The sequence below is a fragment of the Coregonus clupeaformis genome, chromosome 8 (genome assembly GCF_020615455.1).
Source record: "Coregonus clupeaformis isolate EN_2021a chromosome 8, ASM2061545v1, whole genome shotgun sequence".
NCBI classification, from domain to species: Eukaryota; Metazoa; Chordata; class Actinopteri; order Salmoniformes; family Salmonidae; genus Coregonus; species Coregonus clupeaformis.
In genome coordinates, this window is record NC_059199.1 from 15661958 (window position 1) to 15734046 (window position 72089).

The 72089-nt window shown below is 42.7% G+C and overlaps 2 protein-coding genes, 1 long non-coding RNA gene and 1 pseudogene across 3 annotated transcripts in view; all 4 read left to right on the top strand.

Moving 5' to 3' along the window:
* Positions 1-278, top strand: part of LOC123491504 — a 2213-nt gene extending 1935 nt beyond the window's left edge. The window contains exon 3 of the long non-coding RNA XR_006661351.1: positions 237-278. This is a non-coding gene — a long non-coding RNA (uncharacterized LOC123491504). The remainder of the gene's footprint in view (positions 1-236) is intronic.
* A 9959-nt stretch (positions 279-10237) lies between these two features.
* LOC121572581 lies at positions 10238-11722 on the top strand. The gene is made up of 4 exons (XM_045222218.1): positions 10238-10643; positions 10899-11015; positions 11160-11209; positions 11591-11722. Exons 1-4 carry the CDS (start codon positions 10310-10312, stop codon positions 11720-11722), a joined length of 633 nt encoding a protein of 210 aa, XP_045078153.1. The 5' UTR covers positions 10238-10309.
* A 7553-nt stretch (positions 11723-19275) lies between these two features.
* On the top strand, positions 19276-23449 carry LOC121572143. The gene is made up of 7 exons (XM_045222331.1): positions 19276-19333; positions 19493-19852; positions 19978-20145; positions 20560-20742; positions 20941-21072; positions 22887-22921; positions 23278-23449. Exons 1-7 carry the CDS (start codon positions 19276-19278, stop codon positions 23416-23418), a joined length of 1077 nt encoding a protein of 358 aa, XP_045078266.1. The 3' UTR covers positions 23419-23449.
* Positions 23450-57385: 33936 nt separating this feature from the next.
* LOC121572588 lies at positions 57386-63643 on the top strand (annotated as a pseudogene).
* The last annotated feature ends 8446 nt before the right edge of the window (positions 63644-72089 follow it).

Genomic DNA, 72089 nt, shown 5'->3' on the forward strand with positions numbered 1-72089 from the left:
TTTGTCAGTCATAGTTGACGTGTACCTATGATGGAAATTACAGGCCTCTCTCATCTTTTTAAGTGGTGGCTGACTAAATACTTTTTTTCCCCACTGTATATGTGTCATGCATGTTGCAAATTATGCATGTTTTTATCTGAACTTTGTTAATGGATCAACCTACAGCATACTTACAGTATTAATCAATCAAAAATCAAGGTATGTTTTCCCATTGTGTTTTGGTGCATTTTCCATAGGTGACAGGAGCCAAAGAATTCGAGAGGCTTGCTGCCGTCGCCAAGCTTGTCCTGGTGTTGCCCCATGCAAACGCAGATGCTGAGAGGGTGTTTTCAGTTGTGGGACTGAACAAAACCAAGAGAAGAAACAGCCTAGCATTGGATGGCACCCTGTCCTCAATAATGACCATAAAGATGGCCAATCTGGAGCCCTGCTTCAAATGGGAGCCCCCCTCCGATATCATCAAGGCCTCCAAGAAGGCCACAGGCCAGTATAACCATGCCGACAGATCATAGACAAGAGGCTCATTTGAGATGAGCCAGGTCTGCGCAGAATCGATCACCGGCGATCACCGCCCAATGCATGCTGGTTAGATTTGTGTCCGACTTGATCCCGACTTTCTCTGACGTCATGCACACGTGGGCAACGATAACCTCATGAGATCAAGGCGGCGCAGTTCTGAGACGCATGGCAGTGCAATTGCTTTTCACCGACTGCAGGACCCAGGTGGACCCAGGACAAAATCTCCTCCAAGGTTTTTTGGAAAGTTGGCAGGTATGCACTGTACTGTATAATTGAAGCGGGTTTACTAACGCGTTAGTTCTAGTTGCTACAGTGCCTTCGCAAAGTATTCAGACCCCTTGACTTGTTCCACATTTTGTTACGTTACAGCCTTATTCTGAAATGGATTAAATAAAACAATTTCCTCAGCAATCTACACACAATACCCCATAATGACAAAGCAAAAAACAGATTTTGGGGAATTTTTTGCAAATGTATTAAAAACAAAAAACAGAAATACCTTATTTACATACAGTAAGTATTCAGACCCTTTGCTATGAGACTCGAAATTGAGCTCAGGTGCATCCTGTTTCCACTGGTCATGCTTGAGATCTTTCTACTACTTGATTGGAGTACACCTGTGGTAAATTAAATTGATTGGACATGATTTGGAAAGGCACACACCTGTCTATATAAGGTCCCACAGTTGACAGTGCATGGCAGAGCAAAAAACAAGCCATGAGGTCGAAGGAATTGTCCGTAGAGCTCCGAGACAGGATTGTGTTGAGGCACAGATCTTGGGAAGGTTACCAAAACATTTCTGCAGCATTGAAGGTCCCCAAGAACATAATGTCCTCCATCATTCTTAAATGGTCGAAGTTTGGAACCACCAAGACTCTTCCTAGAGCTGGCCGCCCGGCCAAACTGAGCAATCAGAGGAGAAGTGCCTTGGTCAAGGAGGTGACCAAAAACCCGATGGTCACTCTGACAGAGCTCTAGAGTTCCTCTTTGGAGATGAGAGAACCTTCCAGAAGGACAAGCATCTCTGCAGCGCTCCACCAATTAGGCCTTTATGGTAGAGTGGCCAGATGGAAGCCACTCCTCAGTAAAAGGCACATGATAGCTCGCTATGAGTTTGCCAAAAGGCACCTAAAGACTCACAGACCATGAGAAACAAGATTCTCTGCTGTGATGAAACCAAGATTGAACTCCTTGGCCTGAATGCCAAGCGTCACGTCTGGAGGAAACCTGGCACCATCCCTAAGGTGAAGAATGGTGGTGGCAGCATCATGCTGTGGAGATGTTTTTCAGTGGCAGGGACTGGGATATCAATCAGGATCAAGGCAAAGATGAACGGAGCAAAGTACAGAGAGATCCTTGGTAAAAACCTGCTCCAGAGCGCTCAGGACCTCAGACTGGGGCGAAGGTTCACCTTCCAACAGGACAACGACCCTAAGCACACAGCCAAGACAACGCAGGAGTGGCTTCGGGACAAGTCTCTGAATGTCCTTGAGTGGCCCAGCCAGAGCCCGGACTTGAACCTGATCGAACATCTCTGGAGAGACCTGAGAATAGCTATGCAGCAACGCTCCCCATCCAACCTGACAGAGCTTAGGAGGATCTGCGGAGAAGAATGGGAGAAACTCCCCAAATACAGGTGTGTGCCAAGCTTGTAGCGTCATACGGAAGAAGACTCGAGGCTGTAATCGCTGCCAAAGGTGCTTCAACAAAGTACTGACTAAAGGGTCTGAATACTTATGTAAATGTGATATTTCCGGGTATATCACAGCGGGTAGATAGGAGAAGGAATTATATGTATACCACAACCTGTTTGGCTTCTATGAAAGTTAACTGTGTTTGCGTTTGATCAGGGGTGTATTCATTGCATTGATTCAACTGAAAAAAACGGAAGCAAACGGAACGAAACAAGGATAAACATACCTGAATTCGTCCATGAGAAACTCTTGTTTGCAACTGTTGACTAATGATTACACCTAGATCAGCTAGATGCAGGCAAGAGTGTGCAAGTCGGTATTGAATGTGTCACTGTCTGTCACCTTGATTAGTAAACATTATCTCGACCTGTGCACCTACGTTGTAAACTTTCATTCATAGGCTAGGTTGTAGCAACCTCATGATGGGTATAGGGGAAATTAGAGTATCATGTAGTAGCCTAAACCTATCGATGTTACATTGAGCTGGTTGAATGGAATATGAATGACAGTCATCCAATATGCTCTAATAGAAATAAGGCCATGTTCATTAAAAATTATCATCCTCCCCCATTTTAAACGGCACCGACACCACTGGTGTATACTAGTCATTCTGTCTGTCAGATTAGAGTGAGAGGCAGGGGGTTGGCTGTCTTACATGGCTGGAATGATGGTCACTAGGCCTGATTGTCTGTTCTGAGATCAGCAGAGAGAAGGAAGAGGACAACCTACTGTATCATCAGTCCTGCTTCTAACAGTGAACTCTGAAGTTAATAAAGTCATGAATAATCAGTGTGTGATTGGTCTCTTCAACCGCAGTATATTGCGGCATCAGAGTTTGACTCAAACGTGTGAAAATAGTACTCTATAGGTGTCAGCTAATGGCCATTTCCTGCAGTTTGTTTTTTAACTGACATTAGAAAGGTGACAAGTGCATCAACCACAGTGTGAGGTGACAGGAACTACAAGGCTTGAGCCAGTGATGACCTGATATTATTGGTTAGTAAAGCATTTCCCAAACTAGGGGTCACCTGAAATGGAGTCACCTGATTTTCAAAAAGGGTCGAGAGAAACTCTGAAATAAAATGAAAACATTTGCGTTTGGTTCATAGTAACGGATTTTCGTCAATAACCCCGGGAGCCGCTTTATGCGGTTGTAATAAATAGAGTGGTTTCAGTTTTCCTCCTAGAAATGTGGCTCTATCTTTGGAATGGTTTAAGCTACAAAATATTATGACCCCATTACTGAAGGATAATACTCTCAGGAACATGTATGTTTCTTCTGTTTACCTCTACAATTCCCAGAAGCCAGAATAGACTGGACAAGACCAGGCATTCCAGAGTGGCGCAGTGGTCTAAGGCACTGCATCGCAGTGCCAGCTGTGCCACTAGAGAGACTGGTTCGAGTCCAGGCTCTGTCGCAGCCGGCCGTGACCGGGAGACCCATGGGCAGCGCACAATTGGTCCAGCGTCGTCCAAGGTAGGGGAGGTTTTGGCCAGCAGGGATGTGGGTTCGTTTCCCACGGGGGGCCAGTATGAAAAAACAACAACATGTATGCATTCACTAACTGTAAGTTGCTCTGGATAAGAGCGTCTGCTAAATGACGTAAATGTACATCAGACTGGGGGAAAATGAACATCATCAATGATGATGTTGTTTTCTACACACAATATCATGCAAAATTACTGCCTATCATCTGAACTTCCAAATACCTTTCTGATGCATTTCAGTCACTTCAAACCATACTTCCTTCAGATTTAAATACTGTCAAAAGTACTGTTAGACTGATTTGTAATAGACTGTCATAGCTCTAATTCATAAATGTAAACATTGGCCTTTGATTACATAACTGTAACTGGTGTATGGGCGAGTGGGTGTGTCGAAAGGAGTGGGTGTATGGAAAGCGAATCAGCTAATTGGGCAGATTTGTTGCCACTCAAGACCGTTTTGCATGGCTGATTTGGCTGAATAACGAGTTGATAAGCCGGTGACCAGTGCACCGGTGCTGTATCGAAGTGCCTGCTGACCTGAGGTGCTTCTTACTGAGGAGCTATATCATGGTCGTATCGCCAGCGGTAGCTAACGTGGTCATGTTTTACCATCACATAATTTTATTTCAAGTAGGATAGCAGCATACACAATAACTATTATTGATAACCATCTAGATGTCACCTTGATACATACATACAGTCTACTACTCAATGGGGAGGGCATGAACAGCAACAACACCGGGACACACTGCCCTTTGCTCCCGTTTGCCAAGCACTAATGTCCGGCAACGGCGTGGGAAGTAGCTACCTACTGTAGTAGCCAATATCAGAGTGACACTACACCCATCACCAGTACTTTTAATAACAAATAAACAATTGTCAGTTTCATAACTGAACATTTTAAATTATTTGTGTAAAACTAACAATGCAATATGACTCAGAGTCATGCTCTGGCTTCAAAACAGACGTCCAAGCTCCTGCGGTATGGTAGCTCAATGTATGGTAGCTGCGTGGTAAGAAACGGAAGAAAAAGAAACACAGCTCAATCAAAACACTCTAACCTATAGCAGAGAGCTTTTGACACACCAACTCCTTTCCACACACCCACTCGGCCATTCTCCAGTCACCATATTGGACTACAGCTACACCCTTCTCGCAAAAACTTCTGTCTCTGAAAATACCTTTCTACCTTTGTAGCTGTATCTACAGTCAGGATAGGGTTAGGGTTAGGATTAGGGTTAGGGTTAGGGTTAGGGTTAGGGTTAGGGTTAGGATTAGGGATAGGGTTAGGGTTAGGACTGGGGTTAGGGCTGAGGTTAGGGGTAGGGTTCGAGTTAGGCTAGGGATGGGGTTAAGGGTTAGGGCTGGTGGATAGTTAGTTTGAACATGCATAATCCATCTGTAGGGTGAAGCCTTGTGGTCCTCTATGAACCCCACCAAACCCAAACACCTACAGTACCAGTCAAAAGTTTGGACACACCTAGAGTTTTTCTTTATTTCTTTACTTTGTAGAATAATAGTGAAGACATCAAAACTATGAAATAACACATATGGAATAATGTAGTAACCAAAAAAGCGTTAATCAAATCAAAATATATTTTATATTTGAGATTCTTCAAATAGCCACCCTTTGCCTTGATGACAGCTTTGCACACTCTTGGCATTCTCTCAACCAGCGTCACCTGGAATGCTTTCCAACATTCTTGAAGGACTTCCCACATATGCTGAGCACTTGTTGGCTGCTTTTCCTTCACTCTGCGGTCCGACTCATCCCAAACCATCTCAATTGGGTTGAGGTCGGGGGATTGTGGAGGCCAGGTCATCTGAGGCAGCACTCCATCACTCTCCTTCTTGGTCAAATATCCCTTAAACAGCCTGGAGGTGTGTTGGGTCATTGCCCTGTTAAAAAACAAATGATAGTCCCACTAAGCCCAAACTAGATTGGATGGCGTATCACTGCAGAATGCTGTGGTAGCCATGCTGGTTAAGTGTGCCTTGAATTCTAAATAAATCACAGACAGTGTCACCAGCAAAGCACCCCCACACCATAACACCTCCTCCTCCATGCTTTACGGTGGGATATACACATGTGGAGATCCTCCGTTCACCCATACCCCGTCTCACAAAGACACAGCGGTTGGAACCAAAAATCTCAAATTTGGACTCCAGACCAAATGACACATTTCCACTGGGCTAACGTCCATGGCTCATGTTTCTTGGCCAAGCAGGTCTCTTCTTCTTATTGGTGTCCTTTAACAGTGGTTTCTTTGCAGCAATTTGACCATGGCCTGATTCGCACAGTCTCCTCTGAACAGTTGATGTTGAGATGTGTCTGTTACTTGAACTCTGTGAAGCATTTATTTGGGCTGCAATTTCTGAGGCTGGTAACTCTAATGAACTTATCCTCTGCAGCAGAGGTAACTCTGGGTCTTCCATTCCTGTGGCGGTCCTCATGAGAGCCAGTTTAATCATAGCGCTTGATGGTTTTTGCGACTGCACTTAAAGAAACTTTAAAAGTTCTTGAAATGTTCCGTATTGACTGACCTTCGTGTCTTAAAGTAATGATGGACTGTTGTTTCTCTTTGCTTATTTGAGCTGTTCTTGCCATAATATGGATTGGTCTTTTACCAAGTATTTTCCTTTTTAATGCGTTTGAGCCAATCAGTAGTGATGTGACAAGGTACCTTGTCACATCACAACTGATTGGCTCAAACACATTAAAAAGGAAATAAATTCCACAAATTAAATGACATATCTTTGAGTACAAGTTTAAATCTTGCTATTTTGTATCTGTGTAGTTATATCAAATATATTGACATGTAAATCAATCAATCTCTGTTGTGTGTGTTAGTGATTAAAAATAAATAAATTATAGGGTGTCCCTGAGGGGCAAAGTACGCAGCAGTTGACAATTACATTATACTGATCACTTCTAAAGACAAATAAAGAGTTCAACCAAAATTGCCTTTGTCATGATAGTATTTCCTGTCTTGGCTTTGCACTGATCACATCCCCCTATTCTGAGAAGCACCTTATAAGGGGAATAGGATTGGGGTCTGAGGTAGAGGAGGGGCCAGTGAGGTTATGCATCACTTCCTGTGGTGTGAGTGACAGGAAGGAGCAGCTCAGTGTAGAGGGAGACCTGCTGAGGTGAACATCACTGGGCCTCTTATAGACTAACACTGGGGGATGAAATGTACCTTATGCTCTCTCTCTCTCTCTCTCTCTCTCTCTCTCTCTCTCTCTCTCTCTCTCTCTCTCTCTCTCTCTCTCTCTCTCTCTCTCTCTCTCTCTCTCTCTCTCTCTCTCTCTCACACACACTCTCTCTCTCTCTCTTTCTCTCTCAATCTCTCTCAACTCTCTCTCTCTCTCTCTCTCTCTCTCTCTCTCTCTCTCTCAGTATGACATGCCAGATTTCCAGTCCATCAGATTGTGTGGTTGGTGATGCATTTAATCGTTAGTTGGGGGGGCTAGTGCACACCCTGTTTTCACACCTCTCTCTCTTCATCTGGATGGTAAACACCAGACCTACACTTTGCAGGGTTTCTTAAACTATGGGTCCTGAGTTATGAGAATGCATCTATAATCACACACTATTTATTGTTACTTTTGATTGTTGTAGGACGATTTGGGTCACGGGAGGACAGTCAATTTCTCATTTGGGTCTCGAGTTGAAAACGTTTAAGAACCCTAAAGCATTCAACAAGAGGATAAAGTGCAGCTAAGGATTTAGTGTAATCTCAATAGTTCTGTGAACTCTTCCTTCATGAAAAAAAGAAGGTATTGGCAGTGCATTCGGAATGTATTCAGACCCCTTCCCTTTTTCCACATTTTGTTACATTACAGCCTTATTCTAAAATACTCCATAATGACAAAGCAAAAACAGGTTTTTAGAAATGTTTGCAAATTGATTAAAAATAAAAAAAACAGAAATACCTTATTTACATACGTATTCAGACCCTTTGCTATGAGACTCGAAATTGAGCTCAGGTGCATCCTGTTTCCATTGATCATCCTTGAGATGTTTCTACAACTTGATTGGAGTCCACCTGTGGTAAATACAATTGATTGGACATGATTTGGAAAGACACACACCTGTCTATATAAGGTCTCACAGTTGGCAGTGCATGTCAGAGCAAAAACCAAGCCATGAGATCGAAGGAATTGTCCGTAGAGCTCCGAGACAGGATTGTGTCGAGACACAGATCTGGGGAAGGGTACCAAAAAATGTCTGCAGCATTGAAGGTCCCCAAGAACACAGTGGCCTCCATCATTCTTAAATGGAAGAAGTTTGGAACCACCAAGACTCTTCCTAGAGCTGGCCGCGTGGCCAAACTGAGGAATCGGGGGGGAAGGGCCTTGGTCTGGGAGGTGACCATGAACCCGATGGTCACTCTGACAGAGCTCCAGAGCGCTCAGGACCTCAGACTGGGGCAAATGTTCACCTTCCAACAGGACAACAACCCTAATCACACAGCCAAGACAAAGCAGGAGGCTTTGGGACAAGTCTCTGAATGTCCTTGAGTGGCCCAGCCAGAGCCCGGACTTGAACCTGATCTAAAATCTCTGGAGAGACATGAAAATAGCTGTGCAGCGACGCTCCCCATCCAACCGACAGAGCTTGAGAGGATCTGCAGAGAAGAATGGGAGAAACTCCCCAAAAACAGGTGTGCCAAGCTTGTAGTGTCATACCCAAGAAGACTTGAGGCTTTAGTTGCTGCCAACGTTGCTTCAACTAAGTACTGAGTAAAGGGTCTGAATTTTCTTTTTATACATTTGCAAAAATGTCTGAAAACCTGTTTTCGCTTTGACATTAGCTTTGGGGGGGATTATGTAATCCATTTTAGAATAAGGCTGTAACTTAACAAAATGTGAAAAGTAAACGGGTCTGAATACTTTCCAAATGCACTGTAACTAAATTACTTGAAAAGTACTACTTAAGTCGTTTTTATGGGTATCTGTACTTTACTTTACTATTGATATTTATTACAACTTTTACTTCACTACATTCCTAAAGAAAATGATGTACTGTTTACTTCATACATTTTCCCTGACACCCAAAGTACTTGTTACATTTTGAATGCTTAGCAGGACAGGAAAATGCTCTAATTCACACACTTATCAAGAGAACATCCCTGGTCATCCCTACTGCCTCTGATCTGGCGGAATCCCTAAACACACACTTAGTTTGTAAATGATATCTGAGTGTTGGAGCATGCCCCTGGCTAGTCGTAAATTTAAAAAACAAGAAAATGTGCTGTCTGGTTTGCTTAATATAAGGAATTTGTAATTATTTCTACTTTTGATACTTAAGTATATACAAAACCAAATACTTTTAGACTTATACTCAAGTTGGATTTTACTGGGTGACTTTCACTTTTACTTGAGGCATTTTCTATTAAGGTAGCTTTACTTTTACTCAAGTATGACAATTGGGTACTTTTTCCACCACTGGGTATTGGTAACAAACAAAGGTTTGAAATTTGGCCAACAAAAATATATATTATTCAACGTTACTAGCAGCACTAGAGATTCTTCACTGTTTACTGTCCAAACATCAAAAGAGAAATCATTTCAGTAAATGTTTCATTTCTCTCAAAAAAGATGCAACCATATCAAGCCAATATTTGATTGCCTTGATCCAGTAACTCTGACTTGATTTATAATGTCTTCTTAAAAAAGCAATTCCCGGGAAGCTCAAACTATGGTAAGCTAGAGGACACACATCTAAGATTGTAGTCAGCCAATAAAATCTCTTGTTTCAGTGTTCCCTCCTACTGTATGATGGGTACATGTTAAGTGGCATCATATATAAGGTGCCGATAAGGTATCACACGTTCAGACCCACACACTATACAGTGCAGAAGGGACTAATGTTACAGTGATGAATAGAGAGGTATTTTTGTTTTACATCAACTTGGGTAAGTGTAAGACGTTTGAATTGAGATCATTTTTTAATAATTTGTAGTATGTAGTTTGAATATGATAAGTGAACTGGATGTTCTGTCTATAATGGGTAGAAATGGTTTATCCATGTCTTTGTCTTTGATCCATTTTGTTTGTTTGCTTTGACAGTTTGTGCTTTTACCAAACCAAACGTAATCCAACCAGACCCTGTGATGGTTACTGAGCTGGGAGGCACTGTGACTCTCACTTGCCTTTGTCCAGATGAGTCAGTGAGCAGGTTTGATTGGTTCAAGCAGAGTGTTGGACAGAAACCCCTCCACATGGCATCATCTCTTTATGTTGGCCAAGATAATTATTATTCCAACAACTTTATCAAGGAATTTACTGAGACCAAACGTTTGGGTGTGAGGAGAAGAGACGACAGCTGTAACTTGACCATATCCACGACAGAGCCAGGGGACTCAGCTACATACTATTGTTCCACTACAGCCATCTATGAGCATTTGGAGAGGGAACTGTTTTAATTGTCAAAGGTAACTAAACATTTTGCTTCTTCAATTTCAAATTGTGTGGCCCTGTATGTTCATATGTTCCTACAACTGCTTCATCAAATGCTTGTGATGAATACATGGCTTTTCATATTTTTCACCCACTTAGTTTTACTTTAGTTTTAACTCTCTTCAGGTTCAGAGTCCAACAGCATGTCTGTGCTCCAGCAGCCAGTGTTTGAGTCAGTCCAGCCAGGAGACTCTGTGACTCTGAACTGTACAATACACATTGAGACCTGTGTAGGACAACACAGTGTCTATTGGTTCAGACATGGCTCAGGAGAATCCCATCCAGGAATAATTTACACCCATGGAGACAGGAGTGATCAGTGTGAGAAGATCCCTGAGACTGGGTCTCCTACACAGAGCTGTGTCTACAACCTCCCCAAGAGGAACCTCAGCCTCTCTGATGCTGGGACTTACTACTGTGCTGTGGCCTCATGTGGGGAGATACTGTTTGGAAACGGGACCATGCTGGACATTGACCGTAAGTGATACTTCTGACATTCAGTTATATTAAAATCTATATAATCAAAGTTCTTTAGATTGTAGGCAAGGTATCATTCAAATACCTTTGTTTTTCTATATCATTCAGATACTTTTGTTTTCCTATATCCTTCAGATATCTTTGTACATGAGAGAAGAAAGTATGACTCTCAGATCAGGCCGAGTCTTGTTGGTGTCTTAAACATTGTCACGGCTTTATCCCTCAGTGTCTCTATTCCTATTTGATATTTCACAGATGGTTGTAAGGAGGACCATCTTCCTTTCATGTACTTCCTGGGCGTAGCGTTGGGTCTGAGTGTCATCCTCATCATTGTCCTTACTTGTGTTTTTTACAAGATGAGCAAGTGCACAGGTAAGCAATATTATTGTGCATTATACAGTATGCTTATCAATTGTTGGTACAGTAACATTATTTTACATGTTTTGGTCAAAGTTGGTCATAAAGGCTCTTCGTTGTATGATGATGATGATATTGATTATTGTGTTTGATTAAAAGGAACGCACCCTCAGCCAAGTGCTCCTGCAGTCCCCAGTCATCATAACCAGGTAACCTGACCTAACACTTGGTTAGCTGTTGCAGAATCAATGTATTTTTCCTTCAATCAAAATATGAAAATATGCATTTTATTAGAAGGGTTGTTTCACAATACCGCAATACTTAGACTAATATTTTTTTAAGAACATAAAAAAAAAAATGTTTAGTCATTTAGCAGACACTCTTATCCAGAGCGACTTACAGGAGCAATTAGGGTTAAGTGCCTTGCTCAAGGGCACCGACAGATATTATTATTATTATCTATTTTTTTTTTTTCACCTAGTCGGCTCGGGGATTAGAACCAGTGACCTTTCGGTTACTGGCACAACGCTCTTAACCACTAACCACCTGCTACCAAATATTTTGATTTTCATTTTTGCTATTCCTCTCAGGATCAAGAGCCTGATACTCTCCATTACGCCGCTCTGAACGTCATCCACCAGAAACCGAAGGCCGGGAGACAAAGGAGCGCTATGGAGAGAGACACTGTGTACTCTGGGATGAGACGCCAAAACATGGACTGAAATTACAACTTTTCCTCTTTAATAACTTGCATTGATTCTGTGTTCTCTACACTGTATGTATGACTGTGGCTTTTACATTGTAAGGTACAATTACTTGTATTTTGTCAAGCTCCTTTTTACATTGATACTGTTGTTCAATTTTGAACAAATAAAACATTCAACTGCTTTCATATAGAGGTATTGTTTGATTTTCATTCATATTTCTCTGTCCTTACATTTCTACAACGCTTTAACCCACATATTCAGTGTGCAACAACCATATCAAGCCTATGCTCAATGTAAAGAAGATGGTTGGTTGCATAATAACTATAAATATGTATCTATTGCTGGTGTTTTAGCCTGTCAAAGTGTCTTATTTTAGCTGTATCTTGTTTCACAGCTCTCTGTGGTGTTATGACTGCCCTAAATAGATTTTCCACTCACGTAAACTCAACTCTAACCCCCAGCATGTCACGTTCGTCTAATGATGGGTCAGACCAAGGTGCAGCGTGATATACATACATGTTTATTAAACCAAATAAACACAACGACAAAACAACAAACTAAACGAAACGTGAAGTCCAAGGTAGCACACACAACATACCTTACACGGAACAAGATCCCACAACCCACTAGTACCAATAGGCTGCCTAAGTATGATCCCCAATCAGAGACAACGAGCTACAGCTGCCTCTGATTGGGAACCACACCGGCCAACATAGATCTACACATAATAGATCAAAACATAGAAAACACCACAAAGAATATACACACCCTGACTCAACATTTAAGAGTCCCCTGAGTCAGGGCGTGACACAGCAATGACCGTCAGTCCTCACCACACTCTCTTTTCACACACCATCAAAACCACAAACATCCATGTCACTAAAAGCACAACTCTCTCTCTCCATAAGAAAAGACTGAACTAAAAATAAACTTCTTAGCTGAATATACTTTGAACAGAATTGATATGGTTGAGAGACTGATTTCAAATATGACAATGTTCACATTGTAACTGAGCAGTTTTCACAACCTATTGACAAAATGTGAATATGTATAAGTGCACCTTGCAGGACTGCAATCCATTTCTTTTTCAACCGGGAGCAGCAGTGTACATGGAAGTCCCCATAACTGCCTCAACAGAGTTGGCAGCAACATGTAGTTGTCAAAATGTTAAAAATGTTCACTAATTTGATGAAGTATCATTGACAACTTGCTTTTCTGTGATAGTTCATGTGTCTAGCCGAAATAGTAGTCAAACAAATGCCAAAAAAGACAATGTGTGGCTATGAAGAATCTATAACAAGGTAATATAGTTATTAAATGCTTATTACACATCTATAACATGTTAGAAATAATGTCCAGTTGCTTTAAGTAGCAACCACCTAAAAAGCCAGGCAGTCATCATCACTGGATCATTACTACTAACCTCAACATAGTTATAATAAAGTGTAACTTAGTAACAAGGAGCAACAATCATTCAAAATGAAACAGGTAGTAGAGTGATCTGTATGATGAAGACAATGACTCATGTGTTTGAGTGTGTAGTTTTGTCATTGAGTTCCAGATAGTCTTTGCATAAGTAAACCTTTTTTTCAAGTTTTATCTCCTCTGAAATGTCTTGACCTTCTTTTAGATGTGTTGATAACATGACACTCACATCCACCAACACACAGCTAACAAGTTCACAGGTACTTGCGATCTGCTCTAAGTACGAGGCCATATATAGGCTTTGGTCAGGCCTGCTGGCATTGCACACACAGGACCCTCCTACATGCTCTCTGTGTCTCTGTGTCTCTGTGGTTTTTAACAGGATGTTTATCTGGTGTCAGTCTGTTGTTTTCACATTTGTTACTGTTGTTCATGTTCCTACTGACAGCTTGCAGTCACAGCAAACCAGTTCTTTATAAACTTACTCTGATATATATAGTTATCTGAAATCAGTTACAAACCACAAAGAACTGCTAATGAAATCTATTTGAACTCTCCGAGTTAAGCATCTCATGTCATGTGTAATACAGAACCATCTATTCTATATCTATGGGCTCAGGGGGAGGGGCCTTTTTATGATGATGTCATGGCAGAAATAGTACCTTCTCAATCAGACAAGTGTTCTAGGAATACTGCAGGGTTCTCTGTAAGGAGACCAATTGAGGAGGATCCTCCTTCTGATAGATTGCCTCCTATGAGAACCACACTAACCAGACAGTGATACAGAGTGGATAAAGTGTGTCGTGTATTGGTTATATTAGGCTGGGGTGTCCAATCAGTCATGCACTCTCAGGTGTTATATTTCAGTTAGTGCATGTTTCTGTGAATGATAGGGAATGAGACTGACATACAATTGACTTGTTTCATTCTATAGTTGTTTATCTCATATACACTCCCACAGCTCCCACATGTTCGTCATTTAGAAGATGCTCTTATCCAGAGCAAATTACCGGAGCAAGTAGGGTTAAGTGCCCTGTGCATGGGGACATGCACTGATTTTTCACCTAGTTGGCTCGGGGATTTGAACCAGCGACCTTTCGGTTACTGTCCCAATGCTCTTAACCGCTAGACAGGACAATATATGTTATATGTATAACAGCCCTCCTATGGGTCATCTGGAGTACTGTAACTGTTGAATGACTGTTGAAATAATAATAGTTTTCTTTCAAATAATTTAGGTACACTTGGTTTTGCTGGTCTTCTGCAATGGAGGCAAGATAAATCAAGTGTAACTAAAGTATGTGTAGAAAACGAATAGTCTACTATTTTGACCCAGTGTTCTCCAGAGAGGTGAGAAAACTAATAGTCTACTATTTTGACCCAGTGTTCTCCAGAGAGGTGAGAAAACTAATAGTCTACTATTTTGACCCAGTGTTCTCCAGAGAGGTGAGAAAACGAATAGTCTACTATTTTGACCCAGTGTTCTCCAGAGAGGTGAGAAAACTAATAGTCTACTATTTTGACCTAGTGTTCTCCAGAGAGGTGAGAAAACGAATAGTCTACTATTTTGACCCAGTGTTCTCCAGAGAGGTGAGAAAACTAACAGTCTACTATTTTGACCCAGTGTTCTCCAGAGAGGTGAGAAAACTAATAGTCTACTATTTTGACCCAGTGTTCTCCAGAGAGGTGAGAAAACGAATAGTCTACTATTTTGACCCAGAGTTCTCCAGAGAGGTGAGAAAACTAATAGTCTACTATTTTGACCCAGTGTTCTCCAGAGAGGTGAAAAACGAATAGTCTACTATTTTGACCCAGTGTTCTCCAGAGAGGTGAGAAAATAAACCACGAAACAAGTAAAACCTTCAAGACAGTTACTTACATTCTACAGCATCCTGTGTCTCAGTGAGTCCAGCCAGTAGACTGTGTGACTCTGTAGGGTGCAATAGACCACAAGACCATGGTCGTCTGAATCAGGCATTAACAAAGAAGATTGGTTCCAGTTCAACCAATCAAATCAAATCAAATCAAATTAGCCCATTGTTGAAGTGTTATACATGGGTAGACTTTCTCCACGCAAGATGATATATTCAAAGATGGTGTCCCTGTTTATGATATTTCTAATTCTGAAACAAATTGTTAAGTTATATAACTTTACCAAGGACTTCAATGGGACTAAACGTCTGAATGTGAAAAGAGGAGTTGACAGCTTTAACCTGACCATCTCCTAGACACAGTTAGGGGACTCAGCTACATACTACTGCGGTGCTATTGAAGTGGGCAAAGTCAAATTTGGACAAGGAGCTGTTTTGATTGTCAAAGGTAAACTAACTTAGTTCTTTATTTTGGAAGTTCATTTTGCATCCATGAAATTCTAAATATACTTTAGAAATGGTATATTGTAATTGTAAATAAATCTAGCAGGACATTAATCATGATATTAATCTGTCACTCTTTTCAGGTTCAGAGTCCAACAGCATGTCTGTACTCCAGCAGCCTGTGTCTGAGTCAGTCCAGCCAGGAGACTCTGTGACTCTGAACTGTACAATACACACTGAGACCTGTGTAGGAGAACACAGTGTCTATTGGTTCAGACATGGCTCAGGAGAATCCCATCCAGGAATCATTTACACCCATGGAGACAGGAGTGATCAGTGTGTGAAGAGCCCTGATGCTGGGTCTCCTACACAGAGCTGTGTTTACAACCTCCCCAAGAGGAACCTCAGCCTCTCTGATGCTGGGACTTACTACTGTGCTGTGGCCTCATGGGGAGATACTGTTTGGGAACGGGACCAAGCTGGACATTCAAGGTAGGATTTTTATATATTTTACTAATCTACTGTGTAGAATATACATTTACTTGCTGTTCTGAGTGTCCTCAAATAATGTTTGAATCTCCACAGGCCGTAGGGCAGACCCTCTTCTCTTGGAGTACTGCCTGGGTGTAGCATTGGCTTTCTCCTTAATCCTGATCATTGTCCTTGCTTGCATCATGTATAAGATGAACCAGAGAAAGTGTAGAGGTAAGTGACTTTTTCTTAGAGGTTGCTCTTCTTTAATATTACCATCTCTGGATGTATCTGTAGTGGAAGAAGGGACTGTATCTTTATCTTTGGGGTATTTCCTTTCAGGACCCGTCTCTATGACAACATGTCCAGCAGTCTCTTCTACAGATGCAGGGGTAAGTAGAATTCCTTACATTTTGTATTACCGTAAAAATATGTATGAAAATGTTTATAGTGAATAATATTTCTCCTTCCCCCCTTGTTTCTCACAGGCTCAAGATGCAGACAATCTCCATTACGTAGCTCTGAATCTGAGAAAGAAGAAGAACAGGTCTGGAAGACAGAGAAGCCAAATGGAGGAAGAGACAGTGTATGCTGGGATCAGACAGTAGAACTGGATGAATGAAACAGTCCAATGAATTAGCTTTTTATTAACTCTCACTTTATTAACATTATTAGCTGAATTACTGTAACTAATAATTACTGTAGCTACTTGAATTAAGTGCCTTGCTTCTCTGCCAAACTAATTTGAAATGGACTTGCTTGTGATGAGATCAATAAAGCATTTAGCAGCAGTCAAGACAAAGGAAGTTGAATGTATTTATTTAGGCCATACTCAGGAATCTTTAAAGGTGAAATATGCAGAAATCGCTACGCCATTTCCTGGTTGCTAAAATTCTAATAGTTTGCCTAATTTCAGTTTATGTGACAAAACAACCAATGCATAGTGTAGAGAAGCATTGTACCATCTAAACCGCTGTGAAATATAATTTCAATAACCAAAAATATTGTATTTTCAGCTGTTTAAAACTGGTGTACAAAACCGAAAGTAAAAGATGCAAAAACAAAACTTAAGAACGGAAAGCTTAGAAATAGTGCACTTAGATCAGAACTACCGCTTCTTAGACTTGCATTAATTGAGAATGACACATCTATAACTCACATTTCTATTGGTCAGGTCGCCCAAAAAGTTACATATTGCAGCTTTAATTTGTAGTGTTAAACCGTTTTTTCTCTTCTCATGCCAGTAACACGCCCTCAAACACACAGCAACCTATTTACAGTTAGTTTGCGGTCAGTGATGAACACAAGATGAGAATGTATCTATGCTTTGTTAGGGCCTGCTGGCTTTGAACATAGGACCCTCTGCTCTCTTTCTTTCTCTCTGCTGTTGCTCTCTCTCTCTCTCTCTCTCTCTCTCTCTCTCTCTCTCTCTCTCTCTCTCTCTCTCTCTCTCTCTCTCTCTCTCTCTCTCTCTCTCTCTCTCTCTCTCTCTCTCTCTCTCTCTCTCTGTGGTTTTCAGACGGATGTCTCAGAACTCTTAGCTCTCTCATACCGTAGGCTATACTACTTGCTCTTCAAGTTGACCATTTTAACAACAGTAAACCAACTTTTTTGATGAGGCAGCTTATCTATACATAGTCTACTGAAATCTGTGAAAAAACACAATGAGCTATTTATGAGGTCATTTCACCTAGATCTGTAGTTCTTAGTCAAACACAACACAGTTTTAACTGTGAAGTATTATCATCACCTATAGGCCTAGAGGAATCTGCCTCCTCAATAACAAAATCATGGGAAGGGATTCTATCCATCCAATCCAATCGAGTGTAAATCCTGAATTAGAGATTTTTTTCCAGAGATGTTTTTAGTGAGGTGAAGTGACCGTGGTGATAGAAGCCCTAGTGCATATATGTTGTATTGTTCATGTTCTTTAATACATGTGGTAGCTGGTACTGAGTCCTCATCCATACTTCAGGACAGTGGGCTCATATCAGCCAATGTTGGAGACGCAGTGATTGTGCACTGCTTCTATGAAGGCCACATGGACATGCATTTCTCCTGGTACAAGCAACCCTTGAGAGATAAGCTTCAACTCTTATCAACCGTCTATAAGTTTGACATGAACGCAACATTCTACCATGAGTTTAAGGATAACCCTCGCTTCTCAGTGGAAAATTGCCAAGAAAATAATCACCTAAGGATCTCAGACATGCAGCATAGAAATAGCGCACTTAGAACAGAACTACCGCTTCTTAGACTTGCATTAATTGAGAATGACACATCTATAACTCACATTTATATTGGTCAGGTTGCCCAAAAAGTTACATATTGCAGCTTTAATTTGTAGTGTTAAACCGTTTTTTCTCTTCTCATGCCAGTAACACGCTCTCAAACACAGAGCAACCTATTTACAGTTAGTTTGCGGTCAGTGATGAACTCAAGATGAGGATGTATCTATGCTTTGTTAGGACCTGCTGGCTTTGAACATAGGACCCTCTGCTCTCTTTCTTTCTCTCTAATGTTGCTCTCGCTCTCTCTCTCTCTCTCTCTCTCTCTCTCTCTCTCTCTCTCTCTCTCTCTCTCTCTCTCTCTCTCTCTCTCGCTCTCTGTGGTTTTCAGACGGATGTCTCAGAACTCTTAGCTCTCTCATACCGTAGGCTACACTACTTGCTCTTCAAGTTGACCATTTTAACAACAGTAAACCAACTCTTTTGATGAGGCAGCTTATCTATACATAGTCTACTGAAATCTGTGAAAAAACACAATGAGCTATTTATGAGGTCATTTCACCTAGATCTGTAGTTCTTAGTCAAACACAACACAGTTTTAACTGTGAATAATTATCATCACCCATAGGCCTAGAGGAATCTGCCTCCTCAATAACAAAATCATGGGAAGGGATTCTATCCATCCAATCCAATCGAGTGTAAATCCTGAATTAGAGATTTTTTTCCAGAGATGTTTTTAGTGAGGTGAAGTGACCGTGGTTATAGAAGCCCTAGTGGATAACAGTGTCATAGCCTGCACGTTCCCAACAAGTTCACAACTATGAGAGTCTTGACGTAGACAACAGTAGCTGTAGTGATAAAGAATAAGGGATGCCAAACTTGAATGATTATTACTAAATTTGTACTAAATATATAAGGATAAGAATATACCTATAATAAAATCTTTGTGTGTCTGATTCAGTCCAACCACGAGACTCTGTGACTCTGTACAATGTGAAGAAGATTGTCGTACCGGAATATGGCGTCAAAAAAAATGAAGCGTCCAGTTCGACCAATCATCTGTAACTCCATTGTTGAAGTGTTGTCTACATAGGTGGACTTTTTCCACTCAAGACAGGTTGTGAGGAGGATGACAACTTCAAAGAGGATCACACTGTTTCTGATATTTCCACTTCTTGTAGAGATGGGTAAATCCAACTTTTATATTTCTCTGCTTAGGTGATGTCCACCTTTGATTTGGATGCATGAGATATCACATTAAATACTTTACAGCAACTTTGAATATTCTAAGTTGTATTTGGGGTATGTAACAGCAAATATGTTGTATTGTTCATGTCCTTTAATACATGTGGTAGCTGGTACTGTGTCCTCATCCAAACTTCAGGACAGTGGGCTCATATCAGCCAACGTTGGAGACGCAGTGATTGTGCACTGCTTCTATGAAGGCCACATGGACATGCATTTCTCCTGGTACAAGCAACCCTTGAGAGATAAGCTTCAACTCTTATCAACCGTCTATAAGTTTGACAGGAACACAACATTCTACCATGAGTTTAAGGATAACCCTCGCTTCTCAGTGGAAAATGGCCAAGAAAATAATCACCTAAGGATCTCAGACATGCAGCTCTCTGATTCAGGCACATACTACTGTGGAAGTGCTTATGGCAACAAGATGGAGTTTGGAGAAGGAGCCATTCTCATAAAAGGTACGTTTTTGAAAAACTTAATTTACAGATATGCGGTATTATCTTAATCAGATGAGATGTTGAGTTTGAACACTTTCTACAGTAATATTCTAGAGATTAAATGGGTTATTTGAACTTCTTGTCAGGATCAGGGTCCAGAAACATGTCTGTACTCCAGCAGCCTGTGTCTGATTCAGTCCTCCCAGGAGACTCTGTAACTCTGAACTCTACTATACAGACTGAGACCTGTGTAGGAGAACACAGTGTCTATTGGTTCAGACATGGCTCAGGAGAATCCCATCCAGGAATCTTTTACACCCATTGTCACGGAATCCCGCCGAGGCTGCTTCCTCCTTGTTCGGGCAGGCTTCGGCGTTCGTCGTCCCCGGAGTACTAGCTGCTACCGTTTGATGCTATCTATGTTTGTTTGGTTTTGTCTGATTAGTGCACCTGTTCTATATCACGTATTGATTATGTCACCTATAAGTTTCCTTTGGTTTTGTTTGTAGTTGTGTGTTGTTGTTCTCCTGTCGGTTGGTTTAAGTTTATGTGTTTTCTTATTGTTAGTGCTGTGCGCACTTTACGCACTGTTTTGCGTATTCGCTCGTCTCCTGTTTAGGAGGCCCGTTGTATTTTGTATTTTTGCTCCTGTGACTATTAAAAGTCGGATCAACTAAGCTTCTGTGTCCTGCGTCTGACTCCAACACCGCATCCACATCAGCCTTGTGACACCCATGGAGACAGGAATGATCAGTGTGAGAAGTTCCCTGAGACTGGGTCTCCTAAACAGAGCTGTGTCTACAACCTCCCCAAGAGGAACCTCAGCCTCTCTGATGCTGGGACTTACTACTGTGCTGTGGCCTCATGTGGGGAGATAATGTTTGAGAACGGGACCAAGCTGGACAGTCAAGGTAAATCCCATTTAATCTGTAAATATCCCCAACAATACTCTATATTTATGCAAATGGCCTACATCCAAATGATCATATACATTTGTCTCAACAAGCTATACAATAACACAATTAGCATTTGATGCCATATTTTACTGTTTGATGATCTTCCTAAGCACTCATGAATACAATATGAATTCCTTGATGCCCTTTCCACAGTTCCAGAGCATGATCCTCCATTTGATCAGAGTCCAACTGTTCTGGCCTTGGTCGTCTCCAACATCGTCCTGGGGATAGTGACCCTTCTACTTGTCTGGGCGCTGTGCAAGACTCGGAACAGAGATAGCAGAGGTATTACTGTATATCTAATGTATCCAATGTATCTAACGTTATAGCTGATGTATCTAATGTTTCATGCATCTCTATGCAATATACCTTCTGTAAATATCAGTTAAATGCCCAACGTACAGTGGGGAAAAAAAGTATTTGGTCAGCCACCAATTGTGCAAGTTCTCCCACTTAAAAAGATGAGAGAGGCCTGTAATTTTCATCATAGGTACACGTCAACTATGACAGACAAATTGAGAAAAGAAAATCCAGAAAATCACATTGTAGGATTTTTTATGAATTTATTTGCAAATTATGGTGGAAAAAAAGTATTTGGTCACCTACAAACAAGCAAGATTTCTGGCTCTCACAGACCTGTAACTTCTTCTTTAAGAGGCTCCTCTGTCCTCCACTCATTACCTGTATTAATGGCACCTGTTTGAACTTGTTATCAGTATAAAAGACACCTGTCCACAACCTCAAACAGTCACACTCCAAACTCCACTATGGCCAAGACCAAAGAGCTGTCAAAGGACACCAGAAACAAAATTGTAGACCTGCACCAGGCTGGGAAGACTGAATCTGCAATAGGTAAGCAGCTTGGTTTGAAGATATCATCTGTGGGAGCAATTATTAGGAAATGGAAGACATACAAGACCACTGATAATCTCCCCTCGATCTGGGGCTCCACGCAAGATCTCACCTCGTGGGGTCAAAATGATCACAAGAACGGTGAGCAAAAATCCCAGAACCACACGGGGGGACCTAGTGAATGACCTGCAGAGAGCTGGGACCAAAGTAACAAAGCCTACCATCAGTTACACACTACGCCGCCAGGGACTCAAATCCTGCAGTGCCAGACGTGTCCCCCTGCTTAAGCCAGTACATGTCCAGGCCCATCTGAAGTTTGCTAGAGTGCATTTGGATGATCCAGAAAAGGATTGGGAGAATGTCATATGGTTAGATGAAACCAAAATAGAACTTTTTAGTAAAAACTCAACTCGTCGTGTTTGGAGGACAAAGAAAGCTGAGTTGCATCCAAAGTACACCATACCTACTGTGAAGCATGGGGGTGGAAACATCATGCTTTGGGGCTGTTTTTCGGCAAAGGGACCAGGACGACTGATCCATGTAAAGGAAAGAATGCATGGGGCCATGTATCATGAGATTTTGAGTGAAAACCTCCTTCCATCAGCAAGGGCATTGAAGATGAAATGTGGCTGGGTCTTTCAGCATGACAATGATCCCAAACACACCGCCCGGGCAACAAAGGAGTGGCTCGTAAGAAGCATTTCAAGGTCCTGGAGTGGCCTCAGCCAGTCTCCAGATCTCAACCCCATAGAAAATCTTTGGAGGGAGTTGAAAGTCTGTGTTGCCCAGCGACAGCCCCAAAACATCACTGCTCTAGAGGAGATCTGCATGGAGGAATGGGCCAAAATACCAGCAACAGTGTGTGAAAACCTTGTGAAGACTTACAGAAAACGTTTGACCTGTGTCATTGCCAACAAAGGGTATATAACAAAGTATTGAGAAACTTTTGTTATTGACCAAATACTTATTTTCCACCATAATTTGCAAATAAATTCATAAAAAATCCTACAATGTGATTTTCTGGATTTTTTTTCCTCATTTTGTCTGTCATAGTTGACGTGTACCTATGATGAAAATTACAGGCCTCTCTCATCTTTTTAAGTGGGAGAACCTGCACAATTGGTGGCTGACTAAATACTTTTTTTCCCCACTGTATAAGCATTGTTAATTAACTACATGAGGTTAAAAAGAGATAGATTGTCATAAAAAATAACAGCTGGCCTTCCTCTATTTCAATCTCTTTGAAGGGAGGACAGATGTCCCAACATCCCAGGGTAATCAGGTACATTTGTCAACATTTATAAATACAGTATATTTTCAGTTTTTACAAGAAACTGCTATTTAACTTTCCTTGCAGCTAGTATTCAACTTATTTGTGCTTTTTATGTTATTAAGGTTTCTTGGAAGCAATAGGTCACTCTACTAGATGTAGCCTTCTGATCTTTGTGATCGTTGTTCATTTTTCCATGGAACTTCTGTCTGTCACTGTTCCACTGACTGTCAGGTCATTGTAGTGGGTGTACAGTCTGAACAGTCATGTCTTTTGTAGAGTGTTTTCTTCCACAGGAGAATAGAAACATTATATAGTAGATCATGATATCATCATAATGTATTTCCTCATGGCTCCACCCCCCTCAGAATCAAGACAGTGACGTATTGAACTATGCAGCTGTGAGTTTCACCCCCAAGAAGAACTCCTCCTCCTCTAGAAGAGCAAGAGAGAAGACCAGCAGAGAGGATGCAGTGTACTCTGAGGTCAGATACCTGCAGCAGCAGTGAAAGATATCACCACTGTCACAAAGACTCCAAGAAGAACCATTTAACTATTTGTAGCCTAATAAAACTGCTTTTAGTATCTAAAATTGGTATGGAATTTACAATGCAACAAAGAAACTGTAATTTTAACATTGTCTATATGTTAGATGTATATAATGATCCTGTAATGTCTTGAATAGCCATAACTTTTTACAGCTTTTTATTGTAAGAAATCATATGATAGAGAATCCCATTTTTGCTGTATGACTGTGTTTTTAACATAATAAACCATTCATTTTTACACTCCGTATATCTCTATTCTCTGTCTACAGTACATGTCTGCTACCAAATATACAAATACACAATATCATTAAAAGGAGTAGCAATGCACCACATACACCTTGGCCAAATACATTTAAACTCAGTTTTTCACAGTTCCTGACATTTAATCCTCGTACAAATTCCCTGTGTTAGGTCAGTTAGGATCACCACTTTATTTTAAGAATGTGAAATGTCAGAATAATAGTAGAGAGAATGATTTATTTCAGCTTTTATTTCTTTCATCACATTCCCAGTGGGTCAGAAGTTTACATACACTCAATTAGTATTTGGTAGCATTGCCTTTAAATTGTTTAACTTTTGTCAAACGTTTCAGGTAGCCTTCCACAAGCTTCCCACAATAAGTTGGGTGAATTTTGGCCCATTCCTCCTGACAGAGCTGGTGTAACTGAGTCAGGTTTGTAGGCATCCTTGCTCGCACACACTTTTTCAGTTCAGCCTACACATTTTCTATAGGATTGAGGTCAGGGCTTTGTGATGGCCACTCCAATAACTTGACTTTGTTGTCCTTAAACCATTTTGCCACAACTTTGAAAGTTTGCTTGGGGTCGTTGTCCATTTGGAAGACCCATTTGCGACCAAGCTTTAACTTCCTGACTGATGTCTTGAGATGTTGCTTCAATATATCCACATAATTTTCCTTCCTCATGATGCCATCTATTTTGTGAAGTGCACCAGTCCCTCCTGCATCAAATCACCCCCACAGCATGATGCTGCAACCCCCGTTCTTCACGGTTAGTATGGTGTTCTTCGGCTTGCATGCATCCCCCAGCTTCCTCCAAACATAACGATGGTCATTATGGCCAAACAGTTCTATTTTTGTTTCCTCAGACCAGAGGACATTTCTCCAAAAAGTATGATCTTTGTCCCCATGTGCAGTTGCAAACCGTAGTCTGGCTTTTTTATGGCGGTTTTGGAGCAGTGGCTTCTTACTTGCTGAGTGGCCTTTCAGGTTATGTTGATATAGTACTTGTTTTACTCTGGATATAGATACTTTTGTACCTTTTTCCTCCAGCATCTTCACAAGGTCATTTGCTGTTGTTCTGGGATTGATTTGCACTTTTTGCACCAAAGTACGTTCATCTCTAGGAGACAGAACGCGTCTCCTTCCTGAGCGGTATGATGGCTGCGTGGTCCGATGGTGTTTATACTTGCATACTATTGTTTGTACAGATGAACGTGGTACCTTCAGGCGTTTGGAAAGGATGAACCGGACTTGTTGAGGTCTACAAAAAAAATTCTGAGGTCTTGGCTGATTTCTTTTCATTTTCCCATGATGTCAAGCAAAGAGGCACTGAGTTTTTTGAAGATAGGCCTTGAAATACATCCACAGGTACACCTCCAATTGACTCAAATTATGTCAATTAGCCTATCAGAAGCTTCAAAAGCCATTACATCATTTTCTGGAATTTTCCAAGCTCTTTAAAGGGACAGTCAACTCAGTGTATTTAAACTTCTGACCCACTGGAATTGTGATAAATGAATTATAAGTGAAATAATCTGTCTGTAAACAATTGTTGGAAAAATTACTTGTGTCATGCACAAGTAGATGTCCTAACCGACTTGCCAAAACTATAGTTTGTTATCCAAGAAATGTGTGTAGTGGTTGAAAAACTAGTTTTAATGTCTCCAACCTAAGTGTATGTAAACTTCCCGACTCAACTGTAAACTATGTTTTGTCTCGTTGATTACAAATACATTTTTCAGGAGAGACCTGGTTCTCGAACTTGAGAATCTCCTCGATTCCACATACCGCATAGATATGTAGTCCCTGTAGCTCAGTTGGTAGAGCATGGCGTTTGCAATGCCAGGGTTGAGGTTCCCGATCTACACGGGGACCAGTATGAAAATGTATGCACTCACTAACTGTAAGTCGCTCTGGATAAGAGTGTCTGCTAAATGACTCAAATGTAAATATACATGTATATGATTTACAATAAATGCTCTCTTTGTAAGAAGTGCAGTGTCGGTTCGCACACCTACCAGGAAGGGTGTGATTTGATGTATCTCCCACCAATCAGAGAAAAAAGGATCCTTTCTGCCTTTTTCTGTAACTGTCACTGAAGAAGCCTACTGATCACAGTACTGCACCAGTCCATTTGGTTCAGGGCAGGGGAGAGTAACCACTCAGGACGGACTGCAAGATGACACCACTCTTCATCTGTATGGTGATTCTGTGTCTCACAAGTACTGTATGTGCATATTTAAACGGCCTAGTCCATTTTTCCAGTGTTTCAGTAGCTATTTACGGTAAGATAACTGACATTGTCCTCTACCTTGGCTCAATTTATAGACATGGCTTTACTGTAACTTTTATGCAAATTGGGAATGGATTAATTTACGTCTACATCAACTAGCCAAACATGAGCCCTTTACCTCTGGATGATTTACACCATGGGCAAATATTTCCCTTTCCAACTATGTCCTCTGCCCTCTGTCCTGTGTGTTCTAGATTTTGTATTTGTATTTTTATTTATTAAGGATCCCCATTAGCTGCTGCCAAGGCAGCAGCTACTCTTCCTGGGGTCCTGCAACATTAAGGCAGTTATATACAATTTAAAATAATACATGACATTGTATTTCATAACACTTTACCCAATACATTTAGTGTGTTCCCTCAGGCCACTATTTATTATAATAAAAAAAAATTATTAGTCATTTAGCAGACGCTCTTATCCAGAGCGACTTACAGTTAGTGAGTGCATACATTTTTCATACTGGCCACCCGTGGGAATGGAACCCACAAGCCTGGCGTTGCAAGCACCATGCTCTACCAACTGAGCTACAGGAGGCCTACTCCACTATCACATATTTACAATACAACATCCATGTGTACATGTGTGTAGAGTGTCTATATGTATGTGTGTATGTACCTGTGTGTGTGTCTCTTCACAGTCCCCGCTGTTCCACAAGGTGTATTTTTATCTGTTTTTAAAATCTGATTCTACTGCTTGCATCAGTTACCTGATGTGGAATAGAGTTCCATGTAGTCATGGCTCTATGTAGTACTGTCGCGCCTCCCATAGTCCGTTCTGGACTTGGGGACTGTGAAGAGGCCTCTGGTGGCATGTCTTGTGGGTATGCATGGGTGTCCGAGATGTGTGCCAGTATTCCCAAACAGACAGCTCGGCACATTCAGTTCAGTCGACACCTCTCCACCAAAAACATGCAGTGATGAAGTTACTCTCTTCCACTCTGAGCCAGGAGAGACTGACATGCATGTCATCAATGTTAGCTCTCCGTAACTTTTAAGGGCCAGCCGTGCTGCCCTGTTCTGAGCCAACTGCAATTTTCCCACGTCCTCTTTGTGGCACCTGACCACACTACTGAAAAGTAGTCTAGGTGCGACAAACCTAGGGGCCTGTAAACCTGCCTTGCTGATAGTGTTGTTAAGAAGGCAGAGCAGCGCTTAATTATGGACATACTTCTCCCCATCTTAGCTACTATTGTATCAATATGCTTTGACCATGACAGTCTACAATAATATGCCATTTAGCAGACGCTTTTATCCAAAGCGACTTACAGTCATGCGTGCATACATTATTAGTTTTTTGTGTATGGGTGGTCCCGGGGATCGAACCCACTACTTTAGCGTTACAAGCGCCATGCTCTACCAGCTGAGCTACAGAGAACCAATCCAGGGTTACTCCAAGCACTTTAGTCACCTCAACTTGCTCAATTTCCACATTATTTATTATGAGATGTAGTTGAGGTTTAGGGTTTAGTGAATGATTTGACCCAAATACAATGCTTTTAGATTTTGAAATATTCAGGACTAACTTATTCCTTGCCACCCATTCGAAACTAACTGTAACTCTTTGTTAAGTGTTGCAGTTATTTCAGTGCTGTAGTAGTGACGTGTATAGTGTTGAGTCATCACATACATAGAACACTGGCTTTACTCAAAGCCAGTGGCATGTCGTTAAAGTAAAGATGGGAGAAAACAAGGGGCCTAGACAGCTGCCCTGGGAATTCCTGATTCTACCTGGATTATGTTTGAGAGGCTTCCATTAAAGAACACCCTCTGTGTTCTGTTAGACAAGTAACTCTTTATCCACATTATATCAGGGGGTGTATAGCCATTACACATACGTTTTTCCAGAAGCAGACTATGATCGATAATGTCGAAAACCGCACTGAAGTCTAAAAAAACAGCCCCCACAAACTTTTTATCATCAATTTCTCTCAGCCAATCATCAGTCATTTGTGTAAGTGCTGTGCTTGTTGAACGTCCTTTTCTATAAGCATGCTAAAAGTTTGTTGTCAATTTGTTTACAGTAAAATAGCATTGTAGCTGGTCAAACACCATTTTTTCCAATAGTTTACTAAGGGTTGGTAACAGGCTAATTGGTCGGCTGTTTGAGCCAGTAAAGGGGGCTTTACTATTCTTAGGTTGTGGAATGACTTTTGCTTCCCTCCAAGCCTGGGGGCACACACATTCTAGTAGGCTTAAATTGAAAATAAGGCAAATAGGAGTGGCTATATTGTCCGTTATTATCCTCAGTAAATTTCCATCCAAGTTGTCAGACCCCGGTGGCTTGTCATTGTTAATAGACAACAATAATTTGTTCACCTCTTCCACACTCACTTTATGGAATTCAAAATTACAGTGCTTGTCTTTCATAATTTGGTCAGATATACTTGGATGTGTTGTGTCAGCAATTGTTGCTGGCATGTCATGCTTAAGTTTGCTAATCTTGCCAATGAAACAATTATTAAAGTAGTCGGCAATATCAGTTGGTTTTGTGATGAATGAGCCATCTGATTCAATGAATGATGGAGCTGAGTTTATCTTTTTTCCCAAAATTTCATTTAAGGTGCTCCAAAGCTTTTTACTATCATTCTTTATGTCATTTATCCTTGTTTCATAGTGTTGTTTCTTCTTCTTTCTCTTCAGTTTAGTCACATGATTCCTCAATTTACAATACGTTTTCCAATCGTTTGTGCAGCCAGACTTATTTGCCATTCCTTTTGTCTCATCCCTCTCAACCATACAAATTTTCAATTCCTCATCAATCCATGGGGATTTAACCGTTTTTACAGTCATTTTCTTAATGGGTGCATGCTTATAAGTAACTGGAATAAGCAATTTCATAAATGTGTCAAGTGCAGTGTCTTTTTGCTCCTTATTACACACCACAGACCAACATATATTCTTTACATCAACAAGATAGGAATCACTACAAAACTTATTGTATGACCTCTTATACACAATATTAGGCCCAGCCTTTGGAACTTTGGTTTTCCTAGATATGGCTACTATATTGTGATCACTACATCCAATGGATTTGGATGCTGTTTTCAAACAAATCTCTGCAGCATTAGTAAAGACATGATCAATGCATGTTGATGATTTAATTCCTGTACTGTTTGTAACCACCCTGGTAGGTTGACAGATAACCTGAACCAGGTTGCAGGCACTAGTTACAGTTTGAAGCTTTCTCTTGAGAGGGCAGCCTGATGACAGCCAGTCAATATTTAAATCACCCAGAAACCTCTCTATTGATATCACATACATTATCAAGCATTTCACACATGTTATCCAGATACTGACTGTTAGCACTTGGTGGTCTATAGCAACTTCCCACCAGAATTGGCTTTAGGTGAGGCAGATTAACCTGTAGCCATATTACAATAGTATTTAACATGAGATCCTCTCTAATCTTCACAGGATTGTGGTTCTGTATATAAACAGCAACACCTCCACTATTGGCATTTCTATCTTTTCTGTAAATGTTATAAGCTTGTATTGCTACCACTGTATCATCAAAGGTATTATCTAAGTGAGTTATAGAAATCGATAGAATCGATTTCCAGCTTAGTAATGTTATTTACTCTAGCTCCAGGATAGGACATTGTTTTTGCACCAGGAACGGTCACATTTCTTACCATGGAGCTGCCCAAAATCACGGCTGGCGAGAAGGACGGGAAATTCGCTCATCTCACGCTTCACAGGATGCAGGCCTCCGACAGATGGGAAAAGCCCAGCTCAATCCAGAGCAGGGATGGAAGGTTGCAGATCGTCGACTTCCGAAATCGTAGTAGTAGGCACTGCGGCCGCAGACACAGGCACCCCAGCTGACGAAGGTGCAGGAAGATCAAGCTCAGTACGGCGAAACTATTCGTTGTTTGTATCCGCTCCGGGCCTCTCGTTGGGGAGTGTAGACTGCTTGCGGGAGGTCGCTTGTCTCGGCTTCCCGGCTCGTGACATGCGACAATCGTTGACTGCCTTTCTCCTCATGCTGTGCTCCTTCAACGGCGCTATCAGATGGTGGAGTTCTGGGCAACACCGGCCAGTCGGATAACGACAAACGACAAGGCAGAGATGTATCCAACAAGCGTGAACGTCGTCCAGCCACCGGCGTAGAAAATGTAAACATTCCACTCTGCGTTTTCCCCAGTTTCTTATGTAGGCTGGCGACCTGCGTGATCAAGGAAGCCACCTCAAGCCTGTAATCCTCGTCAAGTAAACAATTGCCGCATTGGAACCGAGTGATCCGGTTTGTCCCGAAACAAAGCGTAATAGATACAGCTCCTACGTCACTGGAACCGTTCATTTAGTTCTCCAGACAAAGAGAGCTCCATTGCAAAAGTCATCAGGTACCAACTTTGTTAGCTTGATGGCTAGCAGCTTAGCATCTCTGTTAAGCAGGTTTCAACCTGTCTCTTGATGGCTAGCAGCTTAGCTAGGTTAGCGACTCTTTTAAGCAGACTTTAACCTGTCAGTTAAGCGAGATTCCGGAACAAGAGATAGTGGTCCTAGCTGGTAAAAGCTAACCGCGATGCGGAATCCAAGCAAAAACACGTTCTGTATTTATATTTAACAAAGATTGGTTATGTTTTAGTTAAAATAACAAACCGAGTGTTTCCAGCATACAGTGTTCAGCAGCGCACTCTGATGGTACTATGCATCCCATTGTATCTCAGCCTGTGCTGACAGAATCAGTGCCCCTAGGGGGATCTGTGACTCTGGAGTGCTTCTCCACTGTAGACTCAGTGTTATCCTGTATATGGCTAAAACACACACCAGGACATGGACTTGTACACATTGTAACAAACTACTATGAAAAAGGTGCAATTCCAGGGAGATTTCACAAATACGTCTCGTTTTTGAGCTGCAAAAGGATGATTCGAGTTTTAATTTGACCCTATGCAATGTTGCCCATACTGATGTTGAATTGTATCATTGTGGAATACTCTGGTATAATGAATATTATTTTGGAGATGGTGCATATCTCATAATTCAAGGTCAGTGAAGAAACAGAAAGTTTAGTAGCAAACTATGTTTCCAATTTCAATTTCAGATTTTCTTCCATCAGAATGTCTAAATGTTGTGTGGTTCTCTTTAGCCAATGAATGAACTCAAGTGAACGGAACCAAGCTGGACATTGAGGATAAGACATTTTAAGGGCAGATTATATATATATATTTTATCAAATTCTGAAAAGTATATATTCTGCTAACACAGGGCACTAAATGTAGGTACAGTTATTATAAATGAATGTGCAGGGTTTTCTGGTCAGCAAACTTAAGAATTCCCTCTAATTTAGTAATTGTGGATGAAGTACCTATCTCTCTTTCTTAATTTTTGAATCTGAACATGGACACAGAAAAAAAACTGAGCTTCTCAATAAACAAATCATAGCGTGGAAGAGGGAGAGGGCACGGTGGAGACGTTTCTGAGACAAGTTGTGTATGCTCCCATAAAGCGATAGCCGCGAAATACTTCACATCAGTCTTGTTTGAGTATGATAATATATCATACTGTATCTACTGTGTAATTCTGTCAGTATTGAATACAACATTTATTTTCAATAAAGATTCATTTATTTATTGAAAGTCTAAACAGAAATATAAAAAAAGTATTACAAGCAAATCTGCATCATCAACACATGGGCATTATACCTTGACATTATGTCACCTAAGCTGACGAGCACTGAAACATTTGAACAGACAGTAAACCACATTTGTGTTTGTAACAGCTGAAGGATTGAGAAACTGAATCATTGAATTGATCTATTTCCTGATGAGGTAGATGATAAAGATGATGGTTAGACAGCAGAGGAGGGCTCCAGTTCTTATTATGGAGAGGAGGACAAGGATCCTCATATCCACTTCAGTCGCCACTTGAATGTCACCACCTGAAAGAATTAAACCTTTTATATTTCCCATTTTTTGTATCATTGTATATAATATAGCATTGGCTAATACAGTGTAATAACAAAGGGTCATCTTTGTATATTGTTAATAAACAAGCATAATAGACTTACCATGAATGTCCTGCTTGATCCCTTCCCTGATCAGTATCTCCCCACATGAGGCCACAGCACAGCAGTAAGTCCTAGCATCAGTCAGAGAGGCTGAGGTTCCTCTTGGGGAGGTTGTAGACACAGCTCTGTGTAGGAGACCAAGCCTCAGGGCCTTCTCACACTGATCACCACTGTCTCCATGGTGTAAATGATCCCCTGGACGGGATTCTGATCCATGTCTGAACCCAATACAGTGAGGGAAAAAAGTATTTTGATCCCTGCTGATTTTGTACGTTTGCCCACTGACAAAAGAAATGATCAGTCTATAATTTTAATGGTAGGTTTATTTGAACAGTGAGAGACAGAATAACAACAAAGAAATCCAGAAAAAACGCATGTCAAAAATGTTATAAATTGATTTGCATTTTTAATGAGGGAAATTAGTATTTGACCCCTCAATCAGAAAGATTTCTGGTCCCAGGTGTGCTTTTAGAGTAACAGATGATTAGGAGACACACTCTTAAAGGGGAGTGTCTCAATCTCTCAGCTGTTACCTGTAAAAAAGCACACCTGCCACACGAAGCAATCAATCAATCAGATTCCAAACTCTCCACCATGGCCAAGACCAAAGAGCTCTCCAATGATGTCAGGGACAATATTGTAGACCTACAAGGCTGGAATGGGCTACAAGACCATTGCCAAGCAGCTTTGGTGAGAAGGTGACAAAAGTTGGTGCGATTATTCGCAAATGGAAGAAACACAAAATAACTGTCAATCTCCCTCGGCAAATCATGTCTTTGTCAGTGGGCAAACGTCCAAAATCAGCAGGGGATCAAATACTTTTTTCCCTCACTGTAGACACTGGAGACCAACACAGGTCTCAGTGTGTATTGTCCAGTTCAGAGTCACAGAGTCTCCTGACTGGACTGACTCAGACTTTCCCATTGTCACGTCGAACCAGTTGTAGTAGTTGCCAAGGTCCCCAGTGTTGAAGCGTTCCAAATTAACTGAGACTCCAGGGATAAAGGTCTTCAAACATCAGAGCAAGAGACTGAAAAAGATACATGTTTTGATTAATCGAAGACCTCAATATTAATCTAGTTCATGCATGTTCAGGTACTATACTGAAAATAGTGAAGTGTCGGACAACATATATTAAAATCTTAAATACATAGGCATGATCCTCCGTTTCAATAGTAAGTTTCCACTATTACAGATGGCTCTACATGTTGCAAATAACTGAGAGATGGCCAGACAAAGTTTAGTTATTGTCCCCCTCTGTAGATACATCCCCATCATGTGTCTACCAGTGGAGGCTCTTCAGAAGGGGAAGACCATACTCCTAAATGAATTTTATAAAGATACAAACTATGAAACATTAAAAAAGTTATCATTTTTAGATACAAATATACTATATAAATTAAGTAAAACACACTGTTTTGCAATGAAGGTCTAAAGTAGCCTCAGCAGAACTCCGTAGGGTAACACCATGGTTGTGATGAGTGTGATAGAAGGAGTCAGGCGCAGGAGGGTAATCACCGAATGCAGAGTTTATTCCATTGTACACACATAGCGCTGGATAGCGACAAACGAAACAGGGTAGCAAGGTAACGGTAGCTCCAACAATAACAGGCACAGGGGAAATATCTACCCCGGCAATAACAAGGTACGAGTAGCTCCACCGAGCTACACTACTCTCACAAAGAAACAATCACCCACAAGGACAAGGGGGACAGAGGGAACACTTATACACGGACTAATGAGGGGATAAGAACCAGGTGTGTGTGATTGACAAGACAAGACAAATGGAATGATGAATAATGGAGCGGCAGTGGCTAGAAAGCCGGTGACGACGTACGCAGAAGCCTGCCCAAACAAGGAGGGGAGGCAGCCTCGGCGGAAGTCGTGACAATGGTGCAGCGTGAGGCCAGCTAGCTTCTGTCCTCCTCTGGGTACACTGACTCCAATACAAAACAAAGGAGGCTCATGGTTCCCACCCCCTTTCATAGACTTACACAGTAATTATGACAACTTCCGGAAGATGTCCACCAACCTATCAGAGCTTTTGCAGAATGAACTGACATGGTGTCCACACAATCAAAGGATCAGAGAATGACTCTAGTACTGAAAGCATAAGCTACAGCTAGCTAGCACTGCAGTGCATAAAATGTGGTGAGTAGGTGACTCAAGGAGAGAAAAATACAATAGTTGAACAGTTTAACAAATTCAGTTCTTCCAAAAGTAAGGAGAAGCAAGAGAGAGAGAGAGAGAGAGAGAGAGAGAGAGAGAGAGAGAGAGAGCGAGAGAGAGCAAGCTATATTTTTCCCCACTTTTATTTACTTAGCTAGAATCGAATGCAGCTAGCTAGTTTAGCCTACTCAAACACCCAGCTATTTGAGAGGAGGAGAGCGCGTAGATAGATGTGAGAAGGATTTATATATTATATATATATGTGGCTGGATGAAAGTGAACTGTGTTTGCGTGTGACAAGGGGTGTATTCGTTGCGCCGATTCTGTTGAAAAACTTTCTTAAACTTTCTTAAATGGAACGAAATGGGGATAAACATACCTGAATTGGTCCAATAGAAACTCTTGTTTGCAACTGTTGGACTAACGATTACACCCTTGATCAGCTAGATGCAGGCAAGAGTGTGCAAGGCGGTATTGAATGTGTCACTGTCTGGCACCTTGATTACTCAAAATTCTCTCAACTTGTGCACCTACGTTGTAAACTTTCATTCATAGGCTAGGTTGTAACAACCTCATGATGGGTACAGGGAGCATTTGAGTATCATGTAGTAGCCTAAACCTATCGATGTTACATTGAGCTGGGTGAATGGAATGTGAATGACAGTCATCCAATGTGCTGTAACAGAAATAAGGCCATGTTCATTAAAAAAATTATCATCCTGTGTCACATGCAGTTTGTTTTTAACCTGATTTTTAAATGAGGTCGCGAGAGAAACTAGTCGCTAGATGCGGTTGTAATAAATAGAGCGGTTTCGGTTTTCTTCCTACAAATGTGGCTCTATCCTTGGAATGGTTTAAGCTCCAAAATATTATGACCCCATCAATGAAAGATAATACTCTCAGCAACACATACAGTGGGGAGAACAAGTATTTGATACACTGCCGCTTTTGCAGGTTTTCCTACTTACAAAGCATGTAGAGGTCTGTAATTTTTATCATAGGTACACTTCAACTGTGAGAGACGAAATTAAACAAATATCAGAAAATCACATGTATCATTTTTAAGTAATTAATTGATATTGCATGACATAAGTATTTGATAATCAGAATAGCAGAACTTAATATTTGGTATAGAAACCTTTGTTTGCAATTACAGAGATATAGTTTCTGTAGGTGACAGGTTTGCACACACTGCAGGGGATTTGGCCCACTCCTCCATACAGACCTTCTCTAGATCCTCAGGGTGTCGGGGGCTGCTCGATGGGCAAACGGACTTTCAGCCCCCCTCCAAATATTTTCTATTGGTTAGGTCTGGAGAGGCAGGCACTCCAGGACCTTGAGATGCTTAACACTCCTAGTTGTGGCTGTGTGTTTGGGGCGTGGTCAGTTGCTGGAAGACCCAGCCACGACTATCTTCAAAGCTCTTACTGAGGGAAGGAGGTTGTTGGCCAAGATCTCGCGATAATGGCCCATCCATCCAAACGGGAGTAGCTCCTGTCCCCTTTGCAGAAAAGATCAAAAATGATGTCCACCTCATGAGATGGGTTGGGGTTGTATCATCCTTCTTTTCCCAAACATGGGAGGAGTTTAGACCAAAAGCTCTATTGATAGACGAATGACCTTCATTCCTCCTCTGGATATCAGATGGTATTGGCAAACTAGACGGCCTGGACATGCGCTGGTTGAGCAGGGGGACTTGGCATGCGCTGCAGGATTTTAATCCATGACAGAGTAGTGTGTTACTAATGGTTTTTTTGAGACGTGGTCAGCTCTTCAGGTCACTGACCAGGTCCTGCCGCTGTCGCTCTGGGCTGATCCTCACCTTCCCATGATCATTGATGCCCCACGAGGTGAGATCTTGCATGGAGCCCCAGACCGAGGATGATTGACCGTCATTTGAACTTCTTCCATTTTCTAATAATTGAGCCAACAGTTGTTGCTCTCACCAAGTTGCATCGGTCCTGTAGCCCATCCCAGCCTTGTGCAGGCTCTACAATTTTATCCCTGATGTCCTTACACAGCTCTCTGGTCTTGGCCATTGTGGAGGAGAGGGAGTGTGATTGAGTGTGGGGACAGGTGTTTTTATACAGGTAAGAGTTAAACAGGTGCAGTTAATACAGTAATGAGTGGAGAAAGGAGGGCTTCTTAAAGAAAAATAACAGGTCTGTGAGAGCCGGAATTTTATGGTTGGTAGGTGATCAAATACTTATGTCATGCAAAAAATGCAAATGAATTACTTAAAAATCATACAATGTGATTTTCTGGATTTTAGTTTTAGTGTACCTATGATAAAAATTACAGACCTCTACACGCTTTGTAAGTAGGAAAACCTGAAAAATTGGCAGTGTATCAAATACTTGTTCTCCCCACTGTATGTGTCTTCGGTTTCACTCTACAATGCCCAAAAGCCAGAACAGAGTGCACTAGACCAGGCACTAACTCAGACTGCGGGAAAACGAACATCATCAATGATGATGTTCTTTTCTACACACAATATCATACAAAATTATTGCCTGGTGATCTTCTGAACTTCCCAATACCTTTCTGGTGCATTTCAGTCACTTCAAACCATACTTCCTTCAGATTGAAAAACTGTCAAAAGTCCTGTTACACTGATTTGTAATAGACTGTCATAGCTCCAATTCATAAAAGTAAACATTGGCCTTTGATTACATAACTTTCTGTACATGGTTGGGTCGCAAAAAGATTGAATAAAATGGGGAGGAAAAAATTGGGTACCATGGTAGTAGGTTGAACCAGACAGATCTGCATGCTATGATCATGAGCTAAAAAAAGTATGGGTAGTTGCAGCCAATATGGCGAAGGAGATGGGCGAGTGGGTGTGTTAAAGAGAGGTGTAGGGAAAGCTTAATCAGCTAATTGGGGAGATTTATTGACACCAAGACCGTTTGCATGGCGATTCGGCTGAATGATGAGGAAAGCCGGTGACAGTGCACCGGGTGGAAAGGGCCGATGTGCCTGTCGCACCTGAGGTGCTCACTGGGGAGCTATATCAAGGTTGTGTGAAGGGTAGCTAACGTGGTAGTGTTTTAATCACATTATTTATTTAAGGATAGCAGCATAAAATAACTAATATTGATAACCATCTTGATGTCACCTTGATACATACATACAATCTACTATCAATGGGGGAGACATGAACAGAACAACACCGGGACACAGTGCCCTTTGCTCCCGTTTGCCAAGCACTAAGGTCCGGCAACGGTGAGAAGTAGATCAATAGTAGCCAATATGAGGCTGACAGTCACAGTAAGCACACACATACAACACATTAAGCAACAGTACACCCATCATCAGTACTTTTAATAACAAATAAACAATTGTCAGTTTTATAACTCAAAATATACAATTAGTTAAGTAAAACTAACAATGAAATATGACTCAGAGTCATGCTCTGGCTTCAAAACAGACGTCCAAACTCTCATGGTATGGAGCTCAATGTATGGTAGTTGTGTGGTAAGAAACTGAAGAAAAAAAACACAGCTCAATCAAAACAACCTACAGCAGAGCACATTCCACACACCAACACCTTTCCCCACACCCACTACTTTCCTTTCGACACACCCACTCGCCCATACCCCAGTCGCCATCTTGGACTGCAGCTACCCCCTTCTCGCAAAAACTCCTGTCTCTGAAAATACTTGTCTACCTTTGTAGCTTTATCTACAGTCATGCTGGGGTTAGGGTTACGCTAAAGTTACGTTTAGGGTTAGGGCTGAGGTTAGGGCTAGGGTTAGAGTTAGGTGTTGGGGTTAAGGGCTGGGGTTGAGGTTAAGGGTTAAGGCTAGTTGATACTTATTTTGAACATGTATAATCCATCTGTAGGGGACTATACAAATAAAGCATTACCATCACTAATCATGATAGGGAGAAGTGTTGTGGTCACCTATGAACCCCTCCTAACACAAACACCTATATCAGTTGTTCCCAAATCTCACTGTGATCTCAGAGTGAATGAAGAGGTGTTGTCTGATTCACAACCAGACAGAGTAGAATAGATATACATACAGAATGGCCAGAACCTTCCTACCAGCTCTACTGCTCTATGGATTGAGTAAGCAAGCCACTGTTAAATCTATCAAATCAAATCACATTTTATTTGTCACATACACGTGTTTAGCAGATGCTTGTTCTTCTAGCTCCGACAGTGCAGTAATGTCTGACAAGTAATATCTAACAATTTCACAACATATACCCAATACACACAAATCTAGTAAGGAATGGAATTTAAGAATATATACATATACAGTGGGGAAAAAAAGTATTTAGTCAGCCACCAATTGTGCAAGTTCTCCCACTTAAAAAGATGAGAGAGGCCTGTAATTTCACAGTAGGTATGGTGTTCTTTGGATGCAACTCAGCATTCTTTGTCCTCCAAACACGACAAGTTCTATTTTGGTTTCATCTGACCATATGACATATGACATTCTCCCAATCCTCTTCTGGATCATCCAAATGCAATCTAGCAAACTTCAGACGGGCCTGGACATGTACTGGCTTAAGCAGGGGGACACGTCTGGCACTGCAGGATTTGAGTCCCTGGCGGCATAGTGTGTTACTGATGGTAGGCTTTGTTACTTTGGTCCCAGCTCTCTGCAGGTCATTCACTAGGTCCCCCGTGTGGTTCTGGGATTTTTGCTCACCGTTCTTGTGATCATTTTGACCCCACGTGAGATCTTGCGTGGAGCCCCAGATCGAGAGAGATTTGTCTTTATGTTTCCATTTCCTATTAATTGCTCCCACAGTTGATTTCTTCAAACCAAGCTGCTTACCTATTGCAGATTCAGTCTTCCCAGCCTGGTGCAGGTCTACAATTTTGTTTCTGGTGTCCTTTGACAGCTCTTTGGTCTTGGCCATAGTGGAGTTTGGAGTGTGACTGTTTGAGGTTGTGGACAGGTGTCTTTTATACTGATAACAAGTTCAAACAGGTGCCATTAATACAGGTAACGAGTGGAGGACAGAGGAGCCTCTTAAAGAAGAAGTTACAGGTCTGTGAGAGCCAGAAATCTTGCTTGTTTGTAGGTGACCAAATACTTATTTCACCATAATTTGCAAATAAATTCATAAAAAATCCTACAATGTGATTTTCTGGATTTATTTTTTCTCAATTTGTCTGTCATAGTTGACGTGTACCTATGATGAAAATTACAGGCCTCTCTCATCTTTTTAAGTGGGAGAAGTTGCACAATTGGTGGCTGACTAAATACTTTTTTTCCCCACTGTATGGACAAGCAATGACAGAGCGACATGGACTAAGATACAGTATAATATTATAGAATACAGTATATACATATGAGATGAGTAGTGCAAGATATGTAAACCTTATTAAAGTGACTAGTGTTCCATTTCTTAAAGTGGCCAGTGATTTTAATAGGCAGCAGCAGCCTCTAATGTGCTAGTAATGGCTATTTATCAGTCTGATGGCCTTAAGATAGAAGCTGTTTTTCATTCTCTCGGTCACAGCTTTGATGCACCTGTACTGACCTCGCCTTATGGATGATACCAGGATGAACAGGCAGTGGCTCGGGTGGTTGATGTCCTTGATGATCTTTTTGGTCTTCCTGTGACATCCGGTGCTGTAGGTGTCTTGGAGGGCGGGTAGTTTGCCCCCGGTAATGCGTTCGGCAGACCGCACCACCCTCTGGAGAGCCCTACGGTTGCCGGCGGTGCAGTTGCCGTACCAGGCGGTGATACAGCCCGACAGGATGCTCTCAATTGTGCATCTGTAAAAGTTTGTGAGGGTTTTAGGTGCCAAGCAAACTTTCTTCAGCCTCCCAAGGTTGAAGAGGCTCTGTTGCGCCTATCATGGAGACAGAGTAAGATTGACTGCATCCGTCAAGTATAACTAGAATGTTCAGTGCAGCACTTCTTCCTGATTTCTAACATGTACATGTGATATCAGCTATTATAATAATTAACATAGGACTTTGTACTTTGTGTTTCAGGTTTGGTCTCTGTTTTGGTTTCTCAGTCTCAGACTATGGTGGTCCGTACTGGAGAGACCATCACCTTGCAGTGCTCCAATGTTACAACGGCTTTAGGACACACAGCATGGTTCAAGCACGTCTTCTTTTGAATTGGTCTAGTACAAATCTAGTACAAATCAGTGTAGAGGGAAACAGAAGACACGTAAGTGTTCCTAAGAGTCTTATCTTTCAGGGATGGGGTCGGAATATGCTGTAACTTAAACCGTTCAAAAGATAGAGACACATTTGTATGAAGAAAACAGAAGCCGCTCTGTTTACTACAACCTCAACTTGTGGCTACCGGAGGTTACTGACGTAACCCCGGTTCTATGAACTAAGAGCGATTTTGTACATTTTATTATTTAAAAAATTCTCGTGACCCCATTTTTAAATCAGGGGAGACTACATGTAGTCGCAACCACTAGTTTGGGAAAAGCTGACCTATATGAACCCAACCGAACCCAAACACCTATGTCTATTTTGATTCAACACAAATGTGCTACACTTCTGTTTTTACACTCCACATAAAACGTCTGTCAATTCTGCTTTCTGTAAATAGACATTGTGGTCCAATACCAACTACCACGCCCCCTACCAATAAAATCCCCTTTGATCTCACTGTGATCTCAGAGTGAATGAAGAGGTGTTCTCTGATTCACAACAAGACAGAGCAGGATAGATCTACACACAGAATGGCCAGAACCAGCTCTACTGCTCTATGGATTGAGTAACTAAGCTACTTACTGTTAAATCTAACATGGAGACTGAGAGTAAGATTGACTGCATCCGTCAAGTATAACTAGAATGTTCAGTGCAGCACTTCTTCCTGATTTCTAACATGTACATGTGATATCAGCTATTATAATCATCAACTTTCTTCTCTGTGTTTCAGGTTTGGACTCTGTTTTGGTTTTTCAGTCTCAGACTGTAGAGGTCCGTACTGGGGATCAGGGACGGCCTGTTCAATAGGGCGATATGGGCGACGCACTGCCAAACGGGAAAAGGAAGGGATTTTTTTTCTAATCAATTATATCACGGCAACAGTAGTTATCAGTGTTGTAATCTATACGTCTGATCTGCCACAGTGCCACACTGCCACTAAATGTCGAATCAGGCTAAAGTCGTGCTTCAAATGGCTCCACCCCCCTTTTGGGGCGATTTCAGTCAGATTGAAAATCGCCCAGAACTTCTGTCATAGACTCCCATGTAAAATCTATTTTTTCAAATTTCAGAGCCTTCAATACAATCTCAATGGGTGTCTGTGGGCTTGCACTTACGCTTTCGTCACATGAACGTAACTAAGAAAAGAGAGGGTAGCAGTCAATCAATTCACTACTACTATCAACATGGCTAGGCTTCAGTGCAACTCGATTGTGTCTTTTGAAAGAATTTCCTTTTGTCGGTGAACAAATGAAGATAAATTGGCAACGAAACAATTAGGACCTCCCAGACCAAATTTAATAATTCAACAGGTTTCTACTAAGGGGGAAGTCCTACACCGAGGATTTTCCAAAAAATGGTACGAACGAAAAATAACATTGCCACTCAACTGGATGAGGGATACAGGCTAGCTGTCCGCCGCCACAACGATGAGGTTAGTGTTGATAATCACAAGTTTACTGGAGAACTGAGACCAAGTAGAGACTTTGGACAGGGTGGATATGGTTATATTGCGATATTGTCAATACAGTATATCGTAAAGTATCACTATGTAACTCGATTTCTTTCACCCCAATCCCTCAAATTAACGGTAAATAACTGAATTGTTTGCCCCACATTTAGCTAAGATGATTAGCTAGCCAGCTAAAATGTTTTATTTAGTTAGCAGTCGCATCTACAATAGTTTACTGTCAATAACATGTCTCCAAAAATGACGTGGTGTCTCCAATTGTGTTGACATTTTACAATTGCGATGCGCATCCATGAGTATCCACTTTCTGTAGCTCAGCTGGTAGAGCACGGCGCTTGTAACGCCAAGGTAGTGGGTTCGATCCCCGGGACCACCCATACACAAAAATGTATGCACGCATGACTGTAAGTCGCTTTGGATAAAAGCGTCTGCTAAATGGCATATTATTATTATTATTATTATTCCAGCCTTGTGTAGGTCTCCAATTTTGTCCCTGACATCCTTGGAGAGCTCTTTGGTCTTGGCCATGGTGGAGAGTTTGGAATCTGATTGATTGATTGCTTCTGTGGACAGGTGTCTTTTATACAGGTAACAAGCTGAGATTAGGAGCACTCCCTGAGATCAGTCAATAAATGATTCTGGTATTGACTTATATGCTGCCCCTGTCTTCATGTTGTTGCTGGACATATCTTTTTAAAAATGTGTGTAGGTCACCTAAATCATCAGAAAAATTGCCCCTCCTGAGAATTTTTTCAGGAGCCGCCACTGCTGGGGATACCATCACCTTGCAGTGCTCCAATGTTACAACGGCTGTGGGACACACAGCATGGTTCAAGCAAGTCAACGGATCAGAGCCTGTCTGTATCTCGTCTATGTATGGCTTTACTTCAATACCTGATCTCCGGTTTTCAAAGGAGCCATTTTGAAATGTTCAGCAACAACACCACTGTTTTCTCAAAATCTCAAAATTGGAAATAGCTGATTGTGGTTTGTATTTCTGTGGATTGTATCCACATAGCCACATGTTCTTAGTCAAGGCAACAGTTCTAAAAATACAATGTAAGTTTTCAACTATTTATCGGCTTTTGATACATTTGAAAATGTTAATCAACCTAATCAGGAGATATCATGAAACAAAGGCAAACCATTGCTGGACATATTTTTAATCATTATAATTCTGAGAAAAAATACTTCCCTATTCTTACTAATTTCGATGTTATAGGGCACAACGGACGTTGTCACGATCGTCTTGAAAAGGAGTAGACCAAGGCGCAGCGTGAGAAACAAACATGACTTTAATTAGTTAAAGTTTCTAAACAAAAACAAAACACGACTCGTGAAGTCCACGGTGACAATGACCGAACACGGAACAAAAACCCACAAACCCAAAGTGAAACACAGACAGTTAAATATGGCTCCCAATCAGAGACAACCAGCAAACAGCTCACACTCGTTGCCTCTGATTGGGAGTCACTCAGTCAAACATAGAAAATGACATAGAAACCTAGAACACCCAACATAGAAACAGAACACATAGAATGAACACACCCTGGCTCAACATAATGAGTCCCAGAGCCAGGGTGTGACAGTACCTCTTAAAGGCGCGGACTGCGACCGCGCCTCAACTAAACAAAACAGGGGAGGGCTGGGCGGGCATACCTCCTCGGCGGCGGTTCTGGCTCCGGCCTTGACCACCACCCTCCAATACACCCCCCATAGTGCCCCTGGTCCAGTCTGTCGACTCGCACCCCTGGCTTGGTGCGTGGAGGAGGAACGGGCCTTACCAGGCTGACTTCTCGCACCCCTGGCTTAGTGCGAGTGGCAGGAACAGGCCGGACCGGGCTGGCGACACGCACCGTAGGTTTGGTGCGAGTGGCAGGAACAGGCCGGACCGGGCTGGCGACGCGCACCTTAGGTTTAGTGCGTGGAGCAGGGACAGGCCGGGCTGGGCTGTCGACGCACACCGTAGGCTTGGTGCGTGGAGCAGGGACAGGCCGGACCGGGCTGGCGACGCACACCGTAGGTTTGGTGCGAGTGGCAGGAACAGGCCGGACCGGGCTGGCGACGCACACCGTAGACTTGGTGCGGGTGGCAGGAACAGGCCGGGTCGGGCTGGCGACGCGCACCGTAGACTTGGTGCGGGTGGCAGGAACAGGCCGGACCGGGCTGGCGACGCGCACCGTAGGTTTAGTGCGTGGAGCAGGGACAGGCCGGACCGGGCTGGCGACGCACACCGTAGGCTTGGTGCGTGGAGCAGGGACAGGCCGGGCTGGGCTGTCGACGCACACCGTAGGCTTGGTGCGTGGAGCAGGGACAGGCCGGACCGGGCTGGCGACGCACACCGTAGGCTTGGTGTGTGGAGCAGGGACAGGCCGGACTGGGCTGGCGACGCACACCGTAGGCTTGGTGCGTGGAGCAGGGACAGGCCGGGCTGGGCTGTCGACGCACACCGTAGGCTTGGTGCGTGGAGCAGGGACAGGCCGGGCTGGGCTGGCGACGCACACCGTAGGCTTGGTGCGTGGAGCAGGGACAGGCCGAACCGGGCTGTGGAGACGGATAGGAGGCCTGGAGTGAATACCGCCACCACCCGGTCCTGGCTGAATGCCTACCCTCACACACTCTGTGTGAGGCATCCGCACAGGACGTACAGGGCGGTGTACCCCTGGCCTGGTGGCCTTCTGGATCCGCCCCCTTTTCTCCTCCGTCAGCCCCGTCGTCCATGCCGTGTGCCCCCCCCCTAAAAATTTATTGGGGTTGCCTCTCGACCGTCCGACGATGATACTGCTGATGCCGCTGCTCCTCTCTCGCCAGGGCCTTAATCCTTGCCCATGGCCCTTTGCCCCCGAGCATGTCCTCCCAGGACCACGATTTGCCCACCTGGGCCATCGCCAGCCTCTCCATCTCCTTTCCCGGCGCTTCCTCCCATGTCCAGTCTGCCTGCTCCTGGACACGCTGCTTGGTCCTGGTATGGTGGGTTTTTCTGTCACGATCGTCTTGAAAAGGAGTAGACCAAGGCGCAGCGTGAGAAACAAACATGACTTTAATTAGTTAAAGTTTCTAAACAAAAACAAAACACGACTCGTGAAGTCCACGGTGACAATGACCGAACACGGAACAAAAACCCACAAACCCAAAGTGAAACACAGACAGTTAAATATGGCTCCCAATCAGAGACAACCAGCAAACAGCTGACACTCATTGCCTCTGATTGGGAGTCACTCAGTCAAACATAGAAAATGACGAACTAGAACACCCAACATAGAAACAGAACACATAGAATGAACACACCCTGGCTCAACATAATGAGTCCCAGAGCCAGGGTGTGACAGACGTGAGGAAATACCAGAGTCATCTAAAGAGAATGAGTTAATCTTTCTTTCTCAAGTAGATGAAAAAATAATAATTAAGAAACAAAAACGCAAAATGTTTATATTTAATCTAATAGGACATTGTAATGGAACTATCAGTCGAGTATGAGAGGATGATGATGGAACCATGTACCTCCTTCCCCTGGTTGTGATCCTGGGTGTGTGTTGAATGCTGTTCTACTGATAGTCATCCTCATTCTGGTCCTCAAGATCAGATGAGACGCAAACAGACGCAACACAGGTAGGAGCCCATTTCATGATAATATGGGACCTGTGAACTACACTTAAAATATGGATGTTTTTCCCATGACATACTGTACAATGATGATCAGAAGAGTCAGTGTGTACACTAGAATGGAACAATCCGTCAATCCGTTCTCTCGTCTCTCTTTTACAGTGCATTCGGAAAGTATTCAGACCCATTGAATTTTTCCACATTTTGTTTCGTTACAGCCTTATTCTAAAATTGATTAAATTGTTTTTTTCCCCTCATCAATCTACACACAATACCCCATAATGACAAAGTAAAAACAGGTTTATAGATTTTTTTGCAAATGTATTAAAAATAAAAAAATGAAATATTACATTTACATAAGTATTCAGACCGTTTACTCAGTACTTTGTTGAAGCACCTTTGGCAGCGATTACAGCCTCGAGTCTTCTTGGGTATGACGCCACAAGCTTGTCACACATGTATTTGGAAAGTTTCTCCCATTCTTCTCTGCAGACCCTCTCAAGCTCTGTCAGGTTGGATGGGGAGCGTCGCTGCACGGCTATTTCCAGGTCTCTCCAGCGATGTTCGATTGGGTTCAAGTCCGGGCTCTGGCTGGGCCACTCAAGGTTATTCAGAGACTTGTCCTGAATGCCACTCCTGCGTTGTCTTTGCTGTGTGCTTAGGGTCGTTGTCGTGTTGAAAGGTGAACCTTTGCCCCAGTCTGAGGTCCTGAGCGCTCTTGAGCAGGTTTTTATCAAGGATCTCTCTGTACTTTGCTTTGTTCATCTTTCCCTCGATCCTGACTAGTCTCCCAGTCCCTGCCGCTGAAAAACATCCCCACAGCATAATGCTGCCACCAACATGCTTCACAGTAGGGATGGTGCCAGGTTTCCTCTAGATGTGACGTTTGGCATTCAGGCCAAAGAGTTCAATCTTGGTTTCATCAGACCAGAGAATTTTGTTTCTCATGGTCTGAGAGTCTTTAGGTGCCTTTTGGCAAACTCCAAGTGGGCTGTCATGTGCCCTTTACTGAGGAATGGATTCCGTCTGGCCACTCTACCATAAAGGCCTGATTGGTGGAGTGCTGCAAAGATGGTTGTCCTTCTGGAAGGTTCTCCCATCTCCACAGAGGAACTCTGGAGCTCTGTCAGTGTGACCATCGGGTTCTTGGTCACCTCCCTGACCAAGGTCCTTCTCCCCCGTGTCAGGGTTGAGTGTAGAGGTAGCGTAGAATGACACGCAGGACACACAGAGGTTTCGAACAGACGTCTTTAGTGAAGTCCAAAGAACAAGTCAACCACGGCAACAGGCAACAGGCGAACTTTACGCACAATGGTAAAGTACAAAATAAAGGCGCACAAAGTGCGGGACTCTCTCTAACAAAAATATACAGAGAAAACAGAACAACGAACTAACACAACACGTGACATCGAACAATTACACACAACACCTTACCAAACTCAAGAGAACTAAATAGGACGCATAATGAACACTAACAAGGAACAGGTGTAACAAAACAGACAAAACCAATCAAACATAGAAACATAGAACGGTGGCAGCTAGTACTCCGTAGACGACGACCGCCGAAGCCTGCCCGAACAAGGAGAAGGAGCCGCCTCGGCCGAAACTGTGACAGTACCCACCCCTTGACGCGCGGCTCCAGCCGTGCGCCGACCCCGGCCTCGGGGACGACCAGAAAGACACGGAGCAGGGCGCGTGGGATGACCACGATGGAACTCGGTCAGAAGAGACGGGTCTAGGATGTCCCTCCTCGGCACCCAGCACTGCTCCTCCGGGCCGTACCCCTCCCACTCCACGATATATTGGAGACCCCCCATCCGGCGTCTCGAATCTAGGATGGACCGAACAGTGTACGCCGGAGCCCCCTCGATGTCCAACGGGGGCGGAGGAGTCTCTTCTATCTCATAGTCCTGGAGTGGACCAGCTACCACCGGCCTGAGGAGAGACATAGAACGAGGGGTTAATATTCTTGTAATCAATGGGCAGTTGTAACCTGTAACACACCTCGTTCAATCTCCTCAGGACCTTAAAAGGCCCCACAAACCGCCGACCCAGCTTCCGGCAGGGCAGGCGGAGGGGCAGGTTTCTGGTCGAGAGCCAGCCTCGATCTCCAGGTGCGTACACTGGCCCCTCACTGCGGTGGAGATCGGCGCTCGTCTTATGTCGACGGATGGCTCGCTGCAGATGGATGTGTGCAGCATTCCATGTCTCCTCCGAGCGCCGCACCCACTCATCCACCGCAGGGGCCTCGATCTGGCTCTCATGCCAAGGTGCCAGAACCGGCTGGTACCCTAACACACACTGGAAAGGGGTTAGTTTAGTGGAGGAGTGGCGGAGAGAGTTCTGTGCCATCTCGGCCCAGGGAACATATCTCGCCCACTCCTCCGGCCGGCCCTGGCAATACGACCTCAGAAACCTACCCACATCCTGGTTGACACGTTCGACCTGCCCATTACTCTCCGGGTGGTAACCCGAGGTAAGGCTCACCGAAACCCCCAACCGTTCCATAAATGCTCTCCAGACTCCAGACAGGTAAACTGGGGGCCTCGATCAGACACTATATCTTCGGGTACCCCGTAATGCCGGAAGACGTGGGTAAATAGAGCCTCAGCGGTCTGTAGGGCAGTAGGAAGACCCGGCATGGGAAGGAGACGACAGGCCTTCGAGAACCGTTCCACAACGACCAGGATGGTGGTATTCCCCTGTGAGGGGGGGAGGTCTGTAACAAAATCCACCGAGAGGTGAGACCAGGGTCGTTGTGGAACGGGCAGGGGTTGTAACTTACCCCTGGGCAAGTGTCTGGGCGCCTTACACTGGGCACACACCGAGCAGGAGGAGACATAAATCCTCACATCCCTGGCTAACGTTGGCCACCAGTACTTTGTGCTAAGGCAGTGCACTGTCCGGCCAATACCTGGATGCCCAGAGGAGGGTGACGTGTGAGCCCAATAAATGAGTCGATCCCGGACCTCGAGCGGGACGTACGTCCGACCCACCGGACACTGTGGAGGGCTAGGGTCAGTGCGTAACGCCCGCTCGATCTCCGTATCGACCTCCCATACCACCGGTGCCACCAGACAAGACTTAGGTAGTATGGGAGTGGGCTCAACGGACCTCTCCTCCGTGTCATACCGCCGAGACAGGGCATCTGCCTTCCCGTTCTGGGACCCAGGGATGTAAGTGATCTTAAACACGAACTGGGCTAGAAACATAGTCCACCGAGCCTGGCGAGGATTCAGTCTCCTAGCTGCCCGAATGTATTCCAGGTTACGGTGGTCAGTCAAAATGAGAAAAGGGTGTTGAGCCCCCTCAAGCCAATGCCTCCACACCTTTAGGGCTTGTACCACGGCTAACAGCTCCCTGTCCCCTACGTCATAATTACGCTCCGCCGGACTGAGCTTTTTCGAATAAAAAGCACAGGGGCGGAGTTTAGGTGGTGTGCCGGACCGTTGTGAGAGAACGGCCCCGATACCGGCTTCAGACGCGTCCACCTCCACTTGGAATGGTAAAGCGGGATCCGGGTGCACCAGCACCGGAGCCGAGGTAAACAGGTCCTTCAGTCTCCCAAAAGCCCTGTCCGCCTCAGCTGACCACCGCAAGTGCACCGGACCCCTCTTCAGAAGGGACGTTATGGGAGCTGCCACCTGTCCAAAACCCCGGATAAACCTCCGGTAGTAATTCGCAAAACCCAAGAACTGCTGCACCTCTTTAACCGTGGTTGGGGTTTGCCAATTACGAACGGCTGACACACGGTCAACCTCCATCTTCAACCCTGACGCAGACAACTGATATCCCAAAAAGGAGACCGACGCCTGGAAGAACAGACATTTCTCTGCCTTGACATACAGGTCATGCTCCAACAGCCTCCTCAACACTCGGCGCACCAGGGCTACATGCTCGGCTCGGGTAGAACTGTACACCAGAATATCGTCTATGTACACGACTACTCCCTGCCCCTGCATGTCCCGGAAAATGTCATCTACAAAGGATTGGAAGACTGATGGAGCATTCATTAACCCGTATGGCATAACGAGATACTCGTAATGACCGGAGGTAGTACTAAATGCTTTCTTCCATTCATCGCCCTCTCTAATGTGCACCAAGTTATATGCGCTCCTGAGGTCCAATTTTGTGAAGAACCGTGCCCCGTGTAATGACTCCGTCATAGTCGCAATCAGAGGGAGTGGATAACTATATTTCACAGTAATCTGATTGAGACCGCGGTAATCAATACACGGGCGCAAACCTCCATCCTTTTTCTTCACAAAAAAGAAGCTTGAGGACGCGGGTGAAGTGGAGGGCCGTATGTATCCCTGTCTCAGACACTCGGCAATGTATGTCTCCATCGCCCTCTTCTCCTCTTGTGACAAAGGATACACATGGCTCCGCGGGAGCGCAGCTCCTGCCTGGAGGTCTATCGCACAATCCCCCTGTCTATGAGGCGGCAATCGTGCCGCTCTCGTCTTGCTAAACACGAGTGCCAAATCCTCATACTCGTGGGAATGTGCATTGCGGGCATTTGGTTCGGACTCTCCACCGAGGTCGCCCCTACGGAAACACCCAGACATAGCCCCTCACACTGGGCAGACCACCCCTTAAGAGCCCTCTCTCGCCACGAAATAGTAGGATCATGTGTAATCAACCAGGGAAGCCCCAGCACCACCGGATACGCAGGAGAGTCGATCAGATAGAGCTGAATCGTCTCCTCATGACCCCCCTGCGTCTCCATCCTAAGTGGCACTGTGACCTCCCTAATCAACCCGGATCCTAACGGACGGCTATCTAGGACATGTACAGGGAAATGATTATTTACCGGAAGGAGAGGGATCCCTAACTCTACACAGAATTTGCGATCTACAAAATTCCCAGCTGCGCCTGAATCTACTAGCGCCTTATGCTGGGAACGAGGTGCAGCCTGTGGAAAACAAACAGGTATGGTTATGTGTACGACAGAAAGCTCTGGGTAAGTGGGGCGCCTACTCACCTGGGAGGACTCCCCAATGTGTGGCCTGCCTTCTCTTCCACCAGGAGACCCTCCCCAGCACCTAGCCGCGGTGTGCCCTCCACGGCCACAGTTGGTGCAGGGGCCGGCCCCCCTCGGGCTCCTTCTCCTCCGTTCTCTAGCGCCAGCACCTCCGAGCTCCATAGGGCTCGGCTCGGAGGTGCTGGAGGGTGGAATGGGCGACCCCCACCCGGGACGCCCGCGGGTGGCGAGCAGGGTGTCCAGCCGAATGGCCATGTCAACCAATTGGTCAAACGAAAGCGTGGTATCCCTGCACGCCAACTCTCTACGGACGTCCTCCCGGAGGCTGCAGCGGAAGTGATCTATGAGAGCCCGCTCATTCCACCCTGCATCTGCCGCTAGAGTCCGGAACTCCAGTGCAAACTCCTGAGCGCTCCTCATCCCCTGCCGGAGGTAGAATAGACGCCTCCCCGCCGCCTTCCTCCGGTGGATGGTCAAACACTGCACGGAAGCGGCGGGAGAACTCCGCATAGGTGATAGTTGCGGCGTCTATTCTCCTCCATTCGGCTTTGTCCCACTCCAACGCCTTGCCGGTGAGACAGGAGATGAGGGCGGAAACGCTCTCGTGTCCCGAGGGCGCCGGGTGTACGGTGGCGAGGTAGAGTTCAACTTGCAACAGGAACCCCTGACACCCGGCAGCGGTGCCGTCGTACGCCCTCGGGAGCGAGAGCCGAATCCCACTGGGTTCCGGAAGTTGGACAGGCGGGCTGACCGATGGTGATGGTGTGGTAGGTGGGGGTGAGGGTACCCCGCTGGTCTCCCATCGATGGAGGGTGTTCATAACTCTGTCCAGAGCGTGCCCGATTTGGTTAATCCTGTCCTCCTGTCCACGAAGGCGCTCCTCGATGATCTCCGTGGGTGCCGTTGCTCCTGCTGATTCCATTGTAATGGTGTGTAATTATGTCAGGGTTGAGTGTAGAGGTAGCGTAGAATCACACGCAGGACACAAAGAGGTTTCGAACAGACGTCTTTAGTGAAGTCCAAAGAACAAGTCAACCACGGCAACAGGCAACAGGCGAACTTTACGCACAATGGTAAAGTACAAAATAAAGGCGCACAAAGTGCGGGACTCTCTCTAACAAAAATATACAGAGAGAACAGAACAACGAACTAACACAACACGTGACATCGAACAATTACACACAACACCTGACCAAACTCAAGAGAACTAAATAGGATGCATAATGAACACTAACAAGGAACAGCTTTGGATAAAAGCGTCTGCTAAATGGCATATTATTATAATTATTATTATTTATGAGATCATCAGACCCCTTGTGAGACCATATGCTGGTGCGGTTGGCCCTGGGTTCCTCCTAATGCAAGACAATGCTAGACCTCATGTGGCTGGAGTGTGTCAGCAGTTCCTGCAAGAGGAAGGCATTGATGCTATGGACTGGCCCGCGCGTTCCCCAGACCTGAATCCAATTGAGCACATCTGGGACATCATGTCTCGCTCCATCCACCAACGCCACGTTGCACCACAGACTGTCCAGGAGTTGGCGGATGCTTTAGTCCAGGTCTGGGAGGAGATCCCTCAGGAGACCATCCGCCACCTCATCAGGAGCATGCACAGGCGTTGTAGGGAGGTCATACAGGCACGTGGAGGCCACACACACTACTGAGCCTCATTTTGACTTGTTTTAAGGACATTACATCAAAGTTGGATCAGCCTGTAATGTGGTTTTCCACTTTAATTTTGAGTGTGACTCCAAATCCAGACCTCCATGGGTTGATAAATTTGATTTCCATTGATAATTTTTGTGTGATTTTGTTGTCAGCACATTCAACTATGTAAAGAAAAAAGTATTTAATAAGATTATTTCATTCATTCAGATCTAGGATGTGTTACTTTAGTGTTCCCTTATTTTTTTGAGCAGTGTACTAGATAACTCTTTATTAACTAGTTCTAGCTTCATTAACTCTATCTACGAATGCATAAGCAGTCAAATGTGATGAAAACAGTGGTCATAGCTTTTTTGTTATACAAAGTTGAAATAATTGATTGCATTGCTTCTCTGACAAACATTTATTTTTATTTGAATAATAATAATAATAATAATTTTTGGGGTGCTTATATTTGTCTTGGAACACACAAGTGTAATGAATTATTATTATTTTTTGCTAATCCCAGCATTCGCAGGGAGTGGGTTCACTGCCAGGGTCTCCATTGTACAGCACCCCTGGAGCAATAAGGATTAAGTGCCATGCTCAAGGGCACAGTGACAGATTATTATTATTTTTATTTTATTTGTGTTGCCCATTTTAGCAACAGTAAACCAATTGCTCGTGTAAAGAAAAATAAAGTGTTTCCAACTGTTTGAATTTGAATATTTTGAACTCAATGCATAAAATTAGGATATGGCTTTTTGTACAGACGGATGCTCTTAACTGTCATTATGGTCTGTTTACAAAGCTTTGTGGTGATGGTGGAGGTGTTGCAGTAACTTTCCACTGATGGAAACTAATCTCTTATAGACATTTAACACAGGAAGACTGACCTGCAGCCACACTGCTCTCTACTTTGTCCTTTAGGGCCCCTTACTGTTCACACCAGTTAGTGGGTGTAAAACAGCCCCTTAGTGCAACAAAGGCCTCTCAACACAAATGTGTAGGTCAAAGCTGACTTAATTATGTGAAGTCTAGCAGTACAACATCATGTTATGGTAAATGATTTAGGCCTCCTGCAACATAACTACTCATAGTGAAAGTTGCACAACAGCCACTACCACAGAAGGAGGACAGGCCATAGTCAGGCCTCATTCTGTTGCAGTGTTAGTGATTTTGTTTTTTTGTTAAGACATAGGCTCTTGTTAAGACATAGGCTAACTTTGTCTCCCGAATGGCGCAGTGGTCTAAGGCACTGCATCGCAGTGCTAGCTGTGCCACTAGAGATCCTGGTTCGAATCCAGGCTCTGTCGTAGCCGGCCGTGACCGGGAGACCCATGGGGCGGCGCACAATTGGCCCAGCGTCGTCCAGGGTAGGGGAGGGAATGGCCGGCAGTGGATGTAGCTCAGTTGGTAGAGCATGGTGTTTGCAACCCCAGGGTTGTGGGTTCGATTCCCACAGGGGGAAAAAAATAAAATGTATGCACTAACTGTAAGTCGCTCTGGATAAGAGCATCTGCTAAATGACTAAAATGTAATAGGCCTACTGATTACATGCCACATACACAGCAACCTATTTACAGGTAGGCTGTGGTCTGCTACGAACAAAAAGGTTTTAGCTAGCTACACTTTGGTTAGGACTGCTGACCTTCCGCACAGGCGCCTCTCTCTCTCTCTCTCTCTCTCTCTCTCTCAGCAGGATGTCTCAGTAGTGTCAGTCAGTTGTATCACATACTCTATACTTGCTCTTCAAGATGCCCATTTTAGCAACAGTAGACCACTATTTTCATGACAGTTTTAAGTGTGATGTCAAGTATCATCATCATCATCTGGTCCAAGAAGAAAGAGCCTCCTTAAAGGATAAATACACAGTAGTCACATTCAGTAAAAAAAATAAAAATAAACATAGTCATATGTTGCACGTCACTACTTCACAGGAGAGCCATTTGAACGTAAACGAAAAAAAAAAAAATCTAAATTAGTTTTTGGGCAGAAATGCCTTCTGGAACTGGCTAGGCCACTCCAGGACCTTGAAATGCTTCTTACGAAGCCACTCCTTCGTTGCCCGGGCGGTGTGTTTGGGATCATTGTCATGCTGAAAGACCCAGCCACGTTTCATCTACAATGCCCTTGCTGATGGAAGGAGGTTTTCACTCAAAATCTCACAATACATGGCCCCATTCATTCTTTCCTTTACACGGATCAGTCGTCCTGGTCCCTTTGCAGAAAAACAGCCCCAAAGCATGATGTTTCCACCCCCATGCTTCACAGTAGGTATGGTGTTCTTTGGATGCAACTCAGCATTCTTTGTCCTCCAAACACGACGAGTTGAGTTTTTACCAAAAAGTTCTATTTTGGTTTCATCTGACCATATGACATTCTCCCCAATCCTCTTCTGGATCATCCAAATGCACTCTAGCAAACTTCAGACGGGCCTGGACATGTACTGGCTTAAGCAGGGGGACACGTCTGACACTGCAGGATTTGAGTCCCTGGCGGCGTAGTGTGTTACTGATGGTAGGCTTTGTTACTTTGGTCCCAGCTCTCTGCAGGTCATTCACTAGGTCCCCCCGTGTGGTTCTGGGATTTTTGCTCACCGTTCTTGTGATCATTTTGACCCCACGGGGTGAGATCTTGCGTGGAGCCCCAGTACGAGGGAGATTATCAGTGGTCTTCTATGCCTTCCATTTCCTAATAATTGCTCACACAGTTGATTTCTTCAAACCAAGCTGGTTACCTATTGCAGATTCAGTCTTCCCAGCCTGGTGCAGGTCTACAATTTTGTTTCTGGTGTCCTTTGACAGCTCTTTGGTCTTGGCCATAGTGGAGTTTGGAGTGTGACTGTTTGAGGTTGTGGACAGGTGTCTTTTATACTGATAACAAGTTCAAACAGGTGCCATTAATACAGGTACCGAGTGGAGGACAGAGGAGCCTCTTAAAGAAGAAGTTACAGGTCTGTGAGAGCCAGAAATCTTGCTTGTTTGTAGGTGACCAAATACTTATTTTCCACCATAATTTGCAAATAAATTCATTAAAAATCCTACAATATGATTTTTCTCAATTTGTCTGTCATAGTTGACGTGTACCTATGATGAAAATTACAGGCCTCTCTCATCTTTTTAAGTGGGAGAACATGCACAATTGGTGGCTGACTAAATACTTTTTTTCCCCACTGTAAGTGTTGCTCTCCACTTTCTGGAGGAACGTGTTTTGAAATCATTGGAATTAGAGTATGATAGCTAAGGAGATGGAGAAAATTCTGGAGTTTGATTGCAAATATGCAGACGGAGTTGAAAAAAGAACACACAGAAGGCTGTTGTATAAAACACCTGTCTCCGGATTACATCTTCAAACTAAGGGCAACTATGGCATCCGTGACAAAGAGGGAGAAGCGTCCATCTATGTATACGGGTAAGATAGTGTAGCTAGCTACATTTTCAGATGTTACACATTTCTAATTTTGTCAGAAAGTAGTTTTCATTTCAAGTTAAAGTGAACTGTTAGCTAGCTAGCTAACGTTAGCTGGCTGGCTCACTAGCTAACGTTATGTGTATGATCTGTGTAGTTATATTATTCGTATCTCAGAGCCATTTGCTTTGCTAGTTATAGCCTAATATTAGCAAGCTAGCTAGCTAGCTAACATTGAACCTGGTTGGTTAGCTACCTGCAGATTCATGCAGGGTAGTAACGTTATGAGTTGGGATTCTGGTTCATTGTTTAACTAGCTAGCTACATGTCTAAACAAAAGACTCCACTATGCAAGTAACCATTTCAATAGAATGCTTATGATGTCAATGCGACAACTGTCAATAGATGTAGCAGGTAAATTCACTCTGGCTATCTATTCCGATTTCAGAGCACTCTCGTCTGAGTGTGCCAGAGCGCAGAATAACTGACACATTTCCGAACGCTCAACACCCGTTGAATATGGCCGGTGCCAGTAAACGTTGGCAAAAAGCGTAATTCAATTGTTGCCAGCAGCACAGTTGCAGTCACCAATGCTCTGGATAACATAAAAACAGCCTACCCAGCTCTGCTAGGGCGAGCAAAATACACCCGTAGTATAAACCAGCCTTTAGTCTTTAAATCTTTGGTTGTTTAGTACATGGTCTCATATTTTAATCCTTAAAGAGATGGGTGGGGCTAAGACTTCAGAGGGTGTGAACAATGCTGAATGGGTGTAGACAAAGAAGAGCTCTCCAGTAGGTGTACCAAAACATTCAAGTGCCATTTTCTCAAAAGTGAGGTTACAAGTTTATCAACTTTCAAAGTAGAATTACTTTCCCATTGTTCCTCAACTGTAGTGTATGATATACCATTTTCTAGCTCTGAGTCTCTAATTTTATTCATTGTAAAAAACACAATTTAAAATTTTGCTTCAGAAGACCGAATCGAGCTGGTCGGTCACATATTCAAACTTGCAATGTGACAAAGTTGTGCAACACATGTTCAAGCTGTACAACAACATGAATGGACAGTGTTTGTTAAATTCGTGACCTACCAGCCAGCCAATCAAATCTGAACATCCAGATCAGACGGTAACGGAGATCAAACAATGAAAGCAAACGCAAGTTTCCTTTCTCTTCAGTAGAGAGACTGCATTTCACACAGGTCAATCTCATCACTTGAAGAAACAAGCAAGATGAACAAACTTCATCTTTCTTTTCATTTGGAAAGCTTGTAAGTAACATTTAAATATCTTATAACTGTTAAACATACATTACAGGTTCTTACTATATTTGGTATGTGTTTTCAACATGGTACATTTATTATTTTAATTCAGGTGCATCTCAAACACAAATCATTGTTCAGCCTGCTTCTTTCCAGAAGGAGGCAATGTGACTATTGATTGCCACATGACCAGTGAGAACATCAACTACATGGTACAAACTCACAACCGGCATAGTGCTTCAATTCATTGCTAAATCTTCCAAGTACCAGAGTGATGTGCAAATCTACAATGAATTTGATGATGGGCGATTCTCTGTGTTGGCTGGCAAAAACACATTTCACCTCAACATTTCTGCCACATGGCAAGAGGACATTGGGACATACAATTGTGGGAAGATTTTCTTGAATCATTTGCTGTTTGCTGATGGAATCTTGTTAATGCTGACAGCTGAACATATAACAAAATACTTTATTTTGTTTATATGCTGTATGTACTCAGCATATTTGTAATTAGTTATTTTATTCCGTTGTATCTATTATTTAACTTTCTTATCAGGCACAACTTAAAAGAGAAAGACTGTTATACAACAACCTGTGTCTGAGTCAGTCCAGCCAGGAGACTCTGTGACTCTGAACTGTACAATACACACTGAGACCTGTGCAGGAGAACACAGTGTCTATTGGCTCAGACATGGTTCAGGAGAATCCCGTCCAGGAATCACTTACACCCATGGAGACAGGAGTGATCAGTGTGAGAAGAGCTCTGAGGCTGGGTCTCCTACACAGAGCTGTGTCTACAACCTCCCCAAGAGGAACCTCAGCCTCTCTGATGCTGGGACTTACTACTGTGCTGTGGCCTCGTGGGGAGATTATGTTTGGGAACGGGACCAAGCTGGACATTCACAGTAATTCTTTGACTTCGTTTGTGTCATGTTACCTGAAGAAATGACTATTACTATATTCATTTAATGTTGCATTGATAGATAATGAGCATACTAATTAATGTAATCCTTTGGTTTCAGAGTATGATTTCCCCATGACTCCTACTGCTCTTGCATTGGTCACATCAAACATTGTGTTTGTGATTGTCATCATTCTACTGATATGTGGGATATGCAATGAAAGGACCAGAGGTCCTAAAGGTAGAGTCAGGCTTGCTGTTGTTCTGCATGTTTCATGCATATGACTAGTTACACTAATATACTTGCTGTTGTGGAATTTTTCATTGACTAAAATTGTTTACGCTGTCCAAGCCATATTGAATGTTTTAGCGAGATATCTTGTATATGTAAAAAAAACATGGTCTTCTTGTTTTTTATTTTAAGATGCAACTGATAGATCACCATCCCCAACAGTCGATCAGGTAAACTCTTTGTTGTGTCACTTTTCTAGTAGATGTGACCAATATAATGTATTGCTATGGCTCCACCTCTCTCACACAGAATCAAGACAGTGACTTGTTGAACTATGCAGCTGTGAGTTTCATCCCCAAGATGAACTCCTCCTCCTATAGAAGAGCAAGAGAGAAGACCAGCAGAGAGGATGCAGTGTACTCTGAGGTCAGTTACCTGCAGCAGGAGTGAGACATGTGAAGAACCTCACCACATTGAATGGAAACCACATCCATATACATTAGAAATAACTTTGAAGGCCTTGTGATGACTGGTAAAACAACTGCTTTCAGTACATAAATAACAGCTAAGTAAAATGGGAAATAGCTCTACTTGTAACCTAGAAAAGCAACTTGTATTAGAATATTCGATGAGTAGGCTTTCATTGTTTCTCTACTGTCTTAAATATGCAAATTGCCTCTTAATTGAATAAAGGTTGCTGATCATAAATTACTGCTTCCTTTATGAGTTTGTTATTACACCCTAGTGTATTTTCATAATATGTTATGCTAAGATATATTAAACTGTTAAAAAATGACCCTCTAGTTGAACTGTGAAGTCAAAGTGTAGACAGGAAAGTCCCTAAGTAGGATTGAGTTTACTAGCTCACAACATGGGTGACCCTCTGATCCTAACGTCATATTTTCAGGTTGTCTTTTCTTGTATCCATTCTTGCAAAGTGACACTGATTCAAACTTCATAGAAAGACTGTTCCTGTTCCACATATGACCTACTGGGCAGCCAATCAGGTGTTCAGCGGAACAAACAATCTGACAGACCAATCAGACACCACCTAGATCTGAACAATCAGACATAAGATGTGTGAGTCTGTGACAGTACAGGATGCACTAAACAAATCACTCCTGCTCCAGAAAAGCTAGGGTCGAGGTCAAGATGGTTGAGCTCTTGGTCTTTCTCCTTCTCTGCAACTCTTGTAAGTGACACATTTCCTAAGAAAGTCTACTTTCAAGCTAGGTTCAATAATATGTGTTTGGTATACTGTCTTTTTGTCAATGGAAATACCTGATTTTGTTTCAGATGTGACTAAATCATCTGAGATTTCTCAGCCTGCTCCATTCCTAGCAGCAAAGTTGGGGGACAACGTGACAGTTCAATGCCATATAACCAGTAATGTTGATCACATGGTGTGGTACAAGATGACCACTGGCAAGAAACTACAGTGTGTGGCAAAGGCAGACATTTATTACAAATATCTCAACTATTTTGATGAATTCAAGGATGGGCGTTTTGCTGTATTGATAGAAACAAGAAAATGTCACCTAACTATATCTGCTATGAAGCCAGAGGACATTGGAATATACTACTGTGGAGTTTTGCGCTTACACTTTGTAGAGTTTGGACCTGGAACTGCCTTGATGGTTAAAGGTAACGATAACACAGTATTTACAATGAGTACGTTTACATGCACACTAATAATTTGATATTAACTGATTATGGCAGAAGGCTGAGTATGGTATTAGTCTTGTAAACACCTTACTCTGCTTATCTTAATCGGCTTACGGTCATTATCGTAGCAAGCATACGCCGATTAAAACACCTGGTTTTCTGAGCAATCTTTAGAATTATTAGGACATGTAATCACTTTAATCTGCGTTCCAGCGGTGTGTTTGATCTGTGCATGTGCTAGCACCAGCCAAGCGAGCCTACCCCTTTAGCGCGAGTGAAGTGAGTTCAGAACAACTGAATGTATGCATCTTAAAAGTAGTTTTCACATAGCTACAAACTTTGTATGTCCTAACTCAGAATGACATATGCTTTCCAAAAATAACATGTTCGCTGTGGTCAAACTTTTATTTTGATTGCCGATTTTCTGCATTTATCAGAGTGCTATCAGGTTGCCTGATTTCAGATGTGTCCATGTAAACAGGATTATTAGGGAAATCGTCATTTTTGCAAAGCATGTAAACTTTTTATTCAAACTGTTATATTAATCTGACTATCCACAATAATCACATTATTGTGTGCATGTGACCGTACTCAGTATTAGGAGAATCACTTGTAAGAGTAAAACAAATGCTGGTAAATTATTTTCAATTTTTTTGTGGATGTAATATTTAATAATGATTTATTAATTTCAAAGGTGCACAGTTGAACACTGATACTGTTGTACAGCAGCCTGTGTCTGAGTCAGTCCAGCCAGGAGACTCTGTGACTCTGAACTGTACAATACACACTGAGACCTGTGTAGGAGAACACAGTGTCTATTGGTTCAGACATGGCTCAGGAGAATCCCTTCCAGGAATCATTTACACCCATGGAGACAGGAGTGATCAGTGTGAGAAGTTCCCTAACGCTGGGTCTCCTACACAGAGCTGTGTCTACAACCTCCCCAAGAAGAACCTCAGCCTCTCTGATGCTGGGATTTACTACTGTGCTGTGGCCTCATGTGGGGAGATACTGTTTGGAGACGGGACCAAGATAGATATTGAAGGTAATTCCCATTTAATCTGTAAATTGCCACAATAAAATATGCATGAGAATAAAAAATATATATATTACATACTTTTGTCTGAACAAGATAAAGCTATACCATCATTAGTTTATTGGTGCAATATTTTACTGTTTGATGATCTTACTAATAAGAGTTAATTAATACAATATGAATTTACCAATACCTTCTCCACAGTTCCAGAGCATGATTCCCCATTTGATCTGGAGTCCTACTGTTCTGTCGTTGGTGGTGTCCAACATCGTTTTGGGGATAGTGACCCTTCTGCTGGTCTGGGCACTGTGCAAGACTCCGGAACAGAGATAGTAGAGGTATTTCTTTATATCATGTGTAATGTTTCATGTCAATAAAATGTGACCGACCGGCTCAAATCGGTCTTATGTAGCACAATTTGAAATTGTGTTTTTTACATTGGATAAAAGTAGAGACTCAGAGCTAGAAAATGGTATATCATACACTACAGTTGAGGAACTTTGGAGAAAATGGCCTTTGAATGTTTTGGTACTACTACTGGAGAGCCCTTCTTTCTCTACACCCATTCAGCATCGTTCACACCCTCTTAAGCTTTAGCCCCACCCATCTCTTTAAGGGTTGATCAGAGCGTTCTGTCCTAACACCAGCAGTCAAGCACCAAAGCTAACTGGCTAACGTTGGCTAGCTTGCTAGCTACTTCCAGACACAAATGAGAGGACAGCTCACTGACCATTTTACTTGCCCTAGCAGAGCTGGTTAGGCTGTTTTTATGTTATCCAGAGGGTTGGTGACGGCAACTGTGCTACTGGCAACAATTTATAATTTTTTGCCAACGTTTACTGACACCGGCCATATTCAACAGGTGTTGAGCGTTCGTAAATTCGTCAGTTATTCTGCGCTCTGGCACACTCAGTCGAGAGTGCTCTGAAATCGGAGTAGCTAGCCAGAGCGAATTTACCAGCTGCGTCTATCAACAGTTTTCATTAACATTTTATTGAAATGGTTACTTGCATAGTGGAGTCTTTTGTTAAGAAATGTAGGTAGTTAGCTAGCTAAACAATTAACCATAATCCCAACTCATGATGTTACTACCCTGCATGTGTAAGGGGTGGTGTGAGGTGCGACCCAGGTGCGGTGCAGGATAGGCAAAGATGGTGAAACAAGGATCTTTACTTGTGGTCCCAAAGCCAGGATACAAAATAACAGACTTATCACAAAAAATAAAGGTGGAGCAAATTGGTCTCCAAAAACAGGCTGACAGCAACTAACTATGACTGAAAACAACAATGAAACAGGGAGAATACTTCTCACGTACCTGTACTTCCGTATCGTGATCAGACACTGATTTGTACTGCTTGACATCAAGAAACTAGCAGAGAAAACTGAGCAAGGGAAGACAGGGAAGTGAGGACATAAATACACAGGTGACCAGATAGACACAGGTGACACCAATAGGATGATGATTAGTCCAGACTGTGAGTGAGGAGGTGCATAAGGTTGTCGGAGGATGACACGTAGTGGGTCGCTCCGGAACTGCGACCCCCTCCTGTAACATGCATGAATCTGCAGGTAGCTAACCAACCAGGTTCAATGTTAGCTAGCTAACATTAGGCTATAACTAGCAAAGCAAATGGCTCTGAGTTACGGATAATATTTCTACACAGATCATACACATAACGTTAGCTAGCGAGCTAGCCAGCTAACGTTAGCTAGCTAGCTAACAGTACACTTTAACTTGAAATGAAAACTACTTTCTGACAAAATAAGAAATGTGTAATATATGAAAATGTAGCTAACTAGACTATCTTACCCGTATCCATGGACGGACGCTTCTCACTCTCTGTCACGGATGCCATGGTTGCCCTTAGTTTGAAGATGTAATCCGGAGACAGGTGTTTTCTCCATCTCCTTAGCTATCATACTCTAATTCCACTGATTTCAAACCTCGGTCCTCCAGAAAGTGGAGAGCAACACATATGCAGTTCTACTACGCTATATATATTTTAAAAAAGCAGTGTTAGACAGAATTACCTACACATACTGACCAGCTCAAATAGACAGAAGTGTGCAACATGGCAGACCAAGCCCAGTCATTATCTCAGCCAATCATGGCAAGCAGGAAGGTTCCTGTCTTTTCTGTGGCTAAACCGACTAGGCTCGTAATTTTAAATGTTTATTCTTATTTACAGATGGCATACAAGTTTGTTATTAAGGCACATGAAAGTTCACATGTTCCAGAAGGCATTTCTGCCAAAAAACGCATTTTGATTTTTTAAAAAAGTTTGCGTTCAAATGGCTCTCCTGTGAAGTAGTGATGTGCGACATACGCCTCGTTTCCTGAAATGAGTCACAAATGTACATTTTGCAAACATCAATTAAACATCAAACTTATAAGCATAGTTAATTAACTACATGAGGTTAAACCGAAAAATAGATTGTCTTCACATTAACAGCTGGCATTCCTCTATTTCAATCTCTTTCAAGGGAGGACAGATGTCCCGAAGTCCCAGGGCAATCAGGTAATTTTGTCAATATGTATACATACAGTATATATTCAGTTTGTACAAGAGTGTTTCTTTACAACTGCTATTTAACTTTCCTAACAGCTAGTATTCAGCTTATGTGTGCTTTTTATGTTATTAAGCTTTTTTTGGAAGTAACAAGATGTAGCCTACTGATCTTTGTGATCGTTGTTCATTTTTCCATGGAACTTCTGCCTGTCACTGTTTCACTGACTGTCAGGTCATTGTAGTGGGTATACAGTCTGAACAGTCCTGTCTTTTGTAGAGTGTTTTCTTCCACAGGAGAATAGAAACATTATATAGTAGATCATGATATCATCATAATGTATTTCCTCATGGCTCCACCCCCCTCAGAATCAAGACAGTGACATGTTGAACTATGCAGCTGTGAGTTTCACCCCCAAGAAGAACTCCTCCTCTAGAAGAGCAAGAGAGAAGACCAGCAGAGAGGATGCAGTGTACTCTGATGTCAGGCACCTGCAGCAGCAGTGAAAGGTATCACCACTGTCACAAAGACTCCAAGAAGAACCATTTAACTATTGGTAGCCTAATAAAACTGCTTTTAGTAACTGAAATTGGTATGGAATTTACAATGCAACAAAGAAAATGTAACTTTAACATTGTCTATATGTTAGATTTATATAATGATCCTGTAATGTCTTAAATAGCCATAACTTTTTACAGCTTTTTATTGTAACAAATCTTTATTGTAACATCTGATAGAGAATCCCATTTTTGCTGTATGACTGTGTGTTTTTAACATAATAAACCATTAATTTTTACACTCCGTACATCTCTATTCTCTGTCTGCAGTACATTTCTGCGACCACATATACAAATATACAATATGATTAATAACCTCTATCTACGAATGCATAAGCAGTCAAATGTGATGAAAACAGTGGTCATAGCTTTTTTGTTATACAAAGTTGAAATAATTGATTGCATTGCTTCTCTGACAAACATTTATTTTTATTTGAATAATAATAATAATAATAATAATTTGGGGGGTGCTTACAGTGGGGCAAAAAAGTATTTAGTCAGCCACCAATTGTGCAAGTTCTCCCACTTAAAAAGATGAGAGAGGCCTGTAATATTCATCATAGGTACACGTCAACTATGACAGACAAATTGAGGGAAAAAAATCCAGAAAATCACATTGTATGATTTTTAATGAATTTATTTGCAAATTATGGTGGAAAATAAGTATTTGGTCACCTACAAACAAGCAAGATTTCTGGCTCTCACAGACCTGTAACTTCTTCTTTAAGAGGCTCCTCTGTCCTCCACTCGTTACCTGTATTAATGGCACCTGTTTGAACTTGTTATCAGTATAAAAGACACCTGTCCACAACCTCAAACAGTCACACTCCAAACTCCACTATGGCCATGACCAAAGAGCTGTCAAAGGACACCAGAAACAAAATTGTAGACCTGCACCAGGCTGGGAAGACTGAATCTGCAATAGGTAAGCAGCTTGGTTTGAAGAAATCAACTGTGGGAGCAATTATTAGGAAATGGAAGACATACAAGACCACTGATAATCTCCCTCGATCTGGGGCTCCACGCAAGATCTCACCCCGTGGGGTCAAAATGATCACAAGAATGGTGAGCAAAAATCCCAGAACCACACGGGGGGACCTAGTGAATGACCTGCAGAGAGCTGGGACCAAATTAACAAAGCCTACCATCAGTAACACACTATGCCGCCAGGGACTCAAATCCTGCAGTGCCAGACGTGTCCCCCTGCTTAAGCCAGTACAAGTCCAGGCCCATCTGAAGTTTGCTAGAGTGCATTTGGATGATCCAGAAGAGGATTGGGAGAATGTCATATGGTCAGATGAAACCAAAATAGAACTTTTTGGTAAAAACTCAACTCGTCGTGTTTGGAGGACAAAGAATGCTGAGTTGCATCCAAAGAACACCATACCTACTGTGAAGCATGGGGGTGGAAACATCAGGCTTTGGGGCTGTTTTTCTGCAAAGGGACCAGGACGACTGATCCGTGTAAAGGAAAGAATGAATGGGGCCATGTATCGTGAGATTTTGAGTGAAAACCTCCTTCCATCAGCAAGGGCATTGAAGATGAAACGTGGCTGGGTCTTTCAGCATGACAATGATCCCAAACACACCGCCCGGGCAACGAAGGAGTGGCTTCATAAGAAGCATTTCAAGGTCCTGGAGTGGCCTAGCCAGTCTCCAGATCTCAACCCCATAGAAAATCTTTGGAGGGAGTTGAAAGTCTGTGTTGCCCAGCGACAGCCCCAAAACATCACTGCTCTAGAGGAGATCTGCATGGAGGAATGGGCCAAAATACCAGCAACAGTGTGTGAAAACCTTGTGAAGACTTACAGAAAACGTTTGACCTGTGTCATTGCCAACAAAGGGTATATAACAAAGTATTGAGAAACTTTTGTTATTGACCAAATACTTATTTTCCACCATAATTTGCAAATAAATTCATTAAAAATCCTACAATGTGATTTTCTGGAATTTCTTTCCTCATTTTGTCTGTCATAATTGACGTGTACCTATGATGAAAATTACAGGCCTCTCTCATCTTTTTAAGTGGGAGAACTTGCACAATTGGTGGCTGACTAAATACTTTTTTTCCCCACTGTATATTTGTCTTGGTACACACAAGTGTAATGAATATTTTTTGTTGTTGTTGCTAATCCCAGCATCCGCAGGGAGTGGGTTCACAGCCAGAGTCTCCATTGTACAGCACCCCTGGAGCAATAAGGATTAAGTGCCATGCTCAAGGGCACAGTGACAGATTATTGTTATTTTTATTTTATTTGTGTTGCCCATTTTAGCAACAGTAAACCAATTGCTCGTGTAAAGAAAAATAAAGTGTTTCCAACTGTTTGAATTTGAATATTTTGAACTCAATGCATAAAATGAGGATATGGCTTTTTGTACAGACGGATGCTCTTAACTGTCATTATGGTCTGTTTACAAAGCTTTGTGGTGAAGGTGGAGGTGTTGCAGTAACTTTCCACTGATGGAAACTAATCTCTTATAGACATTTAACACAGGAAGACTGACCTGCAGCCACACTGCTCTCTACTTTGTCCTTTAGGGCCCCTTACTGTTCACACCAGTTAGTGGGTGTAAAACAGCCCCTTAGTGCAACAAAGGCCTCTCAACACAAATGTGTAGGTCAAAGCTGACTTAATTATGTGAAGTCTAGCAGTACAACATCATGTTATGGTAAATGATTTAGGCCTCCTGCAACAGAACTACTCATAGTGAAAGTTGCACAACAGCCACTACCACAGAAGGAGGACAGGCCATAGTCAGGCCTCATTCTGTTGCAGTGTTAGTGATTTTGTTTTTTTGTTAAGACATAGGCCTACTGATTGCATGCCACATACACAGCAACCTATTTACAGGTAGGCTGTGGTCTGCTACGAACAAAAAGGTTTTAGCTAGCTACACTTTGGTTAGGACTGCTGACCTTCCGCATAGGCTTCTCTCTCTCTCTCTCTCTCTCTCTCTCTCTCTCTCTCTCTCTCTCTCTCTCTCTCTCTCTCTCTCTCTCTCTCTCTCTCTCTCTCTCTCTCTCTCTCTCTCTCTCTCTCTCTCAGCAGGATGTCTCAGTAGTGTCAGTCAGTTGTATCACATACTCTATACTTGCTCTTCAAGATGCCCATTTTAGCAACAGTAGACCACTATTTTCATGACAGTTTTAAGTGTGATGTCAAGTATCATCATCATCATCATCTGGTCCAAGAAGAAAGAGCCTCCTTAAAGGATAAATACACAGTAGTCACATTCAGTAAAAAAAATAAAAAGAAACATAGTCATATGTTGCACGTCACTACTTCACAGGAGAGCCATTTGAACGTAAACAAAAAAAAAAATCTAAATTAGTTTTTGGGCAGAAATGCCTTCTGGAACATGTGAACTTTCATGTGCCTTAATAACACATTTGTATGCCATCTGTAAATATGAATAAAATGGTTAAATTACGAGCCTAGTTGGTTAAGCCACAGAAAAAGACAGCAACCTTCCCTCTAGCCATGATTGGCTGAGATAATGAGTGGGCTGGACATGCCGAGAGCTGAGTTCGGATTGGTATGCCATGTAGCACGCTTCTGTCTATAACAAAGCTGGTCAGTATGTGTAGGTAATCCTTTCTAACCCGGCTTTTTCGAAAGATATGACGTAGTAGAACTGCATACAGTGGGGAGAAAAAGTATTTAGTCAGCCACCAATTGTGCAAGTTCTCCCACTTAAAAAGATGAGAGAGGCCTGTAATTTTCATCATAGGTACACGTCAACTATGACAGACAAAATGAGAAAAAAAATCCAGAAAGTCACATTGTAGGATTTTTAATGAATTTATTTGCTAAATATGGTGGAAAATAAGTATTTGGTCAATAACAAAAGTTTCTCAATACTTTGTTATATACCCTTTGTTGGCAATGACACAGGTCAAACGTTTTCTGTAAGTCTTCACAAGGTTTTCACACACTGTTGCTGGTATTTTGGCCCATTCCTCCATGCAGATCTCCTCTAGAGCAGTGATGTTTTGGGGCTGTCGCTGGGCAACACAGACTTTCAACTCCCTCCAAAGATTTTCTATGGGGTTGAGATCTGGAGACTGGCTAGGCCACTCCAGGACCTTGAAATGCTTCTTACGAAGCCACTCCTTCGTTGCCCGGGCGGTGTGTTTGGGATCATTGTCATGCTGAAAGACCCAGCCACGTTTCATCTTCAATGCCCTTGCTGATGGAAGGAGGTTTTCACTCAAAATCTCACAATACATGGCCCCATTCATTCTTTCCTTTACACGGATCAGTCGTCCTGGTCCCTTTGCAGAAAAACAGCCCCAAAGCATGATGTTTCCACCCCCATGCTTCACAGTAGGTATGGTGTTCTTTGGATGCAACTCAGCATTCTTTGTCCTCCAAACACGACGAGTTGAGTTTTTACCAAAAAAGTTCTATTTTGGTTTCATCTGACCATATGACATTCTCCCAATCCTCTTCTGGATCATCCAAATGCACTCTAGCAAACTTCAGACGGGCTTGGACATGTACTGTCTTAAGCAGGGGGACACGTCTGGCACTGCAGGATTTGAGTCCCTGGCGGCGTAGTGTGTTACTGATGGTAGGCTTTGTTACTTTGGTCCCAGATCTGCAGGTCATTCACTAGGTCCCCCCGTGTGGTTCTGGGATTTTTGCTCACCGTTCTTGTGATCATTTTGACCCCACGGGGTGAGATCTTGCGTGGAGCCCCAGATCGAGGGAGATTATCAGTGGTCTTGTATATCTTCCATTTCCTAATAATTGCTCCCACAGTTGATTTCTTCAAACCAAGCTGCTTACCTATTGCAGATTCAGTCTTCCCAGCCTGGTGCAGGTCTACAATTTTGTTTCTGGTGTCCTTTGACAGCTCTTTGGTCTTGGCCATAGTGGAGTTTGGAGTGTGACTGTTTGAGGTTGTGGACAGGTGTCTTTTATACTGATAACAAGTTCAAACAGGTGCCATTAATACAGGTAACGAGTGGAGGACAGAGGAGCCTCTTAAAGAAGAAGTTACAGGTCTGTGAGAGCCAGAAATCTTGCTTGTTTGTAGGTGACCAAATACTTATTCTCCACCATAATTTGCAAATAAATTCATAAAAAATCCTACAATATGATTTTCTGGAAAAAAAAATCTCAATTTGTCTGTCATAGTTGACGTGTACCTATGATGAAAATTACAGGCCTCTCTCATCTTTTTAAGTGGGAGAACTTGCACAATTGGTGGCTGACTAAATACTTTTTTCCCCCACTGTAAGTGTTGCTCTCCACTTTCTGGAGGAACGTGTTTTGAAATCATTGGAATTAGAGTATTATAGCTAAGGAGATGGAGAAAATTCTGGATTTGATTGCAAATATGCAGACGGAGTTGAAAAAAGAACACACAGAAGGCTGTTGTATAAAACACCTGTCTCCGGATTACATCTTCAAACTAAGGGCAACTATGGCATCCGTGACAAAGAGGGAGAAGCGTCCATCTATGTATACGGATAAGATAGTGTAGCTAGCTACATTTTCAGATGTTACACATTTCTAATTTTGTCAGAAAGTAGTTTTCATTTCAAGTTAAAGTGAACTGTTAGTTAGCTAGCTAACGTTAGCTGGCTGGCTCACTAGCAAACGTTACGTGTATGATCTGTGTAGTTATATTATTCGTATCTCAGAGCCATTTGCTTTGCTAGTTATAGCCTAATATTAGCAAGCTAGCTAGCTAGCTAACATTGAACCTGGTTGGTTAGCTACCTGCAGATTCATGCAGGGTAGTAACGTTATGAGTTGGGATTCTGGTTCATTGTTTAACTAGCTAGCTACATGTCTAAACAAAAGACTCCACTATGCAAGTAACCATTTCAATAGAATGCTCATGATGTCAATGCGACAACTGTCAATAGATGTAGCAGGTAAATTCACTCTGGCTATCTATTCCGATTTCAGAGCACTCTCGTCTGAGTGTGCCAGAGCGCAGAATAACTGACACATTTCCGAACGCTCAACACCCGTTGAATATGGCCGGTGTCAGTAAACGTTGGCAAAAAGCGTAATTCAATTGTTGCCAGCAGCACAGTTGCAGTCACCAATGCTCTGGATAACATAAAAACAGCCTACCCAGCTCTGCTAGGGCGAGCAAAATACACCCGTAGTATAAACTAGCCTTTAGTCTTTAAATCTTTGGTTGTTTAGTACATGGTCTCATATGTTAATCCTTAAAGAGATGGGTGGGGCTAAGACTTCAGAGGGTGTGAACAATGCTGAATGGGTGTAGACAAAGAAGAGCTCTCCAGTAGGTGTACCAAAACATTCAAGTGCCATTTTCTCAAAAGTGAGGTTACAAGTTTATCAACTTTCAAAGTAGAATTACTTTCCCATTGTTCCTCAACTGTAGTGTATGATATACCATTTTCTAGCTCTGAGTCTCTAATTTTATTCATTGTAAAAAACACAATTTAAAATTTTGCTTCAGAAGACCGAATCGAGCTGGTTGTTCACATATTCAAACTTGCAATGTGACAAAGTTGTGCAACACATGTTCAAGCTGTACAACAACATGAATGGACAGTGTTTGTTAAATTCGTGACCTACCAGCCAGCCAATCAAATCTGAACATCCAGATCAGACGGTAACGGAGATCAAACAATGAAAGCAAACGCAAGTTTCCTTTCTCTTCAGTAGAGAGACTGCATTTCACACAGGTCAATCTCATCACTTGAAGAAACAAGCAAGATGAACAAACTTCATCTTTCTTTTCATTTGGAAAGCTTGTAAGTAACATTTAAATATCTTATAACTGTTAAACATACATTACAGGTTCTTACTATATTTGGTATGTGTTTTCAACATGGTACATTTATTATTTTAATTCAGGTGCATCTCAAACACAAATCATTGTTCAGCCTGCTTCTTTCCAGAAGGAGGCAATGTGACTATTGATTGCCACATGACCAGTGAGAACATCAACTACATGGTACAAACTCAAAACCAGCATAGTGCTTCAATTCATTGCTAAATCTTCCAAGTACCAGAGTGATGTGCAATTCTACAATGAATTTGATGATGGGCGGTTCTCTGTGTTGGCTGGCAAAACACATTTCACCTCAACATTTCTGCCACAAGGCAAGAGGACATTGGGACATACAATTGTGGGAAGATTTTCTTGAATCATTTGCTGTTTGCTGATGGAATCTTGTTAATGCTGACAGCTGAAAATACTTTATTTTGTTTATATGCTGTATGTACTCAGCATATTTGTAATTAGTTATTTTATTCCGTTGTATCTATTATTTAACTTTCTTATCAGGCACAACTTAAAAGAGAAAGACTGATATACAACAACCTGTATCTGAGTCAGTCCAGCCAGGAGACTCTGTGACTCTGAACTGTACAATACACACTGAGACCTGTGCAGGAGAACACAGTGTCTATTGGTTCAGACATGGTTCAGGAGAATCCCGTCCAGGAATCATTTACACCCATGGAGACAGGAGTGATCACTCTGAGGCTGGGTCTCCTACACAGAGCTGTGTCTACAACCTCCCCAAGAGGAACCTCAGCCTCTCTGATGCTGGGACTTACTACTGTGCTGTGGCCTCGTGGGGAGATTCTGTTTGGGAACGGGACCAAGCTGGACATTCACGGTAATTCTTTGACTTCGTTTGTGTCATGTTACCTGAAGAAATTACTATTACTATATTCATTTAATGTTGCATTGATAGATAATGAGCATAATAATTCAAGTAATCCTTTGGGTTCAGAATATGTTTTCCCCCTGACTCCTACTGCTCTTGCACTGGTCACATCAAACATTGTGTTTGTGATTGTCATCATTCTACTGACATGTGGGATATGCAATGAAAGGACCAGGGGGCCTAAAGGTAGAGTCAGGCTTGCTGTTGTTCTGCATGTTTCATGCATATGACTAGTTACACTAATATAATTGCTGTTGTGGAATTTTTCGTTGACTATAAATGTTTACGCTGTCCAAGCCATATTGATTGTTTTAGCGAGATATCTTGTATATGTAAAAAAAATATGGTCTTCTTGTTTTTTATTTTAAGATGCAACTGATAGATCACCATCCCCAACAGTCGATCAGGTAAACTCTTTGTTGTATCACTTTTCTAGTAGATGTGACCAATATAATGTATTGCTATGGCTCCACCTCTCTCACACAGAATCAAAACAGTGACGTGTTGAACTATGCAGCTGTGAGTTTCACCCCCAAGAAGAACTCCTCCTCCTCTAGAAGAGCAAGAGAGAAGACCAGCAGAGAGGATGCAGTGTACTCTGAGGTCAGATACCTGCAGCAGGAGTTAGACATGTGAAGAACCTCACCACATTGAATGGAAACCACATCCATATACATTAGAAATAACTTTGAAGGCCTTGTGATGACTGGTAAAACAACTGCCTTCAGTACATAAATAACAGCTAAGTAAAATAGGAAATAGGTCTACTTGTAACCTAGAAAAGCAACTTGTATTAGAATATTCGATGAGTAGGCTTTCATTGT

Coding starts and splice junctions, on each gene's coding strand:
- LOC121572581 (XM_045222218.1), top strand. CDS start 10,310: ATGTCTGTGCTCCAGCAGCCAGTGTTTGAGTCAGTCCAGCCAGGAGAC. Junction 10,644..10,898: donor GACCATGCTGGACATTGACC/GTAAGTGATACT, acceptor GATATTTCACAG/ATGGTTGTAAGGAGGACCAT. Junction 11,210..11,590: donor TCCCCAGTCATCATAACCAG/GTAACCTGACCT, acceptor TATTCCTCTCAG/GATCAAGAGCCTGATACTCT.
- LOC121572143 (XM_045222331.1), top strand. CDS start 19,276: ATGACAACTTCAAAGAGGATCACACTGTTTCTGATATTTCCACTTCTT. Junction 19,853..19,977: donor AGGAGCCATTCTCATAAAAG/GTACGTTTTTGA, acceptor ACTTCTTGTCAG/GATCAGGGTCCAGAAACATG. Junction 22,922..23,277: donor CAACATCCCAGGGTAATCAG/GTACATTTGTCA, acceptor CACCCCCCTCAG/AATCAAGACAGTGACGTATT.